The sequence below is a fragment of the Aegilops tauschii genome, chromosome 2, assembly GCF_002575655.3.
Source record: "Aegilops tauschii subsp. strangulata cultivar AL8/78 chromosome 2, Aet v6.0, whole genome shotgun sequence".
Lineage (NCBI taxonomy): Eukaryota > Viridiplantae > Streptophyta > Magnoliopsida > Poales > Poaceae > Aegilops > Aegilops tauschii.
The window spans coordinates 411,869,679-411,941,767 of NC_053036.3; positions in this window are offsets into that span (position 1 = coordinate 411,869,679).

The window sequence follows — 72,089 nt, forward strand, 5'->3', positions numbered from 1 at the left end:
TTAAGGCCAGAAATGGTCTTTAATAGGGAAAAATTATTTTATTGTTCCAAAAATATTTGAAAAAAATCAGGGAAACTCACTGGACATATATTTTCCATTTATAAGAGTTTGAACACATGGTCATGTTCAAAATATTGGACAAAACCTCCCAAAACCATTTCTGCCCATTTCAAGGATTTGAAATATTTCTACAGGAAATATTTTCATAAAAATCCAAGGAAAATCCAGCAAGTCACAAATGCATATTGTGATCACCTTGCAAAGCCTCATCTCAATTAAGGTCACTTTGGTTGACCAAAATGTCCCAAAACCCTCTCTGACCAGAATCAAATTTGAACAACTTTGTACTACCAACTTTCTCTCCTTGACCCCAACTTTTGTGAGATGTTCACATGACCAAATGAGGCTACTACACCAAGTGGTGCATCAAGGGGAATTGATTTGCTCAACTAGATCTACACAAGTTCATTTCTGCTAATTTCCAGGGTTTACAAAAGTTGCATTGGCAACTTTGCCCAAATGAGCTCAAAATTGGTTGAAGGACCTAATTATATGTGCCATTTCACCCTGTAGAGTCTCATGCCAAATGGAGTTCACTTGCTTAACCAAACAAGCATCAAATACCTTCTGCGACTTTACCAAAATTCCATTTTTGACCTCTTCCACTAACCTCCATGGGCTCAACTTTGTACCACAGCTGCTCCTGACCCTCTTCTACCTCCAGTAAGTCTTGCCAGCCCCCAGCTCAATTATTGGGGGGGGGGGTGAAAACCCTCATTTCCCTCTCTGGACAGCAACACTTCTATCCTTTCCCGCCTCTCCTTCTCACTCCAGCGCCATCCAGGGGATCCAATGCCCTCTCCACATTTTTTCCTCCCTCCTAGACCTGCTAGACAACAAAGGACGCGCCCATCCTGCCTAAAAAATGGCATGCCGGCCATTTGGGCGCTCTGGAGAGCGCACTGTAGCCGCCCCCTGCCAAGCACCTCCGGGCACCTCGGGCTTCCCTAGCGCGCTCGACGAGACACCTCAGAATCCGGGACACGGAACCCTGCCGGCCACCTCTAGAAACTCTCTCCTCTCCCCTCTATGAGCTCACTCGAGCGCGTCCATGGGCGCTGTCCACGGTGCACCGCGGCCGTGCCCATATAAACCCCTCCTGACCTCTTCTCTGGCCTCTCCCCGCTCTCCCTCTCCCCCAGCAACCTCTCAGACACTCCCTCTCTCCCCCTCGTGGTCTCCTGCCCCCTCCATGGCTGGGTTCCCGCCGCTGTGCCCCCGGACCAACCGGAGCCTTCACTGCTTCCCTCGCTCCCTCTGATCGCTCTCGAGGACCCCCACGGCCTCCAGTAACCTCCCCGCCCTCGATTCCTTCTCCACCGCGGCCGAATTTCCTGGCTCCACCCTCACCTTCGTCTTCCTCCGCCCCAGCCAACAGAGGGCTCGCTGTCGAGCTCGCCGGCGACCCTCTCGGCCGCCATCGGGCGCGGTAGGACCCCCTGAGCTCTCCAGCGCCCACAGCCATATCGGGGACGGCCCGTGTCGCCGGCGTGGGGCGACGACCAAGCCTCTGCCTCCCCAGCAGTCGCCCACGCGCGAGGAAGAAGACGATGCAGGGCGAGGGGGATGGCCCTGCAGCTGGGTCCCACGAGTCAGCGACCCGCCGGCGGCCACGTCATTTAAGTGGAGGCGGGTTCGCATGCTGGCGCCTCCCCCACACCGTTGGCGTGTTCCAAAAGTGCGCCATCGACGCCGCCTGGCGCGGCAGAGCAACTGGGCCGGCCCATGGCTATATCTCGCCATGCGCGCACGATGATGTTGATGTCTGTAACCTCCTAATACTTGTTGCAGACGCATTCATATCCTTAATAAATATGGATCATACTTGCATGAGAAAAACTAGCTTTCCGCAAAACTGCCAATTTAGCAGTAGAATCTTGCATTATTCTGTTATCACTCTTGGTTTGCTTGCGAGTACATTCAAAGTACTCATTGGCTTGCCACTGGTTATTTTATTGGCCAGGCATGAAAGAACATGATATAATGAAGAGTACCTTGGTGACGAACTTGCGAGCTTGGACACTTCCCAGTCAGAATGCCTGTAGGGTTAAGGCAGATGGCATGGGTCCAAGTTATCGACGAAGATTCCGCTGTAAAGTTATACTCAAGACTCGACCATAATGGTCATAATTTATGTAAGACGGTATGTATGGATGTAAGACTCTTGTTATTCAGCTTCTGTGTGTTCAGTGAGCATTGATCTCTGGGATCACTGTACACGTGCATTCGGTGATCCCGACTTATGAGTCGGGGTCCCCACAAAAGCTGGAGCGAAAACAATACCGAAAATTTGAAAAAAAATTAAAAACAGAATTCCGCGATTTAGTAAATTTGAAACTGCCCTTAAACCGTAATGAATTAGAGAAAATAATATATATGAAAAGACGCGCCTCGACGATATCTTTCCAACGGTGTATCATTTGCTTCATTCCGACGAGCGGTTTAGAAAAAAAAAACGCGAAAAAACGTTCGCTGCCACTCGTTGTACGCCGCACCGTTTTCAAAACTGCTCTTAAACCGCGAGGAATCTCAAAAAGTGTTCAACATGACGAAGTTGCGCCTAATCCATAGCTTCTCAATGGTATATTACACGCCTCGTTCCGACAAACGGTTAAAAAATAGAGCAAAAAAGGTACCGAAAAAACACTGCGTGCAGTTTTTTGCGAGTGAACTTCGCGTCGGAAAAAACTGCACGCTTGTGTTTTTTTGGTACCTTTTTTGCTCTAGGTTTTTAACCGTTTACCGGAATGAGGCATGTAATATACCGTTGAAAAGCTATGGATTAGGCACAACTTCGCCATGTTGAACACTTTTCGAGATTCCTCACGGTTTAAGAGCAATTTTGAAAATGGTGCGGCCCACGGCGAGTGGCAGCGAGCGTTTTTTCGCGTTTTTTAAAACCGCTCGTCGGAATGAAGCAAATGATACACCGTTGGAAAGATATCGTCGAGTTGCATCTTTTTCATATATATTATTTTCTTTAGTTCATTACGGTTTAAGAGCAGTTCCAAATTTACTAAATTGCGGAATTCTGTTCAAAATTTTCAAATTTTCGGTACTGTTTTCGCTCCAGTTTTTTAACCGTTTGTCGAAACTATGCATGCGATACGCCGTTGAAAATCCATGGATGAGGTGCAACTTTCATACGTGGAAATGTTTTGGAGATTTCTTACGGTTTTAAGTTAATTTTAGAAATCGTGCGGCGGACGACGAGTGACAGCGGCGGTTTTTCGCTAAATTTTTGCGAACCGCTGGTCGAAATGATTCAAATCATATGCCGTTGGAAAGAATCGATGAGACGCAACTTTTTCATGTAGAACACTCTCTCTAATTCCTTACAGTTTAAGAGCGGTTTTGATTTTACTGAAAAGCGGACACTCTGTTTTTCGCGAGAACAAAATCGTCGTGTGTAGTTCATCGGACAGAAGAACGCACTACTTCAAACGGAAAACCGCACTATAGCAGACAGCCAAGTGAACTTCATGATTTCTTTTTGTCGGACATAAACTTTCTCGCACAAGTTTTTGTTGTCTTTTTTTCAACTTTTTTTTCGAACGAGAGTGGACCACAACACTTCCGAAAATGAACCGTAACACTACCCAAAGTGAACCTCATGAGTACTTGTTTTTCATACTTTTTTTCATACTTACTAACTTTAACCTCTAGCTAAGTTAGAGTATCCAAACAGTGCCATTGTTAAATCAAATGAAAAGGCGTGTTCAATACTCCCTCCGGTCCTTTTTACTCTGCATATAAGAATTGTCTGAAGTCAAACTTCATAAAGTTTGACCTTATTTATATGAAAAAATATCAACATCTAGCATGCTAAAGTTATACAATATGAAAATTTAAGTCATGATAGATGTACTGATATTTATTTCATATTGTGAATGTTGGTATTTTGTTCTATAAAGTTGGTCAAAGTTTAAGAGGCTTGACTTTAGACAAATCTTATATGCGAACTAAAAAGATTCGGAGGGAGTACAACATGCTTAACAACAACCAAATATAGTCATTCATAGAGCTATTATTAAATTTGGTATTGATGAAATTGAACTGCACAGTTCATACTAGCACATATAGAACATCACACTGTTAATAGCTGAAATAAAAAAGGCATACTACGGGAAACCAAAGATGGCAATTGAAACTGGACATATGCTAACTACAAACAACCGAACAACCATAAACCGTAGAAATAAACAAGGCGTAATTCAAACAACCTAATATAGCAATAAATACTGGACATGTTCTCACTACAATAGGGGTTCGAGAAAACAAATCATGGGTTTCCTCACTTGTCACAGATTGGCTCCTCCTCGTGGTCACCGTCGATGAGGTCTGACTTGCCAGCTAAGGATCCCAGGCCGGCGTCACAGAACGTGTCCTTCAGAAATGACAAAAGGGGATCCATGGCGATGAAGGATGGCAAATTGTTCATAACGAGACGCAGGAGATCAGCGGCAGGGCCATCGATGAGATCGACGGCTGTCAAACCCAAAGAGTTGGGGGTGGGCAACTTAACCTTTGACATAACCCGCGTCAAGCCATCGGTGTCGACGACCTCGATGTCGTATCCGGCGTCCGCGACATGCCAGAATACTCTAGCCCGCTGATTGAAAGGCTTAATCCAGGTCCAGTCATCGTCGCCAGCTTCCTTGGCGGCCACCTCGCCGATGTCGGACGAAGAGGCCGTGGTAAAGCTCTTTTGGGCCATTGGCTCCTCGAGCTCCCCGGGAAGCATAGCCGGGCTTAGGCTGCGATGCTCTGGTGTGGGGGAGGTGGTTGGGATGGGGATCTCTAGGAAAGGGGGCATTTCGCTGGCGTCATCTAAGAAACTCAGGGTGGCGAGGGTATGCATATCGGTGGGTAAACTGCACGGGCAGACCGGCAGAGGTTGACGATAGAGGCGGCGCGGTGGCGGCGACCTAGCTAGGTTTGGAGCGAGGGAGGGGTGGTGTGTATGTGTGTGAGCGGGGGATTTGGGGTGAGCGAAGGATTTGGGGTGTGTGTGTGGAGGGGGTCCAAGGTGGTGTTTGAGGAAATGCCACGAGTACTAAATTTTTTACTAGGCGAGAGTAAAATGGCAGGGCTACCGAAAATTTGGATCGAGGGATTGAAGCAGAGCGGGGCGGGAGTAAAATGCCGGGGCTACTGAAAATTTGGATCTACTGATTGAAGCAGAGCGGGAGTAACAGACATAGCACACGGTCCAGACATACTAATCGTCTGCTATCAAACAGAAAAACCATCTACGCGGACGCGCGTAGAATTTTTGAGATTGCGAGGGAGTAGATATTTTCGAGAGGGGGAGGGAAGCCTCGTGGAGCCCAATCTACTATGATCATGTGGGTGACAACGGCAGGGGCGCGGCACACGGGTAGTCCTAGGGAATCATGTCTGTTTCGTACCCGATCGCAGACGGTTGCTGCGTTCGACTCGTCAGCTGTTTATAAATTTGGCCAAAAAACACGGGAAAGGGTTAGAACACAAACACACTTGCATGTGAACCAAATATATGTATGAAAAGGGTGGTTTGATGTTCAAATACCCAATACACAACTTTGATGTGTCACCTGTCGCACAAAGCGCACATTATTATTGCTAGCCCCCCCCAAACACACACACACACACACACACACACACACACACTTCATGTTGCCTGGAGGGGAATCCTAGCTATGAACGCATGCCCCCAAATAGCTAGGTCTGACATCTCACCGTACCGTAACACAAAACCGAAAGGAGTACATTAACCCCCTTCCCCCTTTGCTTCTGATCAAATGTGGACTGTGTGCGGGCCCACAGATGTGTTCTTCTGGCGTTACCAAATCACAAATTTGATGTGGCACATGTGAATCGCAAATTAACAGGGCATCCCCGACCCCCCAGAGGTTCATCTAGTACGAAGTAGTATTGTGCCCCCCACACTTTGAGTCGGTGGGAGGGGGCACCTCACCAAGGCGTATTGTAAGACTGACCAAGAAGAATCACCCACCTTGGTCGTGTAACCTCTCTTGTTTGTTGGGTCATAGTCATGCATTAACGTTCCACACACAGCCCCACAAAATAGGCTAGTTTGTCGCCGATAACCATGCGAGGGAGTGCCTGAAGACAACCACTGCGTGCATGTGGCCCAAACATATGTATGAAGTGTCATGTGGTGTTTGAATATACCCAATGCACAACTTTGATGTGGCCGCATGCTTTTGAAACCGGAAAGTCCCCACACGGAGCGAGGATTCACGACGCATAGTATACTACATATATAGGGATTCATGTGTATGCGAGCCCTCGAACTAGGTCTCCAATCTCACCATGATTGACGTACGACTATACGGTAACGTGAACTAAGAGAAGAAGAATCCACCCTGGTAACCTCTTTCGCGTTGTTTGTCGAAGTGATGGACGTCCACGTGGGCCCACAAACATATAGGTCGTCGATGATAACCAAGCGAGGGAGAGTGTCCAAAGACAACCACTACATGTATATATGTGCCCCAAACATATGTATGGACATGCATGATGCATGCATATATGTTTGAATACCAAAAGAACAACATTTTGATGTGGCGCATGCATGCGTCGAAAAACGCACAGTCCCCACACAGATCTGGTTCATGATGCATCGCGTGCTCGCCCCCCCCACTTCGACCTGGTGGGAGGGATTCGTGCGTACACATGCGCGCGAAGTATATAGTTGCATGTACCAAACCGTATAAGATGAACCGAAATTTAATCCCCTCCTAATTATAAGTCAAATTAACCTCTATCATTGTCGGTAGAAGTGATCGGCCAAGTGGCACACAGAGCTGGACGAAGCATCTCGCTGATAACCCCGTGAGTGAGTGCTAGAGGACAACCGCCATCGCTTGCTTGTGGGCCAAACACATGTATGGAGATGTGTGGTTGTGATGTTTGAATACCTAATATGTATGCAGAACTTTGATGTGGCACCTGCCTCGGAAACCTTAATTCCCCCACACGAACCGAGGTTCATGGCACATAGTATATATATGTGCCCCCTCCCCTCTTCGACGCGTAATATATACTCCTATGTACCGTAACACAACCCGAAAATAATCCTCCTTGTTCATCAAATTACCTTTCTCGTTGTGTCATATATTAGATGGACGACGACCTCGCGGGCCCATGGAGGGAAGAGTCGCAGGCGAATGAGTGACAACCATCATCCGCACGTGGCCCAATGTGTTGGTGATGTTTTTAATACCCCATATGCACAACTTCTTTGCGGCACTTTATTTTCTTGCTACGATGATTTTCCACTTCACTCTGAAATTCTTTGAACTTTTCAAATGTTTAAGACTTATGTTTCATTAAGTAGATATACCCATATCTGCTCAAATCATTTGTGAAGGTCATAAAATAATGATACCCGCCGCGAGCCTCAACACTCATCGGGCCGCATACATTGGTATGTATTATTTCCAATAAGTCAGTGGCTCGCCCCATTGTTCCGGAGAAAGGATTCTTAGTCATCTTGCCCATGAGGCATGGTTCGCAAGCATCAAGTGACATAATCAAGTGATTCCAAAAGCCCATCAGCATGGAGTTTCTTCATGCGCTTTACACCAATATGACCTAAACGGCAGTGCCACATATAAGTTGCACTATCATTATTAACTTTGCATCTTTTGGCTTCAATATTATGAATATGTGTATTACTACGATCGAGATTCAATAAACCATTTATATTTAGTGTATGACCATAGAAGGTTTTATTCATGTAAATAGAACAACAATTATTCTTTGACTTAAATGAATAACCGTATTGCAATAAACATGATCCAATCATATTCATGCTCAACGCAAACACTAAATAACATTTATTTTAGGTTCAACACTAATCCAGAAGGTAAAGGGAGTGTGCGATGGTGATCGTATCAATCTTGGAATCACTTCCAACTCACATCATTACTTCACCCTTAACTAGTCTCTGTTTATTTTGCAACTCCCGTTTCGAGTTACTATTCTTAGCAACTGAACCAGTATCAAATACTAAGGGGTTGCTATAAACACAAGTAAAGTACACATCAATAGCATGTATATCAAATATACCTTTGTTCACTTTGCCATCCTTCTTATCCGCCAAGTATCTAGGGCAGTTCCACTTCCAGTGACCATTTCCTTTGTAGTAGAAGCACTCAATTTTAGGCTTGGGTCTAGCTTTGGGCTTCTTCATGGGAGTGGCAACTTGTTTGCCATTCTTCTTGAAGTTCCCTTTCTTTCCCTTGCCCTTTTACTTGAAACTAGTGGTCTTGTTGACCATCAACACTTGATGCTTTTCTTGATTTCTACCTTCGTCGATTTCAGCATCACGAAGAGCTCGGGGAATCATTTTCGTCATCCCTTGCATATTATAGTTCATCACGAAGTTCCAGTAACTTGGTGATAGTGACTAGAGAACTCTGTCAATCACTATCTTATCTGGAAGATTAACTCCCACTTGATTCAAGCGATTGTAGTACTCAGACATTCTGAGCACATGCTCACTGGTTGAGCTTTTCTCCTCCATCTTGTAGGCAAAATACTTTTCAAAGGTCTCATACCTCTCGACTCAGGCATGAGTCTGAAATACAAATTTTAGCTCTTGGAACATCTTATATGTTCCATGGCATTCAAAACATTTTGAAGTCCTGGTAATAAGCCGTAAATCATGGTGCACTAAACTATCAAGTAGTCATCATACCGAGCTTTGCCAAACGTTCATAACGTCTGCATCTGCTCCTGCAATAGGTCCGTCACCTAGCGGTGCATCAAGGACATAATTCTTGTGTGCAGCAATGAGGATAATCCTTAGATCACAGACCTAGTCCGCATCATTGCTACTATCATCTTTCAACTTATTTTTCTCTAGGAACATATCAAAAATAAACGGGGAAGCTATATGCGAGCTTATTGATCTACAACATAGATATGCAAATACTATCAGGACTAAGTTCATGATAAATTAAAGTTCAATTAATGATATTACTTAAGAACTCCCACTTAGATAGACATCCCTCTAATCATCTGTGATCACGTGATCCATATCAACTAAACCATGTCTGATCATCACGTGAGATGGAGTAGTTTTCAATGGTGAACATCACTATGTTGATCATATCTACTATATGATTCATGCTCGACCTTTCGGTCTTAGTGTTCCGAGGCCATATCTGCATATGCTAGGCTCGTCAAGTTTAACCCGAGTATTTTGCGTGTGCAAAACTGGCCTGCAGCCGTTGTATGTGAACATAGAGCTTATCACACCCGATCATCACGTGGTGTCTCAGCATGACGAACTGTCGCAACGGTGCATACTCAGGGAGAACACTTGTACCTTGAAATTTAGTGAGAGATCATCTTATAATGCTACCGCCGTACTAAGCAAAATAAGATGCATAAAAAGATAAACATCACATGCAATCAAATAAGTGATATGATATGGCCATCATCATCTTGTGCCTTTGATCTCCATCTCCAAAGCACCATCATGATCACCATCGTCACCAGCTTGACACCTTGATCTCCATCGAAGCATCGTTGTCGTCTCGCAACTATTGCTTCTACGACTATCGCTACCGCTTAGTGATAAAGTAAAGCAATTACATGGCGATTGCATTTCATACAATAAAGCGACAACCATATGGCTCCTGCTAGTTGCCAATAACTGTTACAAAACATGATCATCTCATACAACAATTTATATATCATCACGTCTTGACCATATCACATCATAGCAAGCCCTACAAAAACAAGTTAGATGTCCTCTACTTTGTTGTTGCAAGTTTTACGTGGCTGCTACGGGCTTCTAGCAAGAACCGTTCTTACCTACGCATCAAAACCACAACGATTTTTCATCAAGTGTGTTGTTTTTAACCTTCAACAAGGATCAGGCGTAGTCACACTCGATTCAACTAAAGTTGGAGAAACAGACACCCACTAGCGACCTGTGTGCGAATCACGGCAGTAGAACCAGTCTCATGAACACGGTCATGTAATGTCGGCCTGGGCCACTTCATCCAACAATACCGCCGAATCAAAGTATGACATGCTGGTAAGCAGTATGACTATTATCGCCCAAAACCCTTTGTGTTCTACTCGTGCATATAACATCTACGCATAGACCTGGCTCGGATGCCATTGTTGGGGAACGTAGTATTTCAAAAAAAATTGCCTACGATCACGCAAGATCTATCTAGGAGAAGCATAGCAACGAGCGGGGAGAGTGTGTCCACGTACCCTCGTAGACCGAAAGCGGAAGCGTTTAGTATTGCGGTTGATGTAGTCGAACGTCTTCGCGATCCAACCGATCCAAGTACCGAACGCATGACACCTCCGCGATCTGCACACGTTGAGCTCGGTGAAGTCCCTCAAACTCTTGATCCAGTTGAGGCCGAAGGAGAGTTTTGTCAGCACGATGGCATGGTGACGGTGATGATGAAGTTACCGGCCCAGGGCTTCGCCTAAGCACTACGACGATATGACCGAGGTGTGAAACTGTGGAGGGGTGCACCGCACACGGCTGAAAGGTCAACTTGTGTGTTTGGGGTGCCCCTGCCCCCGTATAGGGAGGAGGAGGCCGGCCAACAAGGGGCGCGCCAGGGAGAGGGGAGTCCTACTAGGACTCCAGTCCTAGTAGGATTCAGCCCCACCCTTTTTTCCTTCTACCAGAGGGGGAAAAGGGGAAGGAGAGGGAGTAGGAGAAGGAAAGGGGGTGGCACCCCCTTCCCAAGTCCAATTCGGCCTCCTCCCTTGTGAGGGGCGCACCAGCCCCTTGTGGGCTGGTTAGCCTCCCTCCTATGGCCCATATCTTTCCCCGGGGGGTTTCGGTAACCCCTCCGGTACTCCGGTATGTACCCGATACACTCCGGAACCCTTCCGGTGTCCGAATACTACCTTCCAATATATCAATCTTTACCTTTCGACCATTTCGAGACTCCTCGTCATGTCCGTGATCTCATCCGGGACTCCGAACAAACTTCGGTCATTAAATCACATAACTCATAATACAAATCGTCATCGAACGTTAAGCGTGCGGACCCTACGGGTTCGAGAACTATGTACACATGACCGAGACACATCTCCGGTCAATAACCAATAGCAGAACCTGGATGCTCATATTGGTTCCTACATATTCTACGAAGATCTTTATCGGTCAAACCGCATAACAACATACGTTGTTCCCTTTGTTATCGGTATGTTACTTGCCCAAGCGTCGGTATCATCATACCTAGTTCAATCTCGTTACCGGCAAGTCTCTTTACTCGTTCCATAATGCATCATCCTGTAACTAACTCATTAGTCACATTGCTTGCAAGGCTTATAGTGATGATCATTACCGAGAGGGCCTAGAGATACCTCTCTGATACACGGAGTGACAAATCCTAATCTCGATCTATGCCAACTCAACAAACACCATCAGAGACACCTGTAGAGCATCTTTATAATCACCCAGTTACGTTGTGACATTTGATAGCACACAAGGTGTTCCTCCGGTATTCGGGAGTTGCATAATCTCATAGTCTGAGGAACATGTATAAGTCATGAAGAAAGCAATAGCAATACAACTAAACGATCATTATGCTAAGCTAACGGATGGGTCTTGTCCATCACATGATTCTCTAATGATGTGATCCCGTTCATCAAATGACAATACATGTCTATGGTTAGGAAACATAACCATCTTTGATTAACGAGCTAGTCAAGTAGAGGCATACTAGGGACACTATGTTTTTTTGTCTATGTATTCACACATGTACTAAGTTTCCGGTTAATACAATTCTAGCATGAATAATAAACATTTATCATGATATAAGGAAATATAAATAACAACTTTATTATTGCCTCTAGGGCATATTTCCTTCACGAACATGCGACCAAAGGAGTTTAGTGTTGAAAAATGAAAAAAATAGATAACATATATCCGTTTTTATACATTGATTGATTTCCCACGGATTTAAATGTGCAAAAATCAAATTTGATCTACATGAGACCCGTGACAGTGCACGAAAATGGATTGCAAAATCATATGTATACGTGTCCCTGGGTGCATGTTTAGTCCCCATGCAAGAAATTTCTAACATCTAGAATCTTGATTTTAAAATCCAATAAATCCAAAACTAAGTTGAAATTCATGAAACTTATCGTGGTGTCATATGGACACTAATAGACTGTGATTTGTTTTTCAAATTTGAGACAATCTTTGATATAATCTTCTCACATACAGGAAATTATAAATAATTATCAACCAATATCGCAAACGAACTCTTTATTCGAACCTTCTGCTTTAGACCATCAAAATGTAAGTGTAGTGCTTTGGTTAAGCAATAAAGCAACATAATTAATCAATAAAAAGGAAAAATCAATATAATACATGCCGCACACGCGTCCCGTGTGTCGTACAAGCATTGGTGAGTTGATGAGACGCATTCTAGCAGGCAGACCGGGAGGCCGAAGCATGAGCGTGTTCGCTACGCACTCACCGTGGGGCGTGCTAGTAGCTGTGTGAAATGACGGTAGGCGTGCCAGCAGTCTGCTGCGCAGGCTCACCGGGAGGCGAGCCAGCCCTTTGACCACCGCCCACCTCGCTCCCACTGCTCCATATTAATGGCGAGCCCGATCCGCATCCGCACACCCCGTCTATAGTTGTCACCGCCGCATGGAGTGTATTAGGATTTTGCTGAAGCACACCATCGGTGGGAGTGGCGACGCCGGGGCTGGTGAAGCACCCGCGCAACACATGAAGCTGGGCGCAGAGGTTGCTGTCGCCACTGATGAGGTCTCGCGCGGACAACAACGCGACCTTGACTTCGTCGCCGTCGTCGCGCCTCCCCAACCGGAGCCGGAGGTCCACAGCTACTCCGGCAACGACTCCGACTCTGACAGAAAACCGGTTAGTCCCCCCCTTTGTTGGGAACAGAAACCCTTGGTTATGTTCACCCAGTCCATGAAATCAGAGTAAGATTCGTTAGATCCGTGTAGTGTATTGATTGTTTGAATGGTATTTATGGTTAGTGATTAATTGTTTGTTCTGTACAAATGATTTTTTTTGCTAATAATCCGACTAGGGTTAGCGTGCGTGCTAATAATTCATAGTCAGCTCTTGAGAATTGATTTTGAATGTCCTACATATATGTTTGTGCCCTTTTTTTCTTCTAGATCTCGAGAATTGATTTTGAATGTCCTACATGTATGTTTCTGCCTTTTTTCCTTCCAGATTGCTATGTACACAAATGAGGCTCCGGCCAGCGGCGCTGCCGGCTGTAGATCCTGCACCTGGCAGCGTGGGCAGAAGCGGCCTCGCCCCTGGATCTGAGGAACCCGTAGAATATCGGGCGGACCGCATCAGCGATCTCCGGGATGCCATCCGTTGGGCGATCATCTTCCTTCTCCCCACCAAGGATGGCTGCCGCACACAGGTCCTCGCATCTTGGCGGCGCACTCTGTGGCGCGCCGCACCTCTTAATCTCGACTATCGCCGGCTATCTGTCGTTCATGATTTTGAACTCCATGGAGCCATCATCTGCTCCCACCAGGGCTCCGTTCAATGCCTATGCATCCCGGCCTACTTCCTGCTGCACATACCCTTCGCGATGAACGCCTGGCTGACATCCCGTCAATTCGAAAAACTCCAACATCTTGAGTTCTACCATTACTATGCAAATAGCTGTCCACCAAACGTTGTAGCTGTGCCCTCACCACCAGTGTCCATCTCATGGTTTTTCTCCTCTCTCCACACCACCACCCTAGCCCAGTACAATCTGGTACAAATGCTTCGACTCCCACTGCTAAAAAAACTCACGCTTGTGGTGGTCGATCTGTCAGAGGCCTCACTGCACAACATCATCCACTCCTGCTGCCCTGCCCTGGAGCACTTGCTGCTTGTTTTTGGAAAAGAAATCCGTATCCGTTGTCTCCAAATAAAGCCGCCTCATCTTGTAAGCATTGGAATTTTCTTTAAAGGAGAGGAGCTCATCATCAAAGACGCCCCTTCACTCCAAAGGCTTCTCCTTGATTATCGTTATGCACCTTCCTAAATAATTGTGGTCTCTGCGCCTAAACTGAAGACCTTGGGTGTAATTCCTGATCCGTTTGAAGGTTACAAGATGGTGGTTGGCTCCACACTTATTCAGGTACTGTATATTACCATCAACACTTTTGTAATCATAAGCAGCATTTTTCATTTGTGTGTGTAAGTTTTATATCATCAACACTTTTGTAATCATAAACTACATTTTTCGTTTGTGTGCATAATCTTTATATAATCTTGGAGTACGCTTTTGGTGCTAATATTATGTTCTATGCTCAATGAAGAGTTTGTCCATGGGTACCCTATCAATGGTGCTGGATTCTGTCAAGACCTTACATATCAGTACGTGGTGTTTTGATCTGAACATGGTTATCGGCTTGCTGCGATGCTTTCCATGCCTGGAGAATTTGTATATATAGGTGATGATATCAAGCACATTGATATACTTTACTAGAACTAACCGTTCAGCTATACTATTTTTTTGACATCAACTGTTTTCAGTCTTCATGTCTATTTAGGCTAAAGGACATGGACAAAAAGGTATAACCAATCGGTGGAATAAGAAGCATCGGGATTTTCTCAGTTCTCATGACATTCGTTTGAGGACAATAACGCTGCAAGGATATGCATCCAACCATGCAAACACTAGCTTTGTCACATTCTTCCTGTTGAATGCGAGAGTCCTATTGTCCATGAGGATTAAGTTTTTTGACAGACACTTTCTCACGGATGGACACGTTGAACAGCATAAAAACAAGTTTCACGTGGACAAAAGGGCTTCTAAACGTGCTCGGCTTCTATTTACAACAACTTGTTATCATGTACCAGTAGATTTTCTGGTCCAGGATCTTGATTTTATGGATCAGACCGATCCATTTCACTGTGATTGCTCAAAACTTTGGTTGAGTTAGTTGTTATTGTCCTGTTCAATTTGGATTTTGTGTAAACCTGATGAACAAGTAGTCATCGTGCTTTTGTACCTTCTGTATGCTGGGGTTAGATATTGCTGCCCTTTTCAACTCAGCTTTGACCCATATTTTTTCATACAAACCGGAGCTTCTATCAAGAAGGTTCATGGTTCCGAGAGCGAACTTGGTCACATGATCTGGTCACGAAATGACATACGCTGTATCTTCCCTCCTTGATTTATTTTACAAAGGCAACATGCAACTGTGATAAACATATGAAATTATTCAGGGTTAGTTTCGCCTTTTTATACATTGATTTCCCTAGTCATTTTCAACAAATAGCCACCACGTATTATCGCAAACGGTCGTAGTAGTCAAACCATGGGCGTTCAACTAACCATTTACTACCGCGGGCAGCTGATTGATTAGACGGGACGACTGTGAGCAGTCTGCCGCGCACGCCGCGAGCATTGTAATTTATTGCTGCTTTTGGACTTTTGTTTCGGCCTCCTCGGAAAGGTACGTAGAATAGTCCTCCGTTCTCATCTACAAGCACCGCCGCCGAGGATCACCACCTGCTGCGAGATGGAGGACGAGCCGGCCAGCAAGCGGGGGTGGGTCGAGCCAGAACCGCAAGAGCCTCCGGCGAACATGGACTTCATCAGCAGCCTCCCCGACAAGATGTTGGTAACCATCATATCCCACCTCCCCGTCAAATATGGCGTGCGGACCATTGTCCTCTCGCGGCGGTGGCGCCCTCTCTGGTGCTGCACCCCCTGGACCTCATCGTCAATCACGAGTTCTGCAGCAGGGAGCAGCAACGCATGGGCGCATTGTCCCCCATCCTCGACATGCACCCTGGGTCGGTCAGACGCCTTGTTATCGGCAGGCTCAATCCCCACAACAAGACCGAACCCAGGTTGCACTACTGCTTCCTATCCCCAGACCTGGATCGGCTCGAGGAGCTCAGCCTTCATGCTAGACGTCCTTGCTCGCTGCTTCATCCGTGTTCCGCCTCGCGCCCACGCTACGATGTGCTACATTCAGGCGGTGCATTTCCACTGGATCAGTGCCGCACGCGCTCTTCAGCTCCCTAAACTTAAGCACCTCGAGCTCATTGTTGTTCGCATCTTGAAGGAGGATTTGGAGCGCCTGCTCGTCGGCTGTACAGCGCTCGAGTACCTTCGTCTTCATGTGATGGATGGGTTCAGTAGCCTCCACATCACCTCGACAAATGTCCGTGCGATTTACGTGCATTGCTGGCGCCGCCCAAGGCTGTCAGTTGAGGTGTTTCGTGATATTGTCATTGAGAATGCGCCTTTCCTCGAGAGATTGTATGTACATGATAAATTAGGTCCAGCAAGAATCAGGGTCATTCACACACCAAAATTGACAGTGTTGGGCTATTCGTGTGCTGAATTCAACGAACTTGTCACTGGATCATTATCCGTTCAGGTACAACAGTCTTCTTCTTCTCCTTCTTATATATTATCGAACAACACATTTTATCTAATTGTTGTTGATCTATATGATCGCCTGTCATCCAGAAAATGATTCCCACAAGCTTGATCCGGCCTCTGCGCATAGTGAAGATCTTGGCACTACAATCTGTCGGCCCTGATCTGGATGAAGTTGTTAGATTCCTTAGATGCTTTCCTTGCACGGAGAAGCTATACATCGAGGTGATGCTCCTTTCCTGTTAATTGTTAACCACAACGGAGCACAATTTTTTGTTACTTTTACCCATGATTACAATGACAAATGTAGAATGATTTCTAAAGGAAATTTGGAGGATGCTAGTGTTGTACGCGTTTTATTCCTTCGCCTGACATGCTTTCGTGATAGAAGTTTATCATGAAAGATTGAAGGTGGCATTTCACTCTTTTCGTGTATTTTAGAAATCCTGCAAATCAAAGAGGCCCGAAGTGTTCAAATCTACAGCTATGCACTAATATGTTGTCTTCGTTTGCAGATACTAGCGGGCCCAAAAGTAGAAAATGTTGGGGAATATACCAATCCCATTGAATGCCTTGATCTTCATCTCACAAAAATTACTTTAACCGAGTACCGGGGCACCACACCAGAAATTAAATTTGCCAGGTTCATTGTTGAGAAAGAAAGGTTGCTCAAGGTAATGTGGTTTGCTCTATATTTACTGCGCAGAAGTGAATGGATTGCTAATGAGCGCAGGCGTCTACAGCTGAATGGAAAAGGCTCTGCACAAGCTGAATTTCAGTTTGTAACTTCGTATGACAGATTATTCGGAAGTCACTGTATCGAGCCGCTATATGACTTCTCGGTGGCTGATCCTTTCGCAGAAATAATGCATGAAAGAGATTCTGAAGAAGATGAATTTTATGTGTCTAAATAGTTTGAACCTTGTAATCTTTGAATTTGAACGTTGCAATATTTATGGTATTTGTTATATAACATAATTGGATGTTTAATTTGGTTTTACAATCATGTCCTGTTATAAGTATATATATATATATATATATATATATATATATATATATATATATATGTTCTTCTTCTGTACACAGAGCATAGATGTTGTGCAGACAGAGCATATCACATCACACACAGACCACACTAGGGAACCCGTCGGTGATGAATTCATCAATCGCAAACGGTTGTATACCAGCAAGCATTTTCCCACAACACACATGGCTTATTCCATCACAAACAGCTCGGATGGATCAATTGTATGTCACGTATCGTACATTGTCAAAAAGTAATGCGATAGACCTTCTTTAACATGTGTTAAAAAATAAGAAAAATAAAAAACAAGGACCTCGAGGTTAATTTAACTGATGGGATGGATCATAGATGTCATTTAATTTGACCTCTATGATCCATCCCATCAGTTAATTTAACATCAAGACAACTTCCCATCCAGTCACCCATCTGATGGCTGCTCCAGCCTGAGCACAGTTAACTTGAGAGTTCTCTTAGATGAGCTATTGGTGGAACAACTAGTCCTTGCTGATATAGGATGCCTCTTTGCATCCCTATGGCATACCCGGATGACCGTCCGTCGCCCAATGGCCAATAGATGTTGACAGAGCATATCACATCGCACACGGACCACACCAGGGAACCCGTCAGTGATGAATTCATCAATCGCAAACGGTTGTATACTAGCAAGCATTTGCCCATAACACACACGGCTTATTCCATCACAAACAGCTCGGATGGATCAACTATATGTCACGTATCGCACACGCAATTCTAATCTGATTCATGCTTGATCTCTCTGCCATCGCTCGCACAGTTTGTCTTATTTGCCACGTATCACTGTGCCGGCCTCTGCTCGCGTCCCTCGGCGCGCTCTGCTCGCCGTTAGGCGCCGCAGCACGCTGTGCTCATCGTTAGGCGCCGCGGCGCGCTCTGCTCGCGTACCTCCACGCGCTCGGCATGTGGACAACTTTTCCTTGCGTGTTCAACTACTATATGCATATATATGGTTGCTCGCCGTTGAGGCAATCGCGGAGCGCTCTGCTCGCGTCCATGCGCGCGCGCTCTGCCAGCGATTGGGGCATGCGCACGATCATGTTGGGGGCCCATATGCATGCGGTTGCGCCGCGCGCGTCACCACGATGTAGTTACGTGCGACACGATGGAGCTACGCGCTGCAACTTAGAACTTCCATCCGGGCGTGCCGATATTCCAGGCCGTCCGGCTTCTCCTTTAATTCCTGCGGCCATTATAACCTTAGTCTCTTCAACCGTTCGATCACACCCCACAACACAACAAGCAAACCTACGACGACACATAGAGAAGGGATGCCTAGCGGCGCTCCAATGGAGTTTGGCGAGCATAAAGTGGAGATGCACGCGAGGGAGACGGATCTCTCGGTGGTGTACACCATCGAGCCGGCCGTGGTGGACAACTACATCAACACCGTTGAGCAGTTGCTTGCTCGAGAAAAGTACAAGGTGGTCGGCATCGACCTCCAGTACACCGGCGGTCGTCCCAACATAGATCAGAAGGTTGCCGTCGCCCAGTTGTGCGTGCGCCATCATGTCCTCATCTACCACTACTGCATGGCCACAGAGCCTTGTGACCGTTTCACCAGGTTTGTCAACAGCATCGACTACAAGTTCGCCACGGTGGAAACCACCAACGATGTAAAAGCGCTCAGGGTTACGAGCTTGGCCTACAAGAACATTGTTGAAATCCGTGAGCACTACAGGGTCCGGCGAAGCACAAGAAGGACTCCCTGGTTGAACTCGCCTCAGCCATCATCGACCCATACTACGAAAAGATGAAGCAGGATGCCAACAGAACACGTCCGGTATCCTGGCATGGGGCCTGGATGCGGCAACTGGATGAACCTCACCTCAGGTTAGCGGCCAAGAGCGTGTACACATGCTACGAGATGCACATGTGGATCGTTGACATGAGGAAGTGCCTCGTTACCGAAATCGATGAGGCCAGATCGAGCCACAAGCAGAGTAGAAGCGGCAAGCATCACAAGAAGTAGATGATGATCAGATGATCGTTTATCCTAGTTAATTATGCATGTAATATATACTTGACTTTGGTGTGTGGAAATGTCATGTGTGTAGTATCCACCTATGTAATTATGCATGTAATAGTTTACTTTGGTGTGTGCAAATGTCATGTGTGTAGTAGCCACCTATGTAATTGGATGTTTAATTTGGTTGTGCAACCATGTCCTTATAAGTGTGTATATGTATATGTTGTTGTTCTGTATGCAATCACAACGCACAACACACATGTCTTATTAGCAGCAATCATCTGTGTTATTATCGGTCTTCGCACACATTTCTGATTACAGACCTGTTTGCCGTGTTATCACACACATCTTGTTACATTGAACCATTTCTGTTATCTTGGCTCAACGCAGACAGTTCATTCGAGTGAACTGTTTGCCCTCTATCGCACACACCTTGATCTGGCTGACCGTTTCTTTTGTCCCGCCTAATCACAAGTAGTTCATTCGAGTGAACCATATGCCGTATATTGCACACACCTTCATCTGGCTGTCTATTTTACTTCTTCTGCCTCATCGCAAACAGTTCATTGAACTGAACTGTATGCCCTGCATCACACACGAACCTCAAATCTGAATCGTGTTTGATGCATCCGTCATCGCAAATGTTTTGCATCTTTTTTGACGGTTTTTTACATCACCGTTTGTGATTATTGCATCGCACACAGTTTCGTCAAAGGGTGTCTGATCGTAGTGTCGCGTTAGCAGCATCCTGCAGTAGTGTTGGATCACTAAAATAGAAATGAAGAGACTTGAGCTTTTGCCAATCTTTGTCCTTAGCATTTTGAAGGGGTTCCACATCCTCTTGTCCTTGCCACACCACTGTTGAACTTATCTGAAATATACTTGATAAAACTATTAGTCCAACAACCAATATGTTGACATTAATTACCAAAATCACCCAGGGAGCACTTGTGCTTTCATATGTGTAGATGACACTTTTCCCACTGGCAAGTACAAGGGTCAGATCCTGACCGCCATTGGTCAAGACGACCAAAATCAAGTAGCCCCACTAGCATTTGCATTTGTGGAGAGCGAGAACATTGAAAGTTGGACATGGTTCTTCAGGAAACCAAAAATAGTAATTGTGCAGGATAAGCCAAAAATGTGTGCATCCTTCATGACAGGCATGCATATATACTCAGTGCGATAAAGAAATTGACAAACCCTGGTCCTGAGGAACAAACTCCATGGCAGGGCTTGCAGAGCCGTTGGTGCATGCGCCATCTGGGGGCTAATATCTTCTCGTAGTTCAGAAATAAGAAACTCATGAATCTATTCAAAAAACTCTGTAAGCAGAACCAGCTATGGAAGTACAATTTGATACATGGCGGACTTAATGTGTGCACGCAGAGACATGTTAGGGACAGGAAAGCTGCACGAGATGCAATGGTGAGGGCACATGTTGAAGCAGTAGCTGCATAGTTAGCAACAGGAACAACAGCCATGGAGGAGGAGCCTGTTGGGCCTTGTGCCTTGCCAGGATTTGACCCACCTGGTACTAGTTGAAGGCTTGGGAGGACGATTAAAACCTTTGACCAGTGGATAGAGCATGAGCCTCTGGAGAGGTGGTCCTTGTTGCATGGCACACATGGAGAAAGGTACGGTGTCATGACTACCAACCTCGCTGAAACATATTACTTTGTCCTCAGAGGAAACCGGGCCTTGCCACTTATAGCCATCGTTGAGGGTATTTTCTATAGCACGGTGAACTATTTCAGAGATAGACGTCAAAGAGCAGAGCTACATACCATGAACAACCAAAACACACGTTACTATAAAAGGGTTATGAATTACATGAATGAAAAGATGGAAAAAGCCAGGTCACACATTGTAGTCGCCACTGGAAATCAAGAAAGAAGGCTTGAGGTCCGCTTAGCCACTGGTACAGCGAGGTGCTATACAAACGGTTTTTAACCCCTTTCCGCGACACCGTACCTTGCTTCTAGTCCAAATATAAGGTAATTCACGGGTAGAATTTGATTAACATTTATTTACACAATCGCATTATTATCGACAGGTAAATCACATGCTAACGTGCTAGAATATCTATATCCCGTTGCAATGCATGAACATTGTTCTAGTAGATTAAAAAGAACATAAGGTTCCTGTTTCACTTTTTTCCCACCACCCCTTCGTCCAACCTTCCACGTATAATAATCAATCATCTTAATTTACTTACCTTCTGAACCAATCCCTTTTTAATTTACTTACCAAACTTGCGATCAAAATATAAGGTAAATCACGGCAGAATTGGATGAACATTTATTTACACAATCGTATACTATGGGCAGGTAAATCACTTCTGATCAAAATATAAGGTAAATCACGGACAAAATTTGATGAACATTTATTTACACAAATCGCATATTATGGGTAGGTAAATCACAAGCTAACGTACTAACTCTAGAACATTTATATCCCGTTGCAACGCACGGGCATTGTTTTAGTAGATATAGATATAGATAGAGCATAGAGATATAAATACATATAGACTAGTAATTGTGTATCACATTAATATTAGGCAAGATTTTTATTGTGTTACGTATAATATGAGGCAAGATCTCTACTACTTAATAAGAACGTAAGGTTCCCATTTTACCTTTCTTCCCACCACCCCTTCGTCCAACTTTTCATGTATATAATAATCAATCACCTTAATTTACTTATCTTCTAAACTCGGTGGGAAACGCCACCTATGGGATCACAAGAATCCCTACTACGGTTGCCGGGGCGCGGGGTTGTGAGAAGAGCAGGATTAGCAGTCAACACAAGGATCGTTTACCCAGGTTCGGGCCGCGAGGATGCATAATACCCTAGTCCTGCTTTGGTGTGTATTTGAGAGAGTTCTTGAGCTCTCGAACTAGCTATGGTGGCTGCATAGTTCAAAAGAGCTGAATCCCTCTCCAGTATGCTAAGGGCCTCCTTATTGTCGGAAGGGGCTGCCACAGTGGCACACAGGAGGTGGAAAGGCCTACAGTGCTGCGAGCTTATCGCTCGTGTTACAGGACAAGACGCATTTAATGCGTAGCTTAGGTGTCCCTTAGCTTTATAGGGGACGGGAACGAGGCCCGTCCCGTCCGTTGTCGCCTCGCCTTGCTTCGACACATGCCCAGGCCAGCGGTGCATGCGGCGCCATGCAAGCAGGCAGGCAGCTGAGGTGACGCGGTGGTAGGGTCTTCACGAAGATCTGCATGCCACCACGCAGGTGCTTGCTGAGTTGGCATAGAGGCCGCCCGTCGCCACGCAGGTGCCTGCCCAGCTGGTTGAGCTAGCAGCTGCTTAGGGACGGCGGTGGAGTCTTGGTCGACGCGGGCCTCGCTGTGGCCCTGCTGACGCCCTCGGCAAGGGCCTCGCTAGGGGCCTGGCAAGGGTCTTGCTGTGGCGTTGCAGTCGTCCCCGGCAAGGCGCTTGCCAGGGGTCTTGTGGATCTCCTCGGCAAGGATCCCGCTGAGGGTCGCCGTCTTCTGGTTCTCATCCGATCTCATATCTCTATGGTCTTGACAAAGATTTGCATGCTACCACGGAGGTGCCTCTCGAGCCCTAGTTCCAATGTGGTTGGTTGAGTTGGAACCCGTGGGCTTAAGGGTGGCTCGCTCTGTCAGCATCGGGCAAGTCGCCCCGGCAAGGCTCTTGCCGGGGCCGCGGAGGATGCCCCGACAAGGGCCTTGTCGGGGGAGTCCACCTCGGCCTCTCGCTCTTTGGTATCTTTGGTCTTGGCGTTGCCTTGGCCATCTTGTGCTCTGGCTTCTCTCCGGCTCCCTTCCTCTGCCCTGCTTAGTGTGGCCGTGGCGCGCGGCTCCGACTGCCCGTGAACAAGTAAAGGGGTACAAAGGTGTGCCCCTACTTTTGTACACCGACAGGAGCCCCCGGGCCTGGGACACACATAAGCGCGACACGTTGTTGGGCCAGGCTGAGAACGGTGAGCGGGCAGGCGGGGCGGATTTTCACCGCAGTAACCCTTCGTCCGCTGCGCTTCCCCACGACCCGTGTTGAACGCGCATCGTGGAGGATCGTGCGTGACGTGGGGGGCATGCGTGGGGCGGTTCTCGCACGCATGCATCACATCGTAGTAAAGAGGCGGCTCGTGCCTTCCCCATAAAAAGAGGGAGGCGTGGAGGCGCGGTTCATTTGTTGGATGGACTTGGGTCGCAGTCTTCAAGGCGCCCATGCCCCCCGATCACGGGGCAGGGAACGGCCGCCTCATCCGTCTTTTCGAGCCTGCTCGCTCGCCACGCGTCCTTCATGCAAGTGGCGGGCGTTGGAGGCGGGAAACCGGGCCGTCGCTGATTGGGGCAGCGGGTCGGTCCGGATTCCCTGCGCCTCCGACGGCTGGATTGGCTGAGTGGGGCGGCCGAGCCTCGACCCCGCCCCTTTATAAGGAGGGGGGAGGGGGGCGTCGTCCCACATTCCTTCAGCATCCATCCTCCTCCACCTCCGCTTCTTTCTTCCACCTGCCATGGCGAGAGGAGGCGCTGGGCCTTCGACGGTGGCGGCGAGGGTTGCTGCTCGTCAGCGCGTCCCTCCTTCCCACGAACCCGTGGCAGCGGAGCCAGCCATGAGAGGAAGGGGGAGGGGGTGTAGCCGAGGTCGCCGCGGTGGTTGGGGGAGAGGGGGACGAGGTGGCACGGCGACGTGCCCCCGCCAGCGGTGCCTCCCGCGATGGAGGGTCACGTCGGGGACCAGCCCCGCGAGTTCTTCATCAGGCTGTGCTGGCCACCGCATCATCATCTCCGTCTCCCCACCCCTTCGCTGGATGGAGCTCAATCCGCCCCAGACCCTCAGATTGCACATGAGGGGCTGCGGGACCGGCGGTACGCGGGTCGACGTCGACTTCCTCGCTCGGGATGTTATGTATCTCCGTCGTGGATGGAAGACATTTGCTCACATCCATAGCCTGACAGTGGGGCTCGTCCTTTAATTCAAGTTAATGGAGGGTGGCCTACTCTCCGTCAAGGTCTTCGGAGATCTTGGAACTCGCCTAAAGTGCTGTGTGGAGAGCTCCTCCGACGATGAAGATTCCTCCTCCAGCGGGAGTGACGAGGAGGACAGCGACAGCGACGACGAGGGAGTCGGGCGGCAGGATGCCGACCCCGACTTCGACTGATCGCGTCGCCCCTCCCTCGGCCTCGCGCCGTGCCGAGGGCCTTCCTCGTCAAGCTCTCCATCAGCGCGTTCCCCATCGCCTCCTTGGGCGGCTGGCGTAGGAGGGCCGGAGAAGGCGAAGAAGGCGGGCGGCGGCCGTCAACTCGGAGTACGCGGGCACCGACGCCTTTGTCGCGTATTGTCGGGCCGTTGCCTCATCTTCCAGCCCCTCCACCGGCACCGGGATGCTCTCTTGGCACCTTCTGCTTCTCGCACCTCGCCTAGGCGCTCCTTTCTCCCTCCTGCTATCTTGTTTCACCTCCTGAGGAGAGGGGCAAGAAAGGGATTATGGGCACCTTATCTATTTTTAGTTTGTAAGCCTACATGCACTTGTTAATTTTTAGACTTGTAATCCCCTTGCTCATGTTTTTTATTCCGTACGAACTGTACCTGTATGGGACATTTTTTATGAAAAAGGGTGTTTGCCGGGTTCTTTGTGCGTGAGCGAGGCCCATGCTAAGGACGAATCCTTGTTATTTCTAAGGTAAACATTGTCGCCCGGCAACAGGCCTTGCCATCCCCCCGCTTTGGTCGACCATTCTCACGCTCTTGGCGGAGGCAGGGCGAAGCAGGGTTAGGCCCCTCGTTCATTTCTCTTGCCACCGCGACTATGACCAAGTTCCGACCCAGGGGATAGCTCTTGGGTACGGGAAAAGGGGAGCACAGTGGTTTTAAGAATGTAAACGAGGTTTCATATGTCCCAGTTCTATACTGAAGTGCATAACAGGGGATAAAAGACTTATCTGAATCCGCAGCCCCCCGGCAACCTTGGCTTGCCGTGATTGGATCCTTGTGTCTTCAGCCCCCGGCGATTCTGACTTGCCGGGGCCGGAGCGCCGGTCCATCCTCTTTCTCCCAAGCGGCTCAGGAGATATGTCCACGTGCCCTGCGAACCAAAGAGGACAGAAAGACGCACACTCGACCTCTAGGCTAGGGGTTAGTCGCCGCTAAGCACTATCAACCCTAACCGAGGAAGAGACTTAACCTAGCATGCATGCTATAACTTAGGGCGCCAGCGCTTCATTTATTTATGCTCAGGGTCTGCGCCTGGCTTTGTACAAAGGGTTACATGCCTTGCCGGCAAAGCTTGTACAAAAGGTGGCTTTCCGGGGGGCCCGGCAAGCCGCGCCTTATGGATAAAACTTGCGAAGATGCTCGATGTTCCAGGAGTTGCTCACTGGGACATCATCTTTGGTCTCCAGGTGGACTGCACCGGGCCTGGTGACTCGTATTACCCGATAAGGGCCTTCCCACTTCGGCGTCAACTTGTTGGTATTCTTGGCCGACTGAATGCGCCGAAGAACAAGGTCGCCTTCCTCAAAGCTTCGGGCATGAACCTTGCGGCTATGGTAGCGGCGCAAGGCCTACTGGTAGCGTGCTGCTCTCACAGCCGCCCGAAGACGATCTTCCTCAAGGAGCGTTGCGTCATCTTGCCGCAGTTGCTCTTGCTCAAGCTCGTCGTAAGCGAGCACTTGAGGTGACCCGTATGTGAGTTCTATGGGGAGAACTGCTTCTGCCCCGTATACCAGGGCAAAGGGTGTCTGGCCGGTGGCTCGATTTGGCGTTGTCCTGATCGACCAAAGAACCGCCGGCAACTCATTGATCCAGCGCCTTCTGCTCTTGTGCAGCTTGTCAAAAGTCTTTGTCCTCAGGCCTCGCAACACTTCAGCATTTGCCCTCTCCGCTTGGCCGTTGCTCCGTGGGTGTGCCACGGAAGCAAAACAGACCTTGCTACCGAGGTCTTGAATGTATTGCATGAAGGTGTGGCTTGTGAACTGCGTGCCGTTGTCAGTGATGACTCTGTTTGGCACACCAAAACGACAGACTAGTCCCTTGAAGAACTTGATGGTTGACTGTGCTGTCACCTTCCTCACTGCTTCCACCTCCGGCCACTTTGTGAACTTGTCGATTGCAACGTACAAGTATTCAAATCCCTCGACAACACGGGGGAAGGGGCCCAGTATGTCGAGCCCCCAGACCGAAAATGGCCAGGAGAGAGGGATTGTTTGAAAGGCTTGAGCTGGTTGATGAAGCTTCTTTGAATGGAATTGACATGCTTCACGCTTGGTTACTAGTGCTGTTGCATCCTAGAGGGCAGTGGGCCAGAAGAAACCCTGCCGGAACGCCTTGCCGGCAAGGGCCCTCGACCCTATGTGGGAGCCACATATGCCTCCGTGTATCTCCGCCAACAGCTCCAGTCCTTCCTCCCAGGGAATACACTTCAATTTCACACCGTTTGGTCTCTTTCTGTACAGGACGTCATCGACGAACTAATACATAGCAGACCGACGGGCTACTTTCTCCGCTTCTTCCTGCTCCTCAGGAAGCTACCTTGTTTGGAGGAATCAGACGATATGCTGCGCCCATGCCGGAGCCCGGGGCTCGACGGCAAGGACCAAAGGCATTTCTTCTACCATGGGAGCGGCCGTCTCTACGACCAGGGCTTGACGGCCTGCCGGAGTCGGTCGCTCCTTGGCAGGCTCAGGGCCCACGGCAACACCCTTGTCGGCGGCCCCTGGGGGCTCGGTGGGAAAGTACTTGCCGGGGCCTGATTTCCCCCGCTTGTTCTGCTCCGTTGATGGTTCGACGGATGGTTGAGTCAACCGAAGCAAAAAGGTACCTGGTTCCATAGGTAGCTTGAACGCAACGCGCCTTGACAGGTAGTCAGGGATGTCGTTCTCCGCTTGTATACCGTCAAAGCGCTCTTCCAGCTTCCTCACCTCATCTACGTAGGCCTCCATCAATGGGCTCTGATAATCCTTGTTGACTTGTCTGACGACAAGCTGTGAATCACCCCAGACGATGAGCTTTTTTACTCCGAGGTCTGTCGCGATCCTGAGACTGGCAAGCAATCCCTCGTATTCAACAATGTTGTTGGTGGACATCTCCCTGGGAAAGTGCATCTGGATTACATACTTGAGGTGCTCTCCAGTGGGTGCCACGAGCAGCACACCAGCACCGGCGCCTTGCAGCGAGAAAGCTCCGTCAAAGTACATAATCCAGTCGCGAGCCATTTCCTTGCCGGGGAGAGTGGTCTCCTAGATCTCTTTGTCAGGCGTTGAGGTCCATTCTGCAATGAACTCCGCCAGGACTCTGCTCTGGATGGTTGAAGTACTTTCAAACTTCAACCCAAAGCTTGACAATTCCAAGGCCCACTCCACAATCCTTCCAGTTGCATCTGGGTTGTGCAGTATCTGTTGCAGCGGGAGGCGGGTGACGATGGTGATCTCGTGGGCTTGGAAGTAATGACGCAGCTTCCTCGAGGCCATGAGGAGGCCGAATAGATATTTCTGCACACCGGAGTACCTTGACCTATCCCCCTGCAAGAGGGAGCTGACAAAGTAAACTGGGTGCTGCATCATCTTCTTCTTCTGCACCACCTCATTTGGCCGCGCGGGCCCCACCCTGACGGCGTCAGTCTCTGCCGGGAGCCTTGCCTTGCCGGCACCAGGCCCTGCCGGGGGAGTCTCTGACTTGCCGTCCGCCGGCCGTGCCATTGCCACTGCCTCTTCGTCAATCTCCCTCTGTGCCACTAGCACGGCACTGACCACTTGGTTCGTCGCCGCCAGATACAGGAGCAACGGTTCTTGTGGTTTTAGCGCAACTAGTATCAGCATAGAGGAAAGGTATCTCTTCAGGTCTTGCAATGCCGCTTTGGCCTCTGGGGTCCACTCCATTGGGCCCGCCTTCTTCAGGATCTTGAAAAAAGGAAGGGCGCGCTCGGCAGACTTGGAGATGAATCGGCTCATGGCGGCAACGCAGCCAGTGAGCCGACGCACATCCTTGATCCGCTTGGGCGCCTCAATCTGCTCAATAGCCTTGATCTTGTCTGGGTTTGCCTCGATCCCATGTTGCGACACGAAGAACCCGAGAAGTTTGCCGGACGGAACGCCGAAGACACACTTCTCAGGGTTCAGCTTGAGGTTGATCTTGCACAGGTTGGCAAACGTCTCTTCTCAGTCTTGTACAAGAGTTGCCCTGTCCTTGGTTTTGACCACTATGTCATCCATATAGGCTTCCATATTTCTATGTAGCTGGGGTTCAAAAGCAATTTGGACTACCCTTGCAAACGTTGAGCCAACACTCTTCAACCCGAAAGGCATCCGTAAAAAGCAGTACGTACCACATGGGGTGATGAATGCTGTCGTCACTACAAAAAAAGACACATCTGTGACATTTTGGACCGAATGAATTTTTTTCTGTCATACATATGACACTTCTATGACGATAATTGTGACAAAACCCGGTATTATCATAGATGTGGTGGGCTCCTACTTCTATGACAAAAAATCATGACAGAAAATGGGCTTTTCGTCCTGGGCGGGCCGGAGACGCAGCTGCATGACATTCTTTGGGCCGTCCATGATGGAAAAAACCGTGGTAGAAGCGAGGGGGAGGAAAATTTCGGGGAGTTCCCGGTTACGGTGGGAGGTCGGGGGCCGAGCGATGCACGTTTCTCTCGTACACGTACGCGCGTGTGTGCGAGGCGTTGGCTCTAACTGAACCCGAGCGAGGCGTTGGGCTCTAACTGAACCCGAGCGATTGCACTGCAGGCTACGCGTTACTGAACCCGAGCGATCGATCGATGCCTGTTAACTGAACCCGATCGAGCGATTCCTTCGCTACTACTGCTAATTGAAGCCGATCGATTGGATGAACAGTGAGCGTTGCGGGGGGGGGGGGGGGGTTGGATGAACAGTGAGCGGTGGCGTTGCCTCTGGATGAACAGGACCCCGTGGTGTGGAGGGCTGGATGAACAGTAGATGGTGGAGGGGTGCCCGTGGAGGGGTGGTTGAACAGGACCCCGTGGTGTGGAGGGCTGGATGAACAGTAGACGGTGGAGGGGTGCCCGTGGAGGGGTGGTTGAACAGTAGCCGGTGGAGTAGCGCGCGGTGGAGGCTGGAGGAGGTCGACGGTAGCCCGTGGAGGCTGGAGGAGGTCGACGGTGGAGATGAACAGTATCCCGTGGAGTCCCGTTTTGCGGTATGCCACACCCCTCCCGATGAACAGGACCCCCGTTTCGACCGTAGGAGGTCCGTTTCGTCCGTTTTGCGGTACGCCACACCCCTCCCGATCAACAGGACCCCCGTTTCGACCGTAGGAGGTCCGTTTCGTCCGTTTTGCGGTACGCCACACCCTTCCCGATCAACAGGACCCCCGTTTCGACCGTAGGAGGTCCGTTTCCTCCGTTTTGCGGTACGCCACACCCCTCCCGATCAACAGGACCCCGTTCCGAACGTAGGAGGTCCGTTTCCTCCGTTTTGCGGTACGCCAGGCCTCGTTTCCATCGCCTGTTCCGTCCAAGCCCTCCCGATGAACACGACCACGCATTCCGTTCCGACCCAGCCGGTTGGCTCCCACGCGTTCCGTTGCCTCCCGATGAACATGACGCATTCCGTTGCCTCCCCATGAACACGACGCATTCCGTTGCCTCCCCATGAACACGACGACGACGCTGTTTCTCCGTTCCGACCCAGCCATGTACACTAGCCCTGGCCGTACGTATGCGCTAGTAGGCGTTCGAGACCCCGCCTGTATGTACACATACGTGGCCGTATTTTCTTTCTGGCACCCTGGCCACTGTACGTACGTGTACATGCTACGTGCGCGCCTCTACTACGACACGTGCGCGCCTCTACATCCACCAGTATATATGTACGTACACGTTCGCGACCAGAATGACAACGCTACGTACGCTTCGACCAGGTGGGTCCCGACTGTCAGGCACTTCCTTGCGTGCGAAGATGTAGCTGGTGGGTCCCAGCAGTCAGGGGGGAAATGTTTTTTTCGCAAAATACAGTGGCCCGTCCGATGGGTCCCCGCTGTCAGGTGGAGGAATAATTATTTTGCACGTAATAAGGAGGCACTTCCTTGCTGCGGCCGTGGACCCAGCTGTCAGCCTCTCCACGTACAGTCCACGTCCGATGGAAGCCGTTCCTTGACCACGTTGACCACGCCGCACCGAGAGCACCAGGGCGGTGGATGACGGGGAGGCCTAGGAAGGGGACGACGCAGAGCCGGGGAAGACGCGGCAGTGGATGCCCACGCGTAGAGGAGTATGAGGGTTCACTGGTTCGCTGCGGTGTGAGGCTGCCGTCGCCGCAGAATAACAGGGGGTGTGGGTGAGTAGAGGGATGGCCTGGCCAGCGGTGGGAGTAGTAGGGGCGGTGAGGCCTCCACCGCATCGCAGCCGTCCACGGGAGGCAGGAGCACGAGGCACGACCGACGCTGGTTTGGGCGGCTGGAGCAAGAAGACCAGAGGTTGAAGAAGCACTACGGCCGTTGGATGGACATCGTACGGTCACTGGAGCTAGAATCGTGCATATTGACTAAGTTGACAAAGCCCTCCGTCCCTGTCAACTTAGTAGGCCCACAAGTCAGCCTGCCACTATACTGGGTCCCTGCTAACAGGGGGAGTATTCATTTTTTCGTGCGTAATAAGGAGGCACTTCCTTGCGTGCGAAGATATAGCTGGTGGGTCCGAGCTATCAGCGGCGGTAACGTTTTTTTCGCGAAATACAGAGGCCCTTTCGGTGGGTCTCTGATGTCAGGTGGAGGAATCATTATTTTGCGCGTAATAAGGAGGCATTTCCTTGCGTGCGGCCGTGGACCCAGCTGTCGGCCTCTCCACGTACAGTCCACTTTAGATGCATGTCGGTCGTTGACCACGTTGATCAGGCCGCGCCGAGAGCACCAGGGCGGTGGACGACGGCGAGGCCTAGGAAGGGAACGACACGGAGGCAGGGAAGACTCGGCAGCTGTTTCCCACGCGGAGGGGAGTACGACTGTACCAGGGTTTACTGGTTCGTCTGCCGTCGCCGGAGAATAACAGCAGGTGTGGGTGAGTAGAGGGATGGCTAGGCCAGCGATGGGAGTACGGTCGGGCGGTGAGGCCTGCGCGGCAGCAGAGCCGGCCGTGGGGAGGAGGGAGCAGGCAGTCCCGCCGGCGCTTGTTTGAGCGGCTGGAGCAGGAAGAGCAGAGATTTAAGAAGCACGACGACCGTTGGATGGCCATCCAACAGTCACTGCTTGTGCGTCAACCTTTTTTTTAAGGAAAGCCTCAAATCTGTGGAAAACATACAACCCATCTGCCATTATTTCTAATAATTTACAACCCATTTGCTAATTATTAAGGTTTTTTTGGAGCCCATATTCTTTTTGTTAGCATTACAACCCATATTGTGGCCACGGTTAAAAAATTATACGAAATTTTGCATATTTCGGTGCGATCCGAACTGTTTTTAATCCCGAAATTTCGACTCACATTCAAACTGATTTTAAAAATAAATGTATATCAATATAAAATCCAACAAATTCTCCACGCATAAAAATTAATGTAATTTAAAATCTCGAAATATAAAAAAGATATTTGAACTAATTGCCGGTTTGATGTGTTTTAAAAATGTACAGCCCATTTCTCATTACTGATGGGCCATTTTCTCGGCCAGCCGAATGAAAACTCTCCTCGTCTTGAAAGATTTGCAGCCCTACAGGCCTGGCAAAGCGACTTACTTGGCAAATCACAAAAAACTGGGCTGTGGCCGTGGACCCAGCTGTCAGCTTCTCCACGTACAGTACTCTTCCGATGAAATGTCGTTGACCACACCGCGCTGAGAGCACCAAGGTGGTGGACGACGGCGAGGCCTAGGAAGGGGACGACGCGGAGCCGGGGAAGACGCGGCAGTGGATGCCCACGCGGAGAGGAGTACGAGGGTTCACTGGTTCGGCTGTGGTGTGAGGCTGCCGTCGCCGCAGAGCCTGGCTAGCGGTGGGAGTAGTAGGGGGTGATGAGGCCTCAACGGCAGCACAGCCGGCCACTGGAGGCAGGAGCAGGCGGTCTCCCCGGCGTTGGTTTGGGCGGCTGGTGCAAGAAGAGCAGCGATTGAAGAAGCAGCAGGACCGTTTGATTCAAATCCAACGGTTACTACTGCTAGAATCATTTGTTGACTAAGTTGACAAGCCCTGCGTACGCGTCAACTTAGTAGGCCCACAGGTCAGCCTCCCAAACGGTGCGCCCCAGATGTCAGTAGGAGGAATCATTTTTTTTGGCGTAATAAGGAGGCAGTTGATTGCATGCGGCCAGGCCAGCAGAGGGAGTAGGGTGGGCCGGGGAAGCCTGCGCGGCATCACACCGGGCCACAAGAGGAGGGAGCAGGCAGTCCCGCCGATGCTAGTTTAGGCGGCTGGAGCAGGAAGATCATAGATTGAAGAAGCACGTCGGCCGTTGGATGGACATCCAACAGTCACTGCTGCTAGAATCGTGTGTTCACTGACAAAGCCTTGCGTAAGCAAGTCAGCCTCGAAATCTATGGCGTGTACAGCCCATTTGCTATTATTTTGATAATTTTTACTCATTTTCTAATTCATATGGAATTTATTGCAGCCCATTTTCCATTTTTAGAATTGCTGGCCATTTTCTGGTCAGTACTAGGGTCAAAAAATTAACTAAATATGTGGGAAATTTTGAAAATTCGCAAATTTTTGCTGGGGAACGAAATATTCTTAATTCAAAAATTAATAGCCATACTAAAACAAAGTTAAAAATAAATTAGTACTATGTCATGTTAAATCCAATGAAATACGTATAAGATATCAGTGAAGAACAAAAACAAAAAAAGAAACTTATATCCCATTTGCTATAATTTTTTCCGAATTTTCAACCCCTTTTGATATTACTTTTAACAGACATTGACCATACTCTTAAGCCAGGCCGGAATGCATCCCTCCTCGTCTTAAAAGATTTGCAGAACAGTAATTCGGAGAAAACAAATAGGCCTAGCTTGGGTATTCTTCAAAAAGAAATACTGGGCTACCTATTTTCCCAAAGAACTGGTGCATGAGCATTTAGCTTTATTTATTTATTTACTTATTTATGTTTAGGGGACCATAGGCATGTACCTGGGCCGGATTCATGTGAGAGCCTCCCTTCCAGTTAATTATGGGCTTCTCTATTGGGCCTTCATCAGTGGGCTGCATCTTATCAACAAGTGGAAAATGTGTTCCGTACGAAAAATAGTATGCGCTACGTACGGTACGGGGCACTAAAGGATCGAACCGTGCAACGACTTCCAAAACATTGTGTTTGTCGTTCTAACAACACATTTATTCAACCAACAGACGAAATATACTACTGATTGTACATTGAAAACAGCACCAGCAGCAACCAGGGCTGGGGCTGCAACAGAAGCAGTAAGCAGGCCAGAAGAGTGAAGACACAGCTCTCTCTTCCAAACCAAACATTAGCCATCATTACAAAAGGGCTAGCAAAAAAGAACAAGTGTATGCATCAAACTAAATAAAGATCCTACTACACCAAGTGTATGCATCTAACTAACTGGCTCAGTTAGATGTTACTATTTATTGAGCTATGGAGATTGGCTGACGGCTTGAACCAGATGGGTGCCTGACGGGGAAACTCCAGCCAGCAGGTCGAAGTCTGATACTTGCGACCCTCTCTCCTACTTTGGGCTGCAGAGCGTGGCGGCACATATCAGGGTATGGTGCATGCAGAGACGCATGGTACGCTGTGTACACACAGTTTTGCCTGATGAACGAAACCGCGCTGCCATCATGATCCTTGCTGTCGGTTATCTCCTGGTTAATCGGATAATTCAGTCCAACAAACAGAGAGCGTGTACAAGGCTACTTACCAGCCTCCAGTCAAAAATTCCTGAAGGCCCAGAGAAGCTGGGATCCTGCTCAAAGACCTTGCAGTGACTGTGATTGTATTCCGCGAAACAACACGTCCGGTACGTGCGAACGATCATCAATCTTTTGCCGTTGTCTGATCGAGCCAGGAACCACCTGCAACTGCCATGCCGCTTTTCTTTGAAAGGTTCTGGGATTAGGAAGGGTAGGGACACCAGGCGGCCTACAACATCATATCAAGTTGGAGTTAAATAAAAAAGGGCTCTTGATTTAGTCAATCTTAAGAACAACATGTTATGAGCATGAATATTTTTTCAGCAAATGTTGACAGTAATATAAGCAAGCCATCATGATATCATAGGAAAGTAACATACTGCTGTAACAGCCGTTTGTAGCGATGACTGGAGTAGGCCAGCAATACGTCCAGCCATAGAAGGAGTCGACAGCGTAAATGAAGCCCTTGTGTTCAATGGCATCAGAGAACCATGGAGGATGTATGATCCTGCGATGGACGTGCAGATTTATCCACTTACCGCAGTGACCTGTCAGATAGGCGAGACCGCGGTTGAAGAACGCAATTAGCCTGAAGTCTTTATAATTCGAAGATCTTGTGGGCACTTGGCAGATTACAACCTTGAGCAAATCAAACTTGGTATCATGTTGGCTACTGTAAGATTCCGAGTATTCTGGGCCGCGGTGCCAAAGCAGTGCAGTGTTAATCGAAGGAAGGGGGCTCAATCGCCGGGTGTTGACCTCCACGAGCATCCAGCTGCCGCGACCGTTGACGAGCACCATCCAAGACGTGTTCATGCTGACCCAGTACATACCGTTAATGTAGTTGAGGCTGACGGGGATCGGATCACAGTCAAGGGGGTTGATGATCGCCACCCTACGATCGTTATGCTGCGTGACACGCCGTTTCAGAAGATTAGGCGGCATCAGCAAGCAAGGAGCTGGCTTAAAAAGCTCCGGCCTGAGGGCTTTGAGTAAACGGTACAGCCCCGACGAGCACGCGGCAAGCGGCATGGTACTGAGATTGTCCACATGCGAAACAATGAGCTTGATTACCTCTGTGGGGAGCGAATTCCAGCCACTCTTTCGGCGGACGCTGCTCGGTTCTGCCATTGTTAGTGCTTGGGTTTCGAACAAGGGGGGAGGCGCCTCCGCGGGGATGGAAGATTGGACGAGATTATGTGCGGACAAAGATGGAGAAGAGAATATGTGCTGCGGGAAGTGGACAGGTGATGATGACTACGGCACGCCGCTTGACTTACGAGACACATACCAGCAGTGTAGGGTCATGTCGATGCCAGACAACTTGCTTGAGTGATCACAATACTGGTACTCCCTACAGTGCTATGCCCTAACTTGCTTGAGTAGAGTAGTAGAGTAGGACTGTGCTCTACTAGTAGCACCGGAGGAGTAGTATATTCTAATCTAAAATAGTTACAAACTTCAATGCCCGAGCGTGGAACGACTACGATCCGTGCTCAAAGACCGTGTCTACGTGGTGTCTGTCCTTCCTGTTCGAAATCGTGGTAGAATTCATGTTTCTACTCTGTATCCTACTACTATGCTAGTCCACATGATTAGTTTCATCTCTGTTATAGCCGTCATGATTTATTTTGTGCTTATTTGGATTAAATCTCGTAGTAACTTGCTCATATATTCAACTGGCGCAACGTCCCCTACAGCCACTCCCGTTTCATGGACGGCCTGATCGATGCCTCCAAGGAGCCCTTCGTCCACTGCTATGAGTGCCCAATGCCGTTTTGTGGCTCGTCGGCGGACATGGTGCATCACCTCACGGATGCGTGCAGCGGTCACTGCTGGCCCTTGGCGGAGAACATCCAGTACGAGACGTGCTACCCGTTCACCATGCCGGAGTCGCTAGAGGATCACCGCCGCCTGCTAGTCTCGGAGGAGGACGGCAGCGTCTTCCTCTTGATCGTGGGCACCGGCGAGGCCCGCGCAGGCCGCCGCCCCGTCTCTGTAATGTGCGTCAGGGGCGACGCCGCTGACGCTGACACTGACACGAGGCCGATGTACGGGTGCGTGGTCAGTGTTACTACCCCTCCGGGTCGCGTGGGCGGCGACACTGGCCTCATCGAACGGACTTGGACTCTGTGGAGCTGGGACTATCCCGCCAATGTGGACTTGGAAAACCCATGGCATCCTTTACCCGCCGACGCGGTGCACGGGGACTCCAAGGAGGTTCACCTGGACATACGCATTATCAAGTTAAATGTTGATCATTAGTCTTCGCTCAATGTAATCCGCTGTCTAAGCATGTGGAGACTTCCATGCAGGATCTTGCTCTATTGAAGTATCGCGCATGAATAAAAGTGTATCCGTTTATGGTTTAGTCTAGAATCTTCCATGTATGAATTTTTACTATAGTACTGGTGAAAGACTTACGATGAACCATTTCTTACATCTCCTCTGCCCGCTTGCAAGTCATCCCGATTTAATCCCTCCGTCTAGGTGTATAAGGGCATGGTTAATATTACTTAATAGTATAGTCAACTGTTGACTATAAGAAAGTGCCATGTCATTTGTAGCCAACATGTATAACAATCGATACTCAAAAACTAATTCTTAAAGATCATTTCTTGCAAAGCACAATAAGTGTTATTTCTTCACAAGTTTTGGATGCAGGTTGAACAGCTGAACGCTTTTGTTTGCAAAAGATACCTTTTTATCTATTTCACCCGGATGTTTGTGAGCTCTAGAGATGAAATAATATCCGACGAAACCTATCGATACCCGTTACACATGAGATGACCCCCACATCCTTTGTCACAATAAATAACTCCCCGATCAATGCATTTCACTCTTCGGTGCAACGCACGGGCACCTTACTACTATAGATTAGTACAACCAAAAATTGAACCAACATTATATATAGTACGATAAATGCTGATGCATGTCACCTAAAATTATATCATTCAAAACTATGTTCAAATACGAATCCAACGATATAGTTTTTGTTGACATGCACTAACATTTTGTCAGTTAAATCTTCAGTCAAATTCAATGGGCGACTAATAAACCACAACCGATGTAGTACAAGTGTGGAGGGCGGCGCTGCACGGGAGTCTCACCTCTCACCCCGCTCGTGGCGCGGTAGTAAAGCCGTCATATCACAAAACCCAACCACTCCCAGTAATAAGTGGCCTGGTTAAATAAACGGACAAGCAACCATCACATCCCTTCGTCTTTTTTGCATTTCATCTCTCTGCATTTACTTTCTCTAGTTCATCTCACACACTCGATCCCTAGCTACTACTCCTAGGGCCAGTTCTTTTGGCGGCTTCCCCAGCTTTTCCCACAAGACTAGTCACAGTGGAGAGTAACAATAAGGCGCCTCACTCATTTATTTGGGCTTCTAAACTACTACTCCGTCCTGGTTTATTCCTCACCATTGTAATTTGTGCTAAATTTTGACCAAAGATTTAACTGGTTTATTCCTCACCATTGTAATCCCTCCGTCTAGGTGTGTAAGTCATCTTAAGAAAACCAAATAATCCCAAAACACTTAGGCGCGGTGCATTAACTTCTACTCCGTACCTCGTTTCTTGTTTCTTGACATATCAACCAATAAGAGATAAAGAGTGTGCATGCTTTTAATGACTTGAGATATCAAACACGACATGCAGTGGTTAGTTCATTGCATGCAATACTATTAATTAGCAAATAAACATTAACGTTTCTTGTTTTCTCCTCCTCCTTGGTCACGGTGCACAGCCTAAGATGACTTACCCACCTAGACGGATGGAGTAGTGCATGTGACATGCACTAGCATTTCATTAGTTAAATTTATGATCAAAATTTGACACAGATTACAATGGGGACCAATAAACCAGGACGGAGGTAGTAGTTATGGGATTACTAATCTAGAAGCCTAAAAGAACTGGCCCCTGGTACTCCTACTAGTAGTAGTACTCAAGTTGGAATTCCAATTGCACGACACAACTTGTTAGGCAAAAAATTCGATACAGGGTGTAGGAAGCGGTTTGGGAATTTGCATGCCTTTCCAACGAGTGAGATACTCCATACAAAGTACGACAGAGAAATAACCACAGAGAAGGAAGCTAAAAGTAAACAATCAAACGAGCATTTTTGCATTTGTTTTGCATTGAATCGTTTCACAAGCTTGACTAGTGCTGTTTTTCTACTTTTACAAAAACCGCATCGTAATGTTAAAACGTGCATTTGCACGTACATAAGTAATAGTAGTACTCCCTCCGTCTAGGTGTATAAGTCTTCCCTCCTTCTTGGTCATGGTGCACAACCAAAGATGACTTATTGACCTGGACGGAGGGAGTAGCACAGTCTGCAAGCATATATCGAGAGAGACATGTAGTGCGATAGTATATAGTAAAGTTTGTGCTATATGCACGTACTTGCAAAATGCGTACGAATACACAAGGTTTCCAAACTTTCCCTTTTACATACTTAATTAAGGACGCTAAAAATTCCTGAACGTTCGGGATTTATCATTTGCGTCCCAAAACTAATGAGATCGCCTTACGAAACAAAAATTATACTCCTCCTAAAAGCCACGACGCTCGCAGGAGCGCTTGCGGCGCGCCACGAGTGGCCTGGTGCGCGGGCGTTTCCCAGCGGGCCGACACAATGCCTCTTCCTCAGCCTCGCAACTCGCGAGGTGCTGATTGGCGGCTTGCCGGCGGGCGTGCGTGATCTCACCGGTGTGGTGATCCGGCGCCAACAGGTACTCCTCCTCGCTGGAAGCGTGCACCCGGTCCACGTACCGCCAAGCGTAGATGAGGCGCTTGGGCCCGAGTGCACTCAGGGCGTCGGCACGGGCGCCCTCCGCTACCCTCATGGCCCTCGCACGAGCCTTCTGCCAAAGAGCCAATTGCCTGACTCTCTCGGACGCGACATAGGCCTCCCAGGCAGCTTGTTCCGCGGTGCGCTTCTCTTCCTCGACCTTGTTCTCCGCCTCTATTTTGGCGCGCCCTGCTGGAGGCAAAGCCTCCCACAAGACGACATCCATTTCTTTCCAAAGCTCCTCATAGCGGGGAGCCGACGCGTCCACCGGCACGCGTGCTGGCGAGATTGGGAACGCCGACGCGTCCTCCTTGACTAGTGGCAGCGAGGAACGGAATGGCGACGCGTCGCGTCGCGGCGAGGAGCGGAACACCGACGCGTCCTCCTCGACTAGTGGCAGCAAGGAACGGAACGGCGACGCGTCGCGTAGCGGCGAGGAGAGGAACACCGATGCGTCCTCCTCGACTAGTGGCGGCGAGGAACGGAACGGCGACGCGTGACCGTCCGTGCGGTGCTGCGAGGGGCTCCTAGGGCTTGGGAGGGGCGATGCCATGGTCGTCGACGTGAGAGGGAGGGGGAGGAGATAGTGATGAACGTGAACATGAGGGGGAGGAGATAGTGATGTCGTGGGAGGCGCAGTATTTATAGCGAGCAATGGCACACCTACGTAAGATATGGACTGAGCTGCACTGACTTAACTGCAGGTCCAGTTGCGTCACTGACATGTGGGCCAGACCCCTGTTGGGCCCATATGTCAGTGACCCAATGCACCTGCAGTTAAGTAACAGCTACGTGGGCATATTTGTTGGAGTAAATTACGGGGGAGCGAAGGGGTGGAAATATTGTTGGTCACAACGGATTGGACGAGCGTGGGGGAAGGAGAGTCATGCATGCAGATTTTTTCACACGGGGTGGAGTGGTGGGACCGCCGGAGGGAGAAGGAGAGTTTGGCAGGCATATTGTTTCCACAGATGGAGAGGAAAAGATTTGGAGACAAACGGGCTTCCTGCAGGTATGGGGAACGGTGCATAATAAGTCATCTTGCATGCCGGGCTAGGTATAGTCTCAAGTCATTAAAAACATACACGCCCCACACATGTTCATATTTCAAGGTGCACTATATTATTGCATGCGATGATTAAGGCTGGCCATAATGGTGGTATCTTAGCTGGTATCATGCACACGGGAATAGCAAACATGCTGATGTGGCAAAGAATTAAAGAGAGGGGGTTAGAGTAACTAGTGTTCATGCATGCATTGGTAAACACATTTTTTTGTGAAGAACGACATGACTAGTTGAGTACCTTTGCAGACTTCAAAAACTATTCCACCGCCTCTACTATCTTGCTAAGAGTAGGTGAAATTTTTGAATCGAGCCCTTTAAACTAGAAGGGAGGTAGTGGTACTCTAAGGCTGGTCATAGTGGGGAGTAACCTAGACTAGTAACATGCATATGTTACTAGTCTATGTTACTACCTCTATAGTGCATAGTATCATAGATTAGTATCATAGGTGGTCTCATTTATTGCCATGCATGACACATAGTAGCATCACATTTATTATGTTACTGTATCTACCTATGTTACTATAACCATCTCTCTCTTCTTTAATTGCCTACCACATTAGCATGTTTGCGAGTCCCAAGTGCATGATACTACTTATGTTACCCCCACTATGGCCAGCCTAATAGCTAACCTTGTTGTGATGACAAGATAGGACATGGCACGCACCTGGACGGAGGAACTAGTCTGCATTGTGCATTTAAGTTTTGTCTGAAGTCAATGTACCTCTACTTTCACGAGACTTATAGAAAAATGTGTCAACATTCACAATGTCAAATCAATATTTTTACACTCATTATAAAACGTAGTTCTTATACTCATTATAATCAGTATTGTAGATATTGATATTTTTAGTATAAATTTCGTCGCGGGATTTCATTGATGCCTGTCAAAGCGTGGAGGAAGCGGAGCTTAGGGCTTGCATTGCCGGTCTCTACATAGGTATTTCTCTTCATAATCCTGTAATTTTAGAGACTGATTGTGCTTTTGTGGTAGCGTCTCTTGCATCAGGGGACTATGACAGGTCTGCTATGCGTGACCTGAAGATGAAAGCGTTGAGCATCTCGAAGTTGATCAACAATCTTCAATTGTCAAAGATTAGCCGTTCGGCCAATAAGGTGGCACACTTAATCGCTAAGTATAGCTTTGACAATAGATTCGATGGTATTCTTGTAAATAACGTACCGCCCTATGTGGTGAATATTGTATCGAATGAGTGTACTGGTGTGGCAGGTTAATTAATATAAGGTGGTGTTAAAAAAAAGTATAAATTTGGTCAAACACTTTGCAAACGGTTGACGGGAGTAAAAAGGACCAGAGGGAGTATCATGCATGCGGAGTAGGCAAAAAAAATTGCTTGTCTAAAAAAGGCAAAAAAATTGCTCATTTATAGCCGGTCGAAGTCTCAAAGGGCGCGGCCGCGCGAGGGAGGCGAAGGTCGTGGGAGGTGCGACGTTTGACGGAATTAAGTGAAGTTACATCCACGCGCCGACATGGCGTGCGAACAGGCAGAAGCTATACCGTCAGGCCTACGATATGGGTCTAGTAGACATGACATCTAGTGGGTCCCGCATAGTTCTCGAGAACTCTTTGGGGGCTTGCAGCCGTTTATCCACCGGGCAAGCCAGCAACCCCACGCTGTTCGCACGCCCTACTCATCCCCGTCTTCTACCTTACAATAGTTCGCTCCCTGTCGTCCCGTCCTTTCACATTAGTTCGCTCCCAGTTTTTTTGCGGGGTACAACAATTCAACTTCTCCTAACCCTCCTCCTAAATCCTTGGCCTCCCAAATCTCCATGGTCGCCGCTGAGTACCAGGTTAGAGCCATCACCGGCGATCAGTTCATCGTCATCTACACACGTGGATCCGAGACGGTGAAAGCATGGCTTGCTCGCTTCCTACGCATGTTCAACAGTTCAACGGATGAGTGGGTCGCTGGGCTAGATGTTGAGTACACCATAGTCCTGGGACGAGAGAAGGATCTAAAGGACGAAGAGAGGAAGAAGCCCGCCGTGATCCAGGTTTGCGTACATAACGTTTGCTTGGTCTACCACATATGCCATGCCGACGTTGAGTGCCAGGATTTTAAGAACTTCCTCAAGGACAAAAGAGTGAAATTCGTTACTGTAGGCTTTAAGAACGACAGGGATGTCCTGTGTCGGATAGGTCTCGTTGTAGGCCAGCCCTTCGATCTCCAGAAGGCAAGCTTGGTGTCCTCATCTCAACCTTCAATGCTGACCCTGGCAGCAGCCATGATTGATCCTTCGTACGCTAAAGTGAAGAAACCTCATCACGAGTTTCATCATGCATGGGAGTCGAAGACATTAGATGAAGATCACATCCTGTATGCAGCAATGGATGCCTACCTTTGTTTAAATATCTACAAGGGTTGGATGAAGAAGCAGAGCCCAGTGTCCGGTTCAAGCAAAGAAGCGTCGGTGAAGAGGAAGAGGAAGAGGGACGAGGACGAAGTCGAGGACGTGGACTCGGACTTCGAGTAGGTGGCAGTGCCGTCGCTCATGCTGGTTCTACTGAAGTGTCAAGCGGACTAGTTGCTTAGTTTATTTTCAAGGGTGTGTTGTGCTGAGGCCCCAGCAGAACTATGTTTATGTTCTTTCTCGTTATTTGAACTCTTTCGTACGCACAGTAGTACTAGTACTATGTCTTACTACTGTTCTTCTTGCAGTTGGTACTACTGCTCGTATCTTTGTGTTCCTAATGTACTTAATACGTTCGTACTAGTAGTATAATTTGGGTCAGTCGATTTGTGAAAGAAGTTCGACGGAGCGAAGGAAGAAGATGGCAGAAGAGGTGGAAGAAGCCCTTCTAGCCATCCATGTTGCATCAAACGGCTCACATGAGTCGACTGACCCAAATTGCTCCTTCAGATTGCAGGATCCACGTGGCATTCAAGGTCTCGAAGGTAGATTCCGCGTCTGCACCCAGTTTGCGGGCTCGACGCGCGCGCGACCGGCTTCCGTCGCGACAGCCACCATGCGCGCCTCCTCCGCGCGGGCGGAGACGACAATGACACGCTAGTTCCTCTTCGCCGGCGTGCTGGAGCACGCGCTCGTCCTCCTCTTCGTACGCTGCGTGCATAGACGCGGCTCCACCAGCTGCTCGCGTGCTTGGCAGCGCGGCGGCATCGCGAGGAGGGACTGCAGACGACGTGAGCGGGCGAGCCTTCGGCTTCATGGCACAGGGATGGCGGCGACACGGCGGTGATGGGCGAGAAATTGTTGGCCGGAGCAGGCGGGCGCCGGCATGCGCAATGGCGGTGGCGGCATATTGATGAGTGCGCGTGTGGGAGCTTACTTTAGTTTTATATATAAGGTTGGTCAAACTTAAAAGAAAACCATACTAGTACACGTAAACATTAGACTTAGGCAGCGCTTTTATTAGTTAGTACCACAGCCACGATACGGAATCATGTGCAAGTGCGTGAACCGCGGCCGCGCGGTCGATCGAACGGTGTGTCACCGTGTCGCGCTCGAAGGACATCCACCGAACCTTTTTTTTTGTGTGTGTGAAAACAATCCTCGAATATTACTCAACTTTTTTTTACCTGTGATAGTTCTTGACGCTGCAATATTTCCATATATTTGAATTTAGCTCCAGTTCGTGTTTATTTGGATTTGGACGTTTTAGGTGCGCCCTAGTTTTTTTTAATACTGGTTTTGTGTGTGTGACTGAGAGAGAACGTGTGTATGTGTCCATATGTGTGTTGTGGCGGAAGGGCAATGTGGAGACGGTGTGCGTGTGATACAGACATAGAGAGGTGTGAATGTGCAAATGATCATGCATGAGTGAGACATAGACAGATGCCGATATGTTGTGTATACATGAGAGAACGGTCTTCTAGTTTACTTGTGTGTGTGTGTGAGAGAGAGAGAGAGAGAGAGGGAGAGAGAGGGAGAGAGAGAGACATAGAGAGGAGCATCTGTAACACAACAACCATCTCTCTCGATTCGTCCGTCCCTCGCACGGTCGCATGCAACACATGCATCAACGCGCACATTTTGACACCCTCACCCGGCCCCTGCCCACCTCAAGGCCTGCACAATCTCTTCGTGAATACCCATTTCTCTCCTTAGGTTTGTTTTCTCTCAATATCTAACACACACACACACACAGACACACGCAGCAGAACACACACACACTCCCCCGAGCACACAATTCATCCCCATCCAAGGTTATACGGCGACCACTCTCGCTTGTGCTTCTTTGCACCCCAACATGCACAACACCTCAATTTTCAAAGAGGGCATTGAGCAGATCGAAGACGGCGACCACACCGCGCTAGAGAATGCGGGATCATTTGGAAGCAGGGTGATGTGACGACGGCTGACTGACTCCTCCCCCACCCTCTCTCTCTCTTGCACAAAATTACCAATCCCTCTCTCCCCCGCACAAAATTGTCAATCCCTCAACCCACGAGATCCTTCCCCTCTCGTCCATGTTTTTTCAGCTCTCTCATCAAACATGTTGTCTCTTCTCCTTCCACGTATACAGAATCTAGATGCACACGCATCTCATGTATATTACATGTATCCATCTTTCTCACAGACCTAACTTCTTCCTCTCTCTTTCTCTCTCTATCTCTCTCTCTCTGTCTCGTCAGGTTTGTCTCCTACTCTCTCGTCCACATACATACAATTTTTCCCGCCCTATCTGCTCCATCTTCAAAAGATCTCTCTGCACATTTCATTCACACATTGGGATATGTCAAAATGTTGCTTCTATAATGACTGATGTAGAGTTATGGTTGTTTTTGTTGCATCCTACAAAGTAATAACTATGAAATGCATTTAGATTCTCATTTGACTGGGATTATGTGAGTTTGAGCATGTTGTGAAGTACTATAGACCTTGTATAGATCTTGGGATTCGACAATGATTGTAACTATTGAATTGTATAGACCATTACATTCGAAGTCAATAGCCTAATATATTTATTTCAGAATTTCAACAAATGATTAGTTCACTACAAACTAAGAAAACAAATGTGCACTCCCTCCGTTTTTATTTAAGTCCGCGTATTAGCATTGGTCAAAGTCAAGTTTTGTAAACTCTCAGAAAGCTTATAACAAAAAATATTAACATATACAATAACAAATAAATACCATTAGATTCATTATTGAATGTACTTTCACATCATACATATTTGTTATGGTAAATGTTTATGTTTTTCTATAAACTTGGTCAAACTTTAGGAAGTTTTGACTTCGGTCAAACCTAATATGCAGAGTTTACTACTACTACTACTCGCTAGTTGCTTAGCCGAATCACTCAACACGCCACACGGGGAGTCCACTGTCACAAAATTTTGAGGTCAGCGGGAAAATCTCCTGCGACCCTGATTCGAGCAATGGGAAGTTACCATCATAGCCTTCGGAACAGGCCTATGGATGACGCTTGGTAGGGGGCTGTTTTCGTAACTTCAGGTTCACCCTACCCAGCGAACCCCACCCCGGCACCCAGAGTAGTACACCTGAATACTCCCCATATTCTATCCCCACCGCAAAATAGACTTCTCCACGGCACCGCAGCTTTCGTGCTCCTCCCCTTTACATCGGCGCACTCGTCCACCGCAGGGCATCTGCCTCATCGATGACCTCGTACGCCGCACTGGAGCCGGTCCACCGTCGTCGTCGTACGCGGAGCCTCTTCCCCGGCATCGTCTTCCACGGTCTCGGATCTGCCTCCCGGAAGCCGACACCAAGCGCAGAAGTACCACCGTCGTGGACAATGAACTGACTCCCATTGCCGACCATGACTCACAGAGGCTACCGCGACCATCGTTCTCCTCCTCGATTGGTAATGTGTGTATTGAATCACTTAGCAGTACATGTGCAGTTCCAATTTTGTTCATACCTACCCTTCAAATTTCCTGGGTGCTATTGTTCCCGTAAAAGTAATTGGTTATAGCCTCCATTGTCCAACAGAATATCAGCTTGTAATTGTGCGTCGCTCTTGTATCGCACTAGTAGAGAAGAGAGTAGAGATAGCAGAGACGTCGGGAAAGGATCGCGCGCGCGCGGGAAAAAGCGGCCGGGCGTGCACTAGTTTTGGCGCGCGGCGTCCGGCGCGCTTTATAAAATCCAATGCCCTCCCACGGCTCCGTGCCTTGCCACCGCTCTCTCCCTGCTCTGTGCCTCGCCACCGCTCTCCCCGCTCTTTTTCGCCTCGCCACCACCGTGCCACCATGCCGCCGCGTCGCCGGGAAACTTTGGGATACCGCAGCGTCCGCGCGCGCCCCTCCGGCGGCTTCTCTGCTGAGATCCGGTTCTGCGGGACGCGCCTCGGCCTCGGCAATTTCGACACCACCAACGAGGCCGCCCGCATGTACGGCGTGGCGGTGTGGCGCCTCCGGTGGCCTCATAGAACATTGAACTTCCCCAACGTGCCAACGCGGGAGCGGGCGCAGGAGCTCGCGCCTCTGCCGAGGCTTAGGGCGCTGTGGCGCCAACACTTCCTGCAGGACATCATCAACGAGCGCGAGTTCTACGCGCAAAGGAGGGCGGAGAGGGATAAGAGGAGGGCGGAGCGAGCCGCCTATCGCGAGGACAAGCGTAGGCGAAAAGTGGACGCTCAATTCAACATGAGGCTAGGAGCAGCGTCGCCCTGGGAATCCGACGATGATCGGTATCTTCACGCCTACAGTCAAACGTCAGAGGAGGACATCACCGAGGAGGAGTCGGACAACGAGGAGTAGTTGAATTATCTTTTTTTATCTATCTATGCTGAGAACTATCCTCTACTCTCTAGTATCTACTTCTCGATATCAGCACTGTAAACGCTTTTTTAAAGCGCCGCGCGTTGCGATTCTGTTGGAGATGCTCTAACATGGCAGACGAGTGCTTTAATGTTGCCCACAACATGCGCGAGTATTACTAGTAGTATATTTTTCTTGCCATGTTGAGATTTTAAAACCACGAGTGTGAACATGCAGAGGAGCAATGAAGACCAAACACGGGATATTCGGGACATCTTCAAGGAGCGTGGCAAGTTAAAGAGGAGCTGCACCGAACCTGTAAAACGAGCTTTGGTAAGTAACACCCTTTCAATTACTTTCGTGTAGCCTCGTGTTCTTCGATGTGTATATGTTGTAGTTTCTGTTTCTCTTAAGCGTGGTGTTCTTCGATGTGTAATAAGAAGAGTCTTAATCGTCCTAATGCTTTCGTTTTTAGCTTGATGTAGGAAGTGGGTGTTCTCACCTTGTAGTCTGTTTTTATATTTTTCCTTTTGAATTCACTTCTCCGAGTTCTGTTTATCTGGCTTCTACTAAATGGATCTAGGTTGCTCTGAGTATTGATCTAAAAAAGAAGTAACTTCATGTCAGGATGCAGTTCCTGCGAGGAGGGAAGTATGGTCAACCTCGAGATCATGTTTCCAAAATGAGGCTGGATTACACACAAGGTGCCAGTTCCCTAATGATGCTGGATTAGACACAAGGTGCAAATTCCCAGATGATGCTGGATTACACACAAGCCAGGTGGATTTGTCAGCTGTTCGTGTCCTCGCGGCATTAGTAAAGGCTGAAAGAAAGCGTGCAGCAGCCCTTGAGAATGTAGCTGAGTTCCTGAAGAAGCGAAAAGAGCAATCAGATGCTCTCTTCACCCAAGCCAAAGAAGAGATGGAAGAAGCCAGAAATAAGCTAGCAGAGGCAGAGCAGGCTAGGCGTCTCCTGCTATCTAAAACTGTAGTCAATACAAAATTTCCTTCATAATAGCTAGGTTCAAATGTTTATCCAGTCAGCATGCCTGTTGTGATGTCCGTGCATCTACTGATGTGGCACAAAATGTTTTTTTGGGTCATGTAATAACAGCAATTACTTTCCAAACAATAACAGACGAAGCATTGGACATGGTATAGTTCACGCGCAAGCCCGACATTCCAAGTTCAACTTCCACATCAAACTCATGTTCACATATATCTGCACATTCATACATAATGTCCACAACCATGACTCACTTCAAAGCCAAAAAAATGTGAGGAGAGTTATAAATAAAGAAAATCCTCTAGTTCCTGCTACCAGTGCGAGCACAACAAGTCAAGACCATGCGTAAATTAATTATATTTTAGTCATTTTTTGTGTTCTGAAATGCCTGCCGGCTCGCGGAAGGACGTGTTGCCGGCACACGCGCGGATTCAATGAAGGCAGGCGGGGCAGTCTTAAGCTGGTTGCACGTGGCGAGGAGGCGTGCTCAGCCGGGTCTGCAGCGAGTGCGGCCCTCTTGGCCGACGCGCCGGTTCAATGCCTGCGCTATGAGAGGTCGCGTCCGTGTCAGAGCAATCACTCCCTCCAGTCCTTTTTTGTTTGGGTATAACAAAATCTCGTTTTCCATTCACATTTTACAAGTAAAATTCGTGGACAAACTTTGACCCAAAGTACGATGGGGACTAGTAAACCAGAATGGAGGTAGTAGTTTTTTTAATCAAAGAAGGGTTTCCCCTTCCGATTTTCATTACTGAAAACCAGCAACTAAATATAAACCATAGTATTTGCCCTAGAACTACCAGGTTCAACATCTCGCAACATAAACCCATACAACCTCCATCGCAAAAAAAACCCATACAACCATACGCCAAGGAGGTACGTAGTACTATGAATTCCATTTTCGCTCCATACCAATCGTTCTAAAAACTACTTACTACTTATAACGCACCATTGAAAATCGGAACTCTTAACCCTGCTAAAAAAACGATATTTCAAATGTGGCTAATCGATCTGTGGCAACTGGCGAGCCACCGCGCTCCAAGTCGTTCACGTGTGGTCCCGACCATCAACTCATACGGATCAAATTATCACGCGAGCTGACTATTCCTAGAAAGGTGCTCCACCACGTACCCGGTACCCGTGAATGCAGCAATCGTGCACCTAGGGTTTTAGGGTTTATTTGTTAACGTCGCCTTTACATAACACTCATGTGTGCGATACAATGAGAGGCCGACTGCGTGCGTGCGCCTCTTCTCTTCGTATATGTACTCCACCGTTTGTCTGGTGTCCAAAAAATTATAATAACTACTAGCAATGTGCCAATGCGTTGCCTCACGATCAAAGTAGATTAATACATATTCACCGATTTGATAGAAAAAAGTCTAGTTTTGAAATACGTATATCACTAAAAATATGTTATGTTTCACTCAAAATATATTCCTTTGGCGGATTTGATGAGATAAGGGAGGAATGTTGTTGGTTTCAAGATTCGAGAAGTGGTATATGTCTAATTTCTACTCTTACTAGCAAGATGCACGTGCGTTGCACGGAACATCAAGATCTTGTGGGAGAAAAGGATGAATGAGGGAAGGCCTTATCTGCAAATGTGGTGAAGAGTGCGGGTAAATTGCCATATTTTCCTTCCTATCCGTCAGATATAAATGGGACGACCTACATTGCAGGATGGCAGGCCCACCATCATCACCAACTCTATTTTTTATCCCTACTCTTATAAAAAGCATTGTCGGTGATGATCGTGTGCCTGCCATCCTGCAATATAGGCCGTCCAATCTATATCTGACGGATAGGAAGGAAACTATGGCAATTTTCCAAAAAGATACCCGCACCCCTCTCCACATTTGCAAATAAGGCCTTCCTCGTTCATCCTTTTCCCCCACAAGATAAACTACTCATACAAATGCATCTTGATGTTCCGTGCAACGCATGGGCATCTTGCTAGTTGTTGCAAAAAGCCCATGTGTGTGTGAGAGAGAGGGAGAGTGGAGGAGGACGGAGTGCATGTGTGACAAAGACACAAGGAGTGTGTGTGCGATAGGTATCAGCTTAAAATGAGGCGATAGTCTGTGTGTGCACGATCGAGAGGGCGTGTCTCAAGAAGGGAAGAAAAATCTACATAGATACAAGGAGCGGGAGAGAGACATGTATGCGATGGTGGAAGCACGAGTGTGCGGGTGTATAAACCTATCTAGAGGCTAGCTAGTCGATAAATGTTTGTGAGAGAAATACGATTCGGGGTGCGAAAGCGAGAGTTTTGTGTGTGTGAGAGAGAGACGGTAGTCGGGAAGGGGAGTGGAAGCAGGAGTTGTGTGTGTGTGTGTCTGTGAGAGAGAGAGAGAGAGAGAGAGAGGAGATGGTAGTCAGGGTTGTCTGATCGGTAAACAAATGAATAATGTCAGTCTGGGATGGAGACGAAAAGGAGACCGCAACAAATGTTGTGTCTACAGGAGAGAGAGAGAGTAATTTTAGTGGTATGAGTCATATGTAGAGACATATAGGGTGTGTGAGAGAATCCCATAGAGAGAAAGACAAAGTGAAATACGAGTGGAGACTGTGTGTGTGGCGGTGAAAAAGAAAGCTTAGGTACCGAGTGATACCAGAGAACAGTAGAGACGTGAGAGATAATGAAAACCGTGTAATGTATAATGATAGGGAGAGTGTGACACTTCTCAAGGGAGACGTCGAGAGACCATGTTTGCGAGGATAGGAGAAACATGAAGTGAGCGTGCGGGTGAGCTGGAGAAAAGAGAGTGATAGCTACCTGAAGGAGCATGCATGCGAGAGAGATGGGCGTGAAAGGAGTGAACAAAAAAGGGATTCAAATATTTGAATTCGAGATGATGATACATGTAATCCATACTCGAACCAAAATTGATCTATCAAACATGCATACTCATATGAATTCACGCACATCTATGTTATTTAATATGTAGATATTACTGATCCATACATTTTAGTAGAACATAATTTGGTTAATTTTTTTTGAATTCAACCTTAAGATTTCGAGATTGTTGTATTTGTAAATCATATTATACATATAAAGGAGCAGAATTCTTTGTTGTGCTTTTGAAAGTATATATAAAAAATGATGTATATAGAATGTAATTCCAATTGAAAATGGATCCCGCCCGAAAAAAATAGAATTTAAAACGGGATTCAAATTGAGTTGGCACGGTAAACATGCACTCTACAAAATTTGAACGAAGCGGGGAAAGTCGCAGTAACCACCCGAAACCAAAATCTGCGAGATGGAAATCACTACTGCCTATCCCTGCCACTCAAAGCCTATCTGCTGGATTTCTATAGGTTTCGATAGGGGTAGGTTTGTAATTTCACCCAAACGTGACGTAAACGCCTCTCACCCGGATTCATACACGGTGGGCGCCAAAACACAGTGTGTCCTCGGCCGAAATCGACTCCCTCCCCGATTCATATTCATACACGGTGGGCGCCAAAAACAAACTCTCGTCGGCAAATATTCGGTGTATGCGAGATTACCGTCCTATCCCCAACCGACTAATGTTGCTGTGATGTAGTAGAAATTTGAAACAGGGGCTAAGTTTGTAAATTTCCTCACATTTGAGACAAGCGCGCCCTGAATACATGGTTCCCCCCTTCCTCTCTACCTCCCTTTTCCCCATTCGTACTCCGTGGGCGCCAAAACACCCTCTCCACCCCACCCTCCTCCGTCCGCCGCCGTCCGCCACCCCATCCATCGCCGTCCTCCTCCACCATGCCGGAGCTGATACCCCGACGCCGCCGTCCATTACAAGAGATCGACCTCTCTCATCCACGGCTTCGGACCGGGATCCTTGCATCTCGTCCTCTCGCTTCATCCCCGTCGTCGTCCACCTTGTCGGCGCCGCTCCTACGACCGTCTCGTCCACCACGCCCCGCCGCCACCGTCTACCCTCCTAGATCTGCTTCCACGCCGCCGACAGCCATCGCTACCGCAGCACCGTCAAATTCTCACACGGCACCGCACCAGAGGCGGTACTCTTTCGTATCTGCTTAATTTATCGCAGCAAGAAAATAGATCGCCACTACTTTACTCTGATTTCTTGTCTTGGTTGCGAAGTTGCCTTTGTCCGGTTTGCACCTTCAGCTCCGCCATGGCACGCTCAACACTATACTCCCAATGCTTATGGTTTTCCCCTTTTATATTCCACACTAGTTAAATCACAGTAGACTAAATTTCAAAATTGGGTCAGTCGATTTTTCAGAGCTCGCCGGAGTTTGCCGGTGCGATCGAAGGGGCTCGGGTGGTTGTGGGGCCTCGCCGAACGAAGAAAACTCGATGCGGGTGGGGGTTGGGGCGGGGGTGGGGGTGAGGGTGGCGGAGGAACACAGGCGGTGGGGGCCGGTGGTCCGGCCGGCGGCCCGTGCGGTGTTCTATATGGGAAGAATCAGAGACGAGGAAGAAGAAGGGTTAGGAGACGTAGGATCTTCATCCAACCGCCTGAAATGGTCGAGAGACAGCTGGGAGTTGCATTCTTAATGCGCTCTGGTTCATCATGTGTGGGCAGTGCGCAACCAACATTTTATTATCCAAAATCTGCTTGCTCTTCTTTACCATGTTCCTCTTCCGTTCTTCTTTAATATGTACTCTCTCCGTTCCTAAATACAAGTCTTTGTATAGGTTCCACCATGGACTACATATGGAGCAAATGAGTGAATCTACACTCTAAAATGTATTTGGATACATCTGTATGTGATCCATAGTGGAAATATCTACCAAGACTTATATTTTGGAACGGAGGGAGTATGATAGTAGTACAGTATGTTCCTTGTACTGAAGATGAGCAAGGACATTTGCAGTGTAGAGGTCTATACGGTCGGTCGTGATGGACACTTTGAGCCACTTTGATTCGTAGGATCTTGTAAACATAGGAATAGGATTTGTAGTGGCCTGCCCACTTGAATCCTATAAGAATAGCAAGGAAATGCGGGAAGCTGTGTCGCCTTTGAGAGTTACACTGATATTAACAGTACCGCACCTTCACTTGAAGAGAGCTGGTATCCGAAGCCTTTCTAGCCATACCGGCAATACTAGCACATATATTCCAGCAAGTTCCACTTTGCTGATCTTACTCTGATGCTTAAGGTTTTCCCGTTATATCTACACTATGATCTGTGTAGCTGCTTTGTGTCGCACTAGCAGCAGTCCACTCTTGAAGCTAAACACTGCAATGACTTACACAATTGGCACCAAGGCATTGAGTGCCATTCTGGATGCAATGAAACTCATACGCTTCCCACCTGTTGATTCTTGTTCAGAATATGATCCTAATGACTATTCTAACCTCGAGGAGTCAAAGGCAGATGGCCTGTCCTGTTCACCCATCAAGGTCCCTGTTCTAATTTGGCAATGTTTTATTGATTGCGGGTATCTTGCATATGTTGTCTTGCATTTCTTCTACTTTGTTGCACCGCCATCTGCTTAGTTTACTCATCATATATGTCGATATGCCATGCCCATCCATTATCAATACATATTCCATCTGTCATCATACCATGTTTTTCCACTCAAATGCTGTTCTTGTGCATCAGACATCAAAAAGGAAGAGGGTGATTGCCGAACCTGAAGGAGCACCAGCAAAGTCCTTGAAAAACGTGGTGGTGCCGGAGAAATCAGACAACACCCCACTTATATTGGCTGTACAACCTGTGACACAAAACGTAGGACCGACTCCAGCAGACTGTACCCATACTTCACTGGCCACACCACTAGCCCCACCACACAGGACCTGCACTCCAGCAAAAGGTATACCGATTTCATTTGCCATAGCACCAGCTGTACCACAGAAAAATCCCACTCCAGCAAAAAGTACAGCAAGTCCACCGACCGAAGACCTATCCCAACTGCAGAGATGGCCAATTCCTACAGATTGGAACCCCATTCCATTTATTCCCAGTTTAAAAGACAATGCTTTCAATGTTGTTAGGGACTACATGCATATATTCCCATCATGGGAAGATTATTGTGAAGACAAACACCATTTTCACATCTTCCTGTCCAACTTACGTGTAAGTGCTATTATTCATGGTTATTATTTTCTGTTTTCTGCTGATTGAACACATCAATGATTTACATTACATTGTTGTAACTAGGCGAGGGTCAATCTGGATAGTCATGACGAGCAAAGCTTGCTTGTGCTTTTCAAGGAAGCATTGCAGCAGTATCGGTGTTACCTGAGGAAATCACACTTTGATGGCAAGTCTATAAACGAATTTCCGGTGAAGTCTCCTGTGCTAAATTTAGAAGACATTGAATGGAAAAACCTTGTTATGCACTGGTCTCGTTCCCAGGATGAGGTACTGTCTATGAAATCACATGACAATTTGAACTTCTACTTTTCCGCATGTGCCTTACGGATCTTTTTTGCAGGAAATCTGCTCGAAGAAGAATTCCGGTTTGACAAGAACGACAGGATATCACAAATATGCTGCCCGCTGCTTTGCTCTTGTTAGTACCTGTTGTCCTGTATCACTGTACTTGCATACATACCTGGTTCATTATGTGACATCAGTATGCATGATAGCTTGCTTATCAATTGTTCGCTCCAAATTATCTGATCTGTATGAATGGTTACATTAGTGTAGAATATATCCAATGCCAATGTTTTTTTAGCTCTGCATTGTTCTTGTAAGTACATGCTGTCCTTTATCAGTGTACTTATAATGACAGGTAGTTCTTCATGTACCATCACTCTGCAGCTTATTTTACTTTGCCCTCCATTTTCTACACATCAGATCTATATTTACTCTTACCATAAGGTTGGTACTGAAGAAGTTTACCTGTGCATTGCTCTTGGCTGTACCTTTTGCCTGTATCGCTGCACTTACATTTATAGCTACTTGGTTATGTAGCATCACTCTTCATCTTATCTTAAATATTCTCCATTTTTTCGTATATTATCACATCTAGATTTACTCTTAACAAAATGTAGAATAAAGGCAATGCTTTTGAAGAAGATTCTATGGTAAACTTCTTGAATTGCCCCCCCATCAGCATGGACAAGGCCTTTATAGAGCCTGTCTTCACCAATAATGTAAGTTTGTCCATCTCAATGTGACACCCAAGTTTTTATTTGGACTTTTCAAAAGATTTTATTTGACTTGAGGGGAGTGATTTAAATTTTTCTTCAAGAGAACTCTCCCTCTCATATACTTTTCCTTATGGCAAAAGTTTTATTTGGATTCACCCAAGATCTGCCTTTGGTCTTGGAAGTCCTTGCTTTTCATTTGGACTCAAGACAAAATGTTTTTCATTTGGGAAAAGTAACTTTTGAAAACCTTTTTGAATTTTTCACTATGGCTTTTGGAAAGTCCTTTGCCACTTTCAACAATTCCTCCTTGCCATGGCCCTAGTACAAATGATCTCTCCTAACCCTTCCCTCACCTTTGGATCATGTTTTACACCAAATCCAGCAAGTTGAACCTCCCCATGTATCTATTTCCATTCAAATTATATTCAAACAAATTTCTGTCCTCTATTCTACCACTTGGAGATTTACAAAGGAACTCCTTTTTCTGTTTTAATTTTTGCCACCAAACCAACTCTCCCTCCTAGTCCTTTGAAACCCCAACCTAGAACTATGAAGATCCACTGGTCTTCAGTTCAAAATTTTCAAACTACACTTGCTACAAGTTTGGACCAGATTTGCCAAATTTGGTGAAATTCATTCCAAACCTTCTCCAAAAATTCCAAGTAAAATCAGGCAGCCTCTGGGTGCATTGAGTGGTCACCTCACCAAGTTACAGCTCCAGAAAAATTTATCTCATGACCAAAACCTCCTGTCAAACACCTGCAGTGCATGGTCATTGTCAAGTTCAGAGTTTCAGAGATTCAGTCAAGTGGCTGCTGTCGTTTTCTTCAGAAGCGGACGTCGATCTCGCCAGTGCCACCGCGTCGCCTTGCTCCTCGTCCCCGCCCTCTTGTTCCTGCACCGCACGAACGCCTGGCGCCTTGCGAGCGTCGGTGACGAGCAGCAGAAGGTGCGCCGCCCCGTGACCGACGCCGGCGGCGGCTTTGCGGACGCCAGCAGGAGACACGGCGCCGACGACGCCACCCAGCGCCGCCCAAACCACCGGAGCTCGCCGCATGGCCTTCCACTCCCCCGAACGCGCTGCCGCTCTCGTCGTGAACCGCAGGGCGCGGAGCGCGCTCTCTGCCGCCGTTGAGCCCGTGCGGTCACCTCACCGTGGACCGCCGCCATTACGCCAAGACTGTCTCCGTTTAGCCGTAAAATGACTCCAGTAACCTCCACTGATGCTGCCTGGCCGCTCAAACCACCTGCCAATCCACTGCTCCGCCGTAATCGCTCACCGGAGATTCTCCGTTCACGGCCACCCCGTCGATCTGCCTATAAATAGAGGCCCCGAGCTTCAACTCGAGCACCCACCAGCCCTGCACTCCCCCTAGAGCACGCCTAGCCACTGGAAGAGCCCCGAGGAGGTCTCCTTCCTTGACTCCGGCCGCCGCGACCCGCCACGGGATCCAGCCCAATTCGCCCCCGTGTGTGCTCGTCCGCCTCCATTCTCTTACCAGTAGCTTCACCATGCACCCCTCTTTCTGACCCGCACTTCGATTTGAAGTTTGCAGCCCTCCACCGGAGTTCCCCATCCTCACCCGAGCCGCCGTCCGCCGGAGAAAGTGTCGCCGTCGACATAGTGCTCCCCGTTGGACGAGTCCACCACCCACCAACGCGGAAGAGGACGCTGAAGCTCTTGGTACCCTCCGTTCCTCCTATCTCGCCGTGGTTCGACGCCGGCGTCCACCGCAGTCTTCGGGCGCCGGCGAGCTTTTCAAACCTGACATGTGGACCCTGCATGTTAGCCTCTGTCCTTTTATTGGCGAACCGTTTTCTGTTGGCGCCTTCGGGCAGAATATGTTTCCTCCTTTGCGCTTGCGCATTCCCAGCCGAAGCGTTTTCTGTTTTCTCAGTTAAAACCCTGGAACTTTTCTGTTTCATTACAGATAAGTCCCTGGACAGAAACCTTTATAACTTTTTGATAAAAAGGTATTTTTGAGTGATTATTTTTCTGACAATCTTCAAATTTTGTCTAGTTTTTTATGGGATTTATTTGATTTTTTTTGGAAAAGTCTCTGTGTATGTGTTGGTTTTCACGTTAGTACCCATTTCGTGATTGCCGTAGGTTCCGGGGGAGGTGACGGAGCTGCGAACTACGCCGAGTTAGACTCCGACTTCTCCGAACCAGGCAAGCATGTTTTGAACATTTGATATGACAGATGTTTTATATGTTCACGTGAGAGTTTGTGCGTGGCATATGAGTGTCGGTAAATACCTCGTTGCTTGCAAGGCAACGACCCAGTTGTTCCAAAGTTGTGATGACCTCTGATGAGAGGTGGCCTAATCATGTGGTGACATGAAGGGCAGCAAGGTGGTACTATTGTAGCATGCCAGCCTTGCGTCATCCGACTCTCTTCGACGTTAACGTGGTTGGAGCCACGTTATCGATCTTTTTCCGCATGTTCCGAAGTTGCGATGATCTCTGATGAGAGATGGCCAAATCATGTGGTGACATGGATGGCAGCAAGGTGGTACTGTTGTAGCATGCCAGCCTTGCGACATCCGACTTTCTCCAACGTTAACGTGGTTGGAGCCGCGTTACCGTTCTTTCCCCTTTCCGTGGTACCACATGTCTCATTGCCAGGATGCGGTTTAGTAAGTTGGTAACCTCTTTCCGTGTACACACCAAACAGAGAGGCCGGGATGATGGTACCTTGGCCCAGGATTAAAGCCAGTCATCCGGTCAGGGGGCATGGGTGTTTCCGGTTGGGACCGAGAGGGGGGGCACCCCCTTAAAGCGCGCGTATAGAAATTTGATCCCATGCTACGCGAGGTTGTAGCCTCCCCGTCTCAAGGTTTTTCTTGAATGTCGCCGAGGGTGATCCCTGGCTTCGGATGGTTGAATTGGGTGTGTACTGGTTAGACGTGTTTCTTCCAAAACACCGTAGACGGAACTAGTCCCCGTGACTACTGAAATCCGTTGGCTGTGGTTAAGTACAAAATCTGCAGAGTCAATTCTTTCCAAATCATCGTATCCATGATCAAGTAATGAGAACATTATATCCATATCTATCCGTGTGAAAAACTTGTCCCCGGTGAACAAGCTCAAGTGGTAAAATTCAGATTTATTGTTATTCCTGTGGATGGACTAACTTTATTTTGTGTCTCATGCTTGTGATAATTTATGTTCCCGAACTGTTGTATTAATGAGATGTGAGATAAGCCCTTTATGTGACGTCGCGCAGACGTCCGACTGTGGCGTGTACTCGTTTCTCACTTTCAATATAAGCCCTTTATGTGATGTCGCTCAGACGTCCGACTGCGGCATGCACTGTCTTTACTTTCTGTTATAAGCCCTTTATGTGGTGTCGCCCCGACGCCCGACTGTGGCATTATTATTCTGCATTTACCTCTCGAGGAGTCTTTCAGACACTCGTTTGGTACCCGCATTAATATTCCGCATTTTCCTCTCGAGGAGTCTTTCAGACACTCGTTTGACACCTGTATTATTATTCCGCATTTTCCTCTCGAGGAGTCTTTCAGACACTCGTTTGGCACCAGTATTACTGTTCCGCAGTTTCCGCTCGAGGCGTCATTCAGACCCTCGCTTGGCACCCAGTATTTATTATCTCTATGTCTGATTGCACTGGTTAACTTGTTCATATGCTTCATGTTTACATTTGTTATACCTTATGTCCGAACTGTCTTGCGAGTACTTTCATAGTACTCACCTGGCTTGTTGATTTGGCCAGATGTTGACGAAGGAGATCTCTTGGATGAAGAGTTTGATAGCGCGTCCGACGCCTAGAGGAGTCCCAGTCAGTCCTGCGCGATCCCGGATATTGGTCACTTGTATCGTTTACGCTTCCGCCACCCGCAATAAGTCTTCTCGAGCCTCACCCCGACGCTCGATGAGTTGTAGTCTTCTGGAATCATATCACTCGCTTCGCGGTGATACTTCCACCACCATCATTGTCGTGAGTTAGTAGTTGCCACCCTATCCGCCGTTTTGTTTTAGCGGCGTGCATGTAATAAATTGTTGGGCAGTCTCTGCTCAACTTTGTATTATATTTAGTACTCCTGGTATTTTTCTTCTGTGACCAAGATATTGTCTCTCAGTGAGAAGGAATTCTTCCTCGCTGGTCCGTAAAAGGGATTGGTCTCTCAATAATTATTTTATTGAAAAACCGGTCGTGACACTCAAGCCTTCAAACTTTGTTGTATATATTTGGTTAGGCATGACTGCAACAGCTGTTTATTTTTGGTGTTTGCATCAAATTGCTTGTTTAAAGTTTATTATGTAGTTCATAAACAAAAGTTTGTCCTTTCTCAATTTAAGTTTTCAGTTGTACAACCAAGTTCCTTCTTCATACCATGTAAATTAAACTACACAGAGCAAGTGATCTTCTTTTGCACTGCATGTATGCTTTTGTTCTTCATCCGTAATCCAGTGGTATGGTGAACCTACCCACTACAGCACAATGTCATATTCTGCAATGTCTTAACTATGAACAATGTCATATCATTCTACTATTATTTAAACTGTCTCTTTATTTGCCAATCTGAAATGGTATAAATTGACAGCACACTAACCATTGATACTTATGAGTTCTTGATCTGTAATCCAGTGGTGTCGTGAAGCTGCCAACTCCTTCACAATGTCATTTCCTGCCATGTCTTGACCTGAACAATACCATTTTGTGTTAATGCAATTTTAAACTGTGTCACTTTATTCGTTAGTCAGAAATGTGATGAATTGTCAGCACTGATACTTTTATGTGCAAAACCTGTCATCTGTCTTCCTGTTTATCTTTCAGAGTGAGGAAGATATAAGTGTTGAACAAGCGCAGTCTCATCATCTTGCTCAGCTGCTTGCGCTGCAGCTCCCCAGCAGGACTAACCTTTCTTGAACTCTATTGAAGTGCTGTCGGTTTTGTATATTATTTTTTCGGCGTGTTTATTTGCACTGGTGGCGATCTTTGATGCCCAGTGTATGTAATCTGCTGTCTTCTTGTGCTTTATTATCATAGTGGCGAACTTTGATGCCCAGTGGATGTAATATGCCGTAATTTCTTTATTGTATAGTCTATGTTTTTTCTTATTCATGATGCTGCAGTTATTTTACTGTATATATATCCTGTCTTCGCAGTAAACCGGCCAAACCGTAAAATTACGGTACATAATCGGGCCGTCATGCAATCACGATGTAGGTTGGGCCTAAAACGTGCCGAACAGCTCACGGGCCGGCAGCAGCCCGAAATGAACCCCGGCCCATGATTGTGCGAATCAAATCACAGGCTTTTAACAGGCCAAAATTGTCTCGGTCCTTGTTTGGCCCAATCAGATATCGGCTGCGAGCAGGCCGGATGCAAACCGGGCCGTAGTTAGGCCCAACTATATGACGGGCTTTTAACAGTCCGAAATTAATATAGGGCCGAAATGTTAAACGGGCCCTTAACAGGCCAAAACTAATATCAGGCCGAATTACTAAGTGGGCCTTTAGCAAGTGGGCCCAAAAGCATAGTGTCCAGTTGACGGGCCGAATCTGATATGGGCCATAATTAAGCCCAAAGCCTCTTAAAGGGCCAGACCTGATTTGGGCCATAATTTGGCCCAGAACGTGGTAGGCTTTTAACGGGCCGGATCTCATATGGGCCACTATTAGGCCTGGAGCGTGGCAGGCCATTAATGGACCGGATCAAATATGGGCCGGCATTTGGCCCAAAACATGGCAGCCAGTTAATGGGCCGGCCTACTAGGGTCCTCAAAATCTTGTAGGCCTACAGCTGGGCCGGCCCATTAATGTCGGCGAAATCTCGTGGACCTTTAGCTGGGCCGGCCCATTATGATCCGCAAGAATCTTGTGGGCCTTTACCTGGGCCGGCCCATTATGGCACACAAAAGCTTGTGGGCCTTTACCTGGGCCGCCCCATTATGGCCCGCAAAATCTTGTGGGCCTTTAGCTGGGCCAGCCCATTATGGTCCGCAAAATCTCATGGGCCTTTAGCTGGGCCGGCCCATTATGGTCCGCAAAATCTTGTGGGCCTTCAGTTGGGCCGGCCCATTTAAACTTGATGGGTCGGTCCACGTGTCAACATATCATAGGCGCGTCTCGCCCATTGGATGAGTGACACCTGTGCAACCGCGGACCTGACACGTGTCTCCTCCAACCAATGATGATTTTACACGTGGAAAATCCCCATTGGTCGGGGCTGTTAACGGGTTATCGGATCCAAAACCCGACCCGATAGCTTAACGGCATTCCGTTACGGTGGATGCCACGTGTCGGTCACCCTTGACGAAAGCACTTCTGTGACGCGTGATTTATCGTCATGGAAGTGGACACTTCCGTGATGATAATTTTGGTAATGTCATGGAACACTTCTACGACAGCACAGGTATGACTATCTTGATTCTGTCATAAATTTGTCATGGATGTACATGCATGACAAAAAACGCGACCTACTGTGACAAACACGTATCATCACGGAAGTGTAATTTTTTTGTAGTGCTTCTCTTCATCTTCTCTTGTCATGAAGATCTGGTGGTAGCCCGAGCAGGCGTCGAGGAATGATAACAGATCACACCTGGCCGTGGAGTCAACAATCTGGTTGATGCACGGCAACAGGAAGGAGTCCTTAGAACAAGCCTTATTGATATCTGTGTACTCAATACACAACCTCCACTTCCCGTTTGCTTTGCGCACCACTACCGGATTGGCCAACCACGTCGGATGGAGCACTCCCCTCACCAAGCCCGCTGCTTCCAACTTCCTGATCTCGTCTGTGATGAACTCCTGCCGTTCCAAAGCTTGCTTCCTGACTTTCTGCTTGACGGGCCACGCATGGGGACAGACAACAAGATGGTGCTCAATCACTTCCGTGGGAACGCCGGGGATGTCAGATGCTTGCCATGCAAACACATCGACATTCGCCCGCAGGAAAGTGACGAGCGCGCTTTCCTACTTGCTGTCGAGGGTGGAGCTTATGGTGAAAGCCCCTCCCGTGCCATCCTCCCTGACGGACACCTTCTTGGTCTCTGGTGGTGTAGCTCTGGATTTCTTGCTCTTGCCGGTGGAGCCTCTGGCACGTCCTCGACGGCAGCACAACACTCCGAAGAGGTGCGCTTGCCGGAGTGGGTGCGAGAGGTCTTGCCGGTCTTCTTCTTCCCTCCCGGGGCTTCAGCGGCAGGAGCAAGTGCCTTGGTGACAGCTGCTGCAACTGCTTCCCGGTAGAGTAGGTCGGCGCAGATCAGCGCGTTCCTTCTTGTCGGAGGGGACGGTGATGATGTTCATTGGCCCAGGCATCTTCAGCGTGTTGTAGGCATAGTGCGCCGCCATGAACTTGGCCACTGCCGGGCGGCCGAGGATCCCGTTGTAGGGCAAGGGGATCTCGGCTACGTCGAAGACAATCCTCTCCGTCCTGTAGTTCAGCTCGCCTCCAAATGTCACGGGCAACGTGACCTTCCCCTTTGGCTGGCTCCTCCCCGGGTTGACCCCTTGAAACGTGCCCGTTTCCTCGAGGTCTCCATCAGGAATTTGCAGCCTTTTGATCACAACGGGTGAGATCAAGTTCAGACCGGCCCCGCCGTCAACCAGCATCTTGTTCACCTTGAGGTTGCATATCGTTGGTGAAACCAACAACGGCAAACACCCGACCGCAGTTGTGCGGTCAGGGTGATCCTCGGCGTTAAAGATGAGTGCTGGACCACTTCAGCGGCTTCTGAGCGTCGAACGAGGGCTCTGCCGCTGTAATCTCATGCGCCCACCGTTTGAGCCGGCGGTGAGAAGTATGCAGCGAGGCGCCACCGTCGACGCGCATGGCCTCTGTAGCCTTTTGGAACTCTTGCTCGCCGGACTCGTCGTCCTCGTCATGATCATCATCTTCTTGCTTCTTGTCGCGGCCCCGAGCGGGCCTCTCTTTTTGGTTATCCTTGCCGCGGCGGCCTCCTTGGCCGCCATGCTTCTTTCCGGATCCCTCGGCACCATCCTGGCTCTTCTCCTTGTCCCACCTCTCATACTCAGATTTTTGCTTCTCAGCAAGCAGCTCGACTTGTCGGCACTTCTGGAGGTCGTGGCCCTTGGTGCGGTGGATCTTGCAGTACTGCTTGTCGGAGCTTCCGGCTCGTCGGCAGCCGCCAAGGCCCGGCAGGCGGCGCACCCGGCAACCTCCTTGCCGGGGTCGTCTGCCTTGGCCTTCTTGGCAGCGCCGGTGCTATCGGATCCCTCGACGGCAAGCATGTTCTTGCCCTTGCGTTTCCTGTTGCGACGCCGGCCCTTCTTCGTCGGGGCGGCGGTGTCTTCATCAGTAGAGTTGGTTTCCGCGCTGGCGTCCTCACCGGGGTACTTCCTTCCCTCTTCAGCCCGGGCGCACCTATCAGACAGAACATAAAGTTCGGCCACATCCTTAACCTTGTTCATCGCCAGCTCTTCGCGCATCTTGCGGTTGCGCACGTTCTGATGGAACGCGCTTATCACGGCGGCGGGATGAACATCGGGGATGTTGTACTGCACCCGGCTGAACCTCTGGATGTACTTGCGCAGGGTTTCCCCTTCCTTCTGGGGAATGATATGCAGATCACTGGTCTGGCCATGAGCTTGGTGGCCCCCGGTGAAGGCACCAACGAACTCATGGCACAGATCTGACCAAGAAGAGATGGAATCCGCCGGCAAGTGCATCAACCATGACATGACGTTGGGCTTCAGTGCCAACGGGAAATAATTGGCAAGCACCTTGTTGTCGCGAGCTCCAGCAGCTTGCATCGCGATGGTGTAGATGTTGAGGAACTCTGACAGATGGGTCTTGCCATTCTACTTCTCGCCAACGTTGGGCTTGAACGTGCGGTGGGACGGCCACTGGAACTGTCGTAGCTCACGGGTAAAAGCTGGGCAACCCACCTCGTAAGGTAGGCCGCCGGAGCTCCCCGGCGCTGGGCGGTCCATAGGGGGTCCCGCCCGCTTGTCCGACTGGTGGCGCGTATCGCGCCGGCGCTCGATAGTGGTTCGAGCATCTTCATGGGCTCATTCTCGAAGAATTTGGTGTTGGTCGCGGTGGGTCCGTGGGTCGGACGACGCTATGGAAATATTATCACAAGCGTCATCGCGACAGACCGACACCCGCGGTGGCTGGCGTGGAGGAGGAGAGTGCACCGTGGCCGCAGCACCCCTGACCCCTCCACCACTGGCATGCGGTAGTTCGACGGAGCGCCGGTCCGAAGGCCCCGCTGAGGCAGTCCTGGATTAGGGGGTCCTTGGACAGCCAGACTATATCCTTTGGCCGGACTGTTGGACTATGAAGATACAAGATTGAGGACTTCGTCCCGTGTCCGGGTGGGACTCTCCTTTGCGTGGAAGGCAAGCTTGGCAATTCGGATATGTAGATCTCCTCCCTTGTAACCGACTCTGTGTAACCCTAGCCCCCTCCGGTGTCTATATAAACCGGAGGGTTTAGTGTGTAGGACAACAACAATCATAATCATAGGCTAGCTTCTAGGGTTTAGCCTCCTCGATCTCGTGGTAGATCAACTCTTGTAATACTCATAACATCAAGATCAATCAAGCAGGAAGTAGGGTATTACCTCCATCGAGAGGGCCCGAACCTGGGTAAACATTGTGTCCCCCGCCTCCTGTTACCATCCGCCTTAGACGCACAGTTCGGGACCCCCTACCCGAGATCCGCCGATTTTGACACCGACATTGGTGCTTTCATTGAGAGTTCCGCTGTGCCGTCACGAGAAGGCTTGATGGCTCCTCTTGTCGTCAAGGACAGCATTACCTCTGGGGGAGCCCTGGCTGTAGGCCAAACTCTCAGACTAGGCGGCTTCGTCATGACCGCCCGTTCGACCGTCACGCCGACGATGACTTCTAGGGTCATAAAAAACAACCTCCACGTCGGCTCGGGATTCGCCGAGCAGATGGATCCAATGGAGATCTCTTCCTTGAACGGGATCTTGGATCGCATTGCCGCCCTGGGAGTCGCTATGGACTATGATCGGATTGGGCTTAAACCCGACCAAAGGGAGATTAACTCTTCGCCGGTCACCCATCAGATAGCGGTGGTGGATGAACAACGCAGCGATTCTTCCTCTATCTTGAGGACGAACTATGTCCAGATTCCCGAGCTCTCCGAGCCGGATACCCGTCTACGAGAGGACATGGCCCAAACTTTGAACCTAGAATCAGACAGCGGACCAGACCTATTGCGCAACATCCCGGAGCCCGAACTTCTAAGATCGGAAACTTCTCCGCCCCTGGGTCTCAGATCGGGTCAGGGTTCGGACTTAAATCTACCCACCCACCCAGATATAAGTGATCATTCCCACATTAGACAAGAGCCCCAAGAGACAGTACATCACTATTGGGCCAGATTCCTCCTTGTAATGAGCAAGGTCAAGGACTGTCATGAGGAAGACGCAATTTCATACTTTTGCTAAAATTGCACAGACAAGGGAATCCTCAACGCCATAAGTCGCCGTGACATAACACACTTCGCTGACTTAGCGGCCATAGTACAGAAGTACTGTGCGATGGAAAGCGCCTGGAAAACCCAAACAAAATTCTGGGATCCTCCGGCTCTCACTAAACCCCCCGTCCGAGCTAAAAGGGTGTACTCTCGTAAGTCACCTGATTCAATTACAAAGAAACAAAAGCCCACTACAGGGCATGGAACTATATTGGAGGGATGGCTCAATAGGCCATGCAAAATTCAAAGTACACCGGATACCACGCCAACACATAGCCCTAGAGCATGTTGGACACTCCGGCAGGTGGCCAAGAGCGGTGAGGATCTCCTCATCAACAATACCACAGAGCACCATCCCATGGACAATAACAATACAGTATTGACAGTCTTCGAGACCTTCGCCTCAAATAATAGGCGCAAGCGAGCACTCCGCAGCCTTGCCGAAGTCTGCCACGTTGCACCAATAAATCCGTGGAATGACACGGCCATAACCTTCAATGCCAGTGACGAACCTCAATTCCGAACAGCCCGAGCACCAGCCGCTTTGGTCCTTAGTCCAATCATGGACGGCTTCCGGCTTACTAAAGTGCTCATGGACGGCGGCAGCGGATTAAACCTCATCTACGAAGAAACTCCTAGAAAAATGGAAATAGACAGGAGCCGCATTGAGCAAAGCAGCACGACCTTCAGAGGAATCATCCCTAGTCGGGAGGCACGCTGTGCGGGAAAAATCACACTAGATGTGGTATTCGACACGCTAGAGAATTATAGGTCCAAAGAAATCACATTCCAAGTGGCCCCATTCAGTAGCGGATACCACGCCCTTTTAGGGCGGGAGGCATTCACGATCTTCCAAGCTATACCCCATTATGGGTACATGAAGCTCAAAATGCCCGGGCCCAATGGAATCATCACTCTAGCTAGTGATCCGGACAAAGCACTCCGCGCCGAAAATAAAACCGCCGCACTAGCCCTGGAGGCGTTATCCGAAGCCCTCGCGACCGAAGAACTAACCGCGCTGCGCTCCATAGTGGACAGAGATGACGTGATACTCGACAAAAGATCCAAGTCCACCTCTTTTAAACCAGCAGATGAAATAGTCAAATTCCAGGTCCATCCAACGGACCCCACAAAAACAGCATCCATCGGGGCACAACTGAACCCCACAACAGACGCCGCACTGCGGGAGTTCTTGCGCGAGAATTGGGACATATTCGCCTGGCATCCTTCAGACATGCCAGGAATCCCACGCAGGCTGGCCAAACACAGCCTTAACATTCTAAAGGGGTTCAATCCGGTCAAGTAGACTCTCCGGCGTTTCTCTGAGCCTAAGCGACAAGCCATGGGAGAAGAGCTAGCCAAGTTACTTGAGGCCGGATTCATTAGAGAGATAAAACATCGGAACTGGCTAGCAAACCTGGTGATGGTACCAAAGAAGGACAAATCCTGGCGCCTATGTGTCGATTTCAAGGACCTTAACAAGGCTTGCCCCAAGGATCCCTTCCCCCTCCCCCGCATCGATCAAATTATCAACGCCACCGCAGGACACGACTCATTGTGTTTCCTCGATGCATACTCCAGATACTATCAAATTAAGATGGCAGAGCCTGATCAAGCCGCAACGGCATTTATCACTCCATACGGCCCCTTGTGTTTTAACACCATGCCTTTCAGGCTCAAAAACGCTAGCGCAACCTATCAACGCATGATTCAGACATGCCTGGAAACACAAATCGGCAAAACAGTGGAGCCATACGTAGACGATGTGGTCATTAAAACCAGACACGTCGAATCCTTTATAGACGACTTGAGGCTCATGTTCGACAATCTTCGAACGTACGACATCAAGCTCAATCCGGAAAAATGCGTCTTCGGCGTGCCCGTCGGAAAGCTCTTGGGCTTCATCGTTTCCAATAGAGGAATTGAAGCAAATCTGGCTAAAATCCGAGCTCTGTCACAGTTGGCTATCCCAACAGACCTCAAGCAAATCCAGAAGTTAACTAGATGCGTGGCTGCCTTAAGCCGCTTTATCTCCCGATTAGGAGAAAAGGCACCACCTCTTTATCGTCTTCTTCGACGCACCGAACACTTCGAGTGGACGGATGCGGCGACGGCCGGATTGGAAGAAATAAAGGCCGTCTTGTCCAGCAACCCAATCTTGGCCGCGCCAAATATCGGCGAACCAATGCTGTTATATATATCGCCAACACACCAAGTAGTAAGCACAGTGCTCGTCGTCGAACGAGAGACGGACGGACATAAGTTCCCGCTTCAAAAGCCGGTATACTACGTGTCCACTGTCCTCACTCCATGCAAATGACGGTACCCACATTATCAAAAGATAGCATACGCAGTCTTTATGGCATCCCGGAAACTACAACACTACTTTCAAGAGTGTTCAATTACGGTGGCCTCTTAAGTACCACTCAATGACATAATAAATAACCGCGATGCCACGGGCCGGATTGCTAAATGGGCTATTGAGCTCCTCCTGTTTGACATAATATACAAACCACGACGAGCCATTAAATCACAAGTACTGGCTGATTTCGTCGCCGAATGGACAGAAGCCGAACTCCCTAAAGAATACGGCGCGTACTCCAATTGGATCATGCACTTTGACGGCTCTAAAATGCTGGCTGGTCTGGGGGCTGGTGTCGTCCTCACATCCCCCACCGGAGACACAGTCCAATACGTACTCCAAATACTATACACAGACTCCAACAACGCAGCAGAATATGAGGCCCTGTTACATGGTCTCCGGATGGCACTCTCCATGGGCATTCAACGCCTGGAGGTGCGTGGGGATTCAAACCTCGCAATATCTCAAATAAATGGAGACTTCGACGCGAAGGATCCGAAAATGGCGGCTTACCGCAACGCCGTCCTAAAGATGTCAGCTTGGTTTGAGGGGCTTGAATTCCACCATGTGGTCCGGGAAAACAATCAAGCGGCAGATATTCTAGCCCGCATCGGCGCTAAGCGCGACCCTGTCCCACCTAATATCTTTTTGGAAAGGCTGTTTAAGCCATCCGTGGTATGGGAAGGAGAGACCGGCAATACTAGTCCGGACCCAGCCACAATGCCAGATCCCGAACACTCTGACGTAATCGGAGGCTCTGCCACCGAAATAACACCTTCGGCCCACGTGATTATGTCTGTCATCGCCCCGTGGACAGAACCCTTCTTGGCCTACCTAACTAGGCAAGAACTCCCTAAGGACCCAAACGAGGCACGTTGCATTGTGCGGCGGTCTAAAGCCTACAAGGTCCATGAGGGAGAGATTTATAAGAAAAGCGCTACCGGAGTACTTCAAAGGTGCATCTCCAAAGAGGAAGGACGACAACTATTGGCAGAAATTCATGCTGGACTTGGTGGCCATCACGCCGCAGCTCGAGCCCTTGTAAGCAAGGCCTTCCGTTCAGGTTTTTACTGGCCGACGGCCCGAGCAGACGCACAGGACCTCGTCCAACGTTGCGTCGGTTGCCAGCTTTTTGCAACCAAAGCCATATGCCACCTACCGCTCTCCAAACAATCCCCATTCTTGGCCCTTCGCGGTCTGGGGGCTTGATATGGTCGGACCCCTTAAAGGAGGAAGCCATAAGAAAAAGTACCTATTGGTCATGGTGGATAAATTCACCAAATGGATAGAAGCCAAACCAGTTAAAACGGCCGAATCCGGACCAGTGATAGACTTCATATCCGGGGTTGTACACCGTTACGGCGTCCCTGACAGCATCATCACCGATAACGGCTCGAACTTTACAGCCGACGAGGTAAAAACTTGGTGCGGCAACATGGGCATTAAGCTCGATTATGCCTCCGTTTATCACCCCCAAACAAACGGTCAGGTCGAGCGGGCAAATGGTCTTATCATGAGCGGCATTAAACCCAGATTAGTGCGATGCTTGAAGGAACCAGACACACACTGGGTAGAGGAGCTCCACTCCGTACTATGGGGGCTGCGGACCAAGCCGAATCGCACTACCGAATACACACCGTTTTTCATGGTGTATGGCGCAGAGGCGGTACTGCCCTGCGACATCATTCATGACTCACCTTGAGTGCGCATGTACGAAGAGAAAGAAGCCGAGCTTGATCGGCAGGACAGCTTGGACGCCCTGGAGGAGGAGCGTGACGTGGCAAAAGCCCGCCCCGCATTCTATCAGCAACAGGCTCGACGGTATCAAAGCAGAGAAGTACAGGCCAAAACTTATAACGTTGGCGAACTAGTTCTACGCCTACCAGAGAAGAAAAAGAACAAACTCGAGCCCAAATGGGAAGGTCCCTTCATTATTGACAAAGTTCTGACCGGTGGAGCGTACCGTCTGCGGGATGCATCGGACAATCGACTCGAGCCAAACACATGGAACGCGGCTAGACTCCGAAGGTTTTACGCCTACTGCTGGACTCTCTGTTCGTCTCCTTACCTCCGTCAATTTTTATATGTATATCCGTTATGTGTCTTTTCTTTCTTTCTTTTCTCCCTTTTTTCTCCACGGCCTCAAAAGATTAAAATGTGTCGTGACTACACGATCTTGACATGCTAGCCGTGCTCATTATACCTGGGGGCTTCTTATACAGAAGCTTAATATAACTATTTTCCGGGCTCTATGCCCCACACATGTGTTACTTTTACACATGTACCTTTTTTCGCCATTATATGCATCGATATGACTTAAGTTTTGGCCAAGCTGGGTTTCCTGGCTCTTGTGTTTATGCCCTACGTTCCCGTTAATTTGGCTAGGGCATAAGGGGAGCACCTCTGCGATTGTTACTGCCGGGTCAGCCGGATGTGTACCTCAAATTGGGTGAAGCCGAAAGCTAGCGTTCTTAAGGGAATATTCGGTCGGTGAACAAAATATGACTTTTATTTATTGTAATACATGCCCCCAGATGTTTATATCCCGCGTCTCTTTTCGCAGTTCGGACATGCACATTAATGCATGCGTACCCAGGGAAAGGAACCCTTAAAGGAACTATTCTCCCTGGAAGATGTTTCTTACTATCCATGTAATATAACATAGCTAGTTGGGTACTTGTCTGTTCAAGCACTTATGACCCCTATGACTGGTTTCCACGCGTACCCCGGTTTTTACATAACTGAGCGGGTATTCGGATACACTCCGGACTGTCGGGTCCAGAGGTCGAAGCAAAAAGGTCCGCCATGACAAATGATTTACAATCCGGCTAGGGACAATATATGTCACTTGAAGTACACAATCACTTAGACTGACTAAATTCTTCTTCTATACCATCCAACAGGCTGTCTAGCCTACAATCCTGTTGGGAATACTTTGCGGCTAATTTTACCTGGTCATACACCAAACTGACGGGGATCTCTTTCCCATCAGACCCCACAGGTCCGACCTCGGCCATGTGGTTCGGGTCAGCCTTGGTATATCGCGTCTTCACCATGGCCCAGGCTTCCCTTGCACCTTGTCGGCAGGATGATATCTTCCATAATCATAAGCGCCGCCGCGCTCCCTTGAGCTTCTCTACAAGCTCCCCCATGCCTCCTGGCAGGGAGGCGGATGGCCACAAGGCTTGGGCAATGCCCTGCATCACCTGCCGAACTTGTTCGTGCAGTTGTGAGAGCTCTGGCAGAAGATCACCTGCAGACCCGGGCATTTCCTCTACGGGACGACCCGTCAGCATACCTACAGATATAACTCTGTTAGCTGGTTTCTTCGCTGAACTCTATAAAGGTTCGTTCAAGCACTTACTAAAAATGCCGCGTCGAAGCCTCTTATTCTCCTGTACGGAGTCAGCAAGCTGGGCTCGAACATCTTTCAGCTCAACGCCCAGTCGGATATTGGCATCTTGGAGATCATTCTTCTCCCGCCTAACCTACTTAAGCACACGCTCGCCAGCCTTTAACTGTTGTCGAGCATGTTGCTCATCCCCTCCCACGACCTCCGGATTCATTCTGGGATCATCTGCAGAATCTATTGTTAGATTTGCATGCATGCCGCATGCTACCGGTACATGTCATTATTTTTGATAGAGACAAATGTTACCAGAGGGGGCCTTCTCGGACTCCTTCATCGCGGCAACCACGGCCCGTAGCTGGGCTTTGCACTCTTCCAGCTCTCGAGACAACTGGGAATTCTTATCCGTAAGAACCTGCACAAATAATGATCCTTAAATCAGTTGTGTTAACTGTTTCAAGTCTCAGGGGCCACTGATATACATAATTATCAGATTTTCTTACCCGTATATCCTTTACATACTGGTCCGTGGCTCTGGCAAGACCATTTTGAGCAGCTCGGATGTATGCGTCTCCTGAGTTGAAGGCATCGAACGCCTCTTGGGAGAAACAAGCATCGCGGAGTAAGGCCAGGCGACGCCTGTGATTCATGGCACTCTCCACTTCGGAATTCATAGCGGACAACCTATCTGTATCCTCTATAGGAGGAACATCCGGTGTTGGCCCCATGTTAGCGTCCGCCTCTAAGTCCGGCTCTGGAGCCCGGCTGGTGGTGGCGTGGCCGGCAACCTCTCCGGATATAGTTCGGCGAGCGTTTTTCCTACTAGGAAACATGGACTTTATTATATTTTAAAAATACAATAACCATGGAGCAGGGTTCTTTTTCATACCTCTGCGACGGCATCTCAGTCCTGACCGCCTTCCTTTTAAGCCTGCCCGGTTCCGGTGCCCCTTGTTGGTGGGCCACTGCGGGTTCGT